The sequence below is a fragment of the Macaca mulatta genome, chromosome 12 (assembly GCF_049350105.2).
Source record: "Macaca mulatta isolate MMU2019108-1 chromosome 12, T2T-MMU8v2.0, whole genome shotgun sequence".
Taxonomy (NCBI): domain Eukaryota; kingdom Metazoa; phylum Chordata; class Mammalia; order Primates; family Cercopithecidae; genus Macaca; species Macaca mulatta.
The window spans coordinates 69,053,815-69,125,903 of record NC_133417.1 but is presented as its reverse complement, the minus strand read 5'-3'; the positions used below and the strand labels follow the sequence as shown (position 1 = coordinate 69,125,903).

The window sequence follows — 72,089 nt, the reverse complement described above, 5'->3', positions numbered from 1 at the left end:
ACGGACCGGATAGGAAGTTTCTCCAAGTTGAATTCCATCAGTGCTTTCATCAAGGCTCGTGAAAATACTGAATAGTTTAATTTTGAAGCAACAATTTGTCTTGCTCTCCATAGGTATAATATTGGTGACTACCACTGCATCAAGGCACAAATTATTGATGCAAGAAACGGCTAGGCCAGAAAAGATTCCATGAGCCAGGAGAGCCTAAAATTAAAGTGTTTTCATCATAGAGAATACTACGGCTTTAATGGCAAAAAGTAGGCCAACTGGCAGTTTGAAACCCACAAGAGTGGTCAGTTGATCTTTTGTGTTTCCTGATATTACAAGGAGGTGCTTGTCAGTGGCCTACTTCTCATCTTTATGAATCATGATAAAGGCCACATTCATGTGGTCTTCACTAGAGATTATTCTCTTAGTTCCATGAACAACAGATGATAAATAATTTCTTCACTTAGAAATATTGAGATCAAACTCCTGATCTCAAGTGATCTGCCCACCTTGGCCTCCCAAAGTGGTGGGATTACAGGCTTGAGCCACCATACCTGGCCAGATATTTCTCTTTCAGATTGCAAATTTGATCAAATGTCTGGTGATCCTTAGTAGCTTATTCATATTTAAGAATGAAATGAGGAAAAAATTCTGCTTTTCCATTGTCATACTTCACTACACAGGGAGTTGTCAATGCATCAGCTGTTACTCTGGGCACACAACCTGCACTAAAAAATAAAAATGCCTCTGTTCTGTGCTCTCAAGGTCTGCACAGCTGACCTGGCTTCAATAAATACATAGTTTGTTCAATTTCTTTTCTTTTCTTTTCTTTTTTTTTTTTTTTTTGAGACAGAGTCTTGCACTGTTGCCCAGGCAGGAGTGCAGTGACACGATCTTGGCTCACTCTAACTTCTGTCTCCCAGATTCAAGTGATTCTCCTGCCTCAACCTCCTGAATGCTGGGACTACAGGCACCCGCCATCATGCCCAGTTAATTTTTGTATTTTTAGTAGATGTGGGGCTTCACCATGTAGGCCAGGCTGGTCTTGAACTCCTAACCTCATGATTCGCCCGCCTCAGCCTCCCAAAGTGCTGGGATTCCAGGCATGAGCCACCATGCCCAACCTCATTTGTTCATTTTCTTTAAGTGAACATTTGTTTCATTCTTCTTTTGTTTTCTTTTGTCCTGGGGTTTAAACATCTGGTTGGTTCAGTTCTGTGCACAGAAGTGGGAGAAGAAGTGACAATTTAATTGCTATGTTTATTGACTTTCCATTAGACCTCTTGATTTCAAGTTCTTGTTCATTTTTGTCCTCAGTCATTCTTTGCCCTTTTAAACCCCAAGTTTCACTTTATAGTTTTGCTGGACTTATGGACTTTTCTTTCTGGTTGTGTACCCTCTGCATGGATATGAGCAGTGATTTTGCTTGTCCTGCTTTATGAATCACCAGTTATCTATCTGCTTTCCACTTTGCAAAATTTTTTTGGGGGGAGGGGGAGCATTTGAAATTGTATTTTCCACTCATATGCTTGTCTCCCATTTTGTTTTTATGTGTGATTGGTTTATGCCTTTAAGTATCTAGTATTATTTTAATTGGATCTTGGAGGGGTGAAGAGAAAATGTGTCCAGGAAATCAACCATCTTGACATAACAGCCATAGATTTGTGTTTTGAAAAGATTATCCTTGCAGCACTAAGGTGACTAAATTGAGGATAAAGGAAGAGAAAAAGGAGGAACCTTTTAGGAGTATTTTGCTAATGCAGGAAAGACATTACAAAAGTTGAATGGCATAGTGGCAATGAGCAGGGAGGAGAAAGGAGAGACGGTAGAAATTAAGGAGACCGAATAAACAAGACTTAATGTCAGACTAGATGGAAGAGTATGTTAGCTTGCTGTTGCTGTCATAACAAATTACCACAAATTTAGCAGCTGAAACAATACTCATTTGTTAGCTTGCAGTTCTATAGGTAGAAATCAAATGGGCTTAACTGGGTCTCACAAGGTTGAAATCAAGGTGTCCACAGGGCTGGAGGCTTTAAGAGAAAATTGTTTCCAGGCTCATTCAGATTGCTCACTTGGTCCGGTCCTGAGTTGTTTCCTGCTGTCATCTGGGGACTGCCCTGCGCTCCTCTCAGCCTCCTTCTCATCCTTATCTGTAGCCTCCTACGTTTCAAAACCAGCAGCAGTACATCAGATTCTTCTCACATTGCCTCATCTCTCTGATTGACTCTTCTGACTTCCTCTTTTGTTTATGATAACCCGTGTGATTGCATGGACCCTCCTGGATCATCCAGGATCATCTCCCTATTTTAACATCATCTGATTAGTAACCTTAATTCCATCTTCAACATCCCATCACGGAAGTTCCTAGATTAATGTTTGACCAAATAACTGGGGGGCAGGAGTCTTGGTGGTTATTATTAGAATTTTTTCCATCACTACTAGGATAACTAAAAGAGAGAAATAGAAGATGACTCCCGGTTTCTCGTTTGGATGGTGTCCCTTAATTAAATCCCTCAGTGTCCAAGGTTCCATTATTTTTCATCTGATACACACATACTCAGCATCACAGCATAAGGAAAACCCTTGACAAATGCTTAATTTTTAATCCTGGATAGATTACTAACAATGAATCCTTATCTATCTTTTTCCTATTAATCTCAAACAAAAAGCATACTAGAAACCTAAGAAAACAAAGAAGTAAGCAAACAAACAGCTATAAATTTGGACCCAACTCAACAGCTTTCTCTCATCTGGCCCTTTCCTGAAGTTTCTTAGCTTTTTAGAGTTAAAGACCACATCTCAAGCAGAAAGCAGTTCCAGAGAAAATAAAATTAGAGGGCAGAAAATTATTTGGGTACCAAATTCAAAGGTCACAAGTATTCCAAAAACTAACAGTCACTAAGGCCTGCCTAAAAGTCTCTTTCAGCTGTTAAAGAATTATATAAAATTCTTTTCACTCAGAAGATAAGTATTCTATCCTCACCACTCAATGTTTTAATTTCTGTTTTGTCTATGTTTATCTATGTGTACTCCACATTAATAGCCTACAGACTATCAAGCTCCCTTCCTAGGGGAGATGGGCTGGCAGAATGGAAGATGAAGGAGGGTACATGAGAACAAAAAAGAGAAGAAGATAGAAACTGATATCATATAAATGACATTATTGATATATACTTTCTTCTCTACACAGTTATATTGCTCCTTTAAAAAAAGAGACAGAAATAAAGACAAAGGCATGTCTTCACGACCTTGGAATCAAAAAATGTGTCTTTGTGTAGTGTATGTGCATGTGTGTGTGTGTGTGTGTCAGTGTGTGAAAATTAGCATTTGTCCATAGATATTTTTGTAAATCCAGCAAGACAACATAGCCTGGTTGGCTTTGAGAGCAGTTGAATAAACTGCTTTCTATAAGCCAGATATTGTATTTGGTCAAGATATAAACAAACTTGTGCCTTCTTTAACAATAGTACCTTTGCTTTTCATAGAGAAGGAGTGTCCCCAAGGAACCAGCCCCAATGCCATGGCACAGTCCTCTCTGTGGACATGAGATTGCTATCTGCTGGATGTTTTTAACAGGGCTAATTAAGTTCATTCACAAATCCTCTTTATTAAAGACTTCACACTGAAATATCTCTAAACATGCAATAGAAGACTATTATTGAAATGTCTTTGTTTCTAATCACAATACCAGGGTGATAATTAAAGACATTACCAAGTGCCCTCATGAGGGTAAGGATTAAGAACGTCATCACTGTCTGCTAAAACACTGCAAGGGGACCTATTTGGGCAACAGTACTCCATTAGTGCAGATGCTAGGAATGATTTTGTAAAAGTCTAGACTCTACAAATTTCCGAGTGCATATTCTGAAATTTGTAAATGTCTTGTTATGTAAGCCATTTTTGTTAATGCTATTCAGAGTATAAATGCATACAGATTATGTGATAGAGCCTTTCTTTTAACAATCCTTCTGTTTGTAATTGCCAAATAATTTCTTAAAATAAAAATCAATCCACTAGACGTTTAAGCCAATCTCCTTCTTCTTATTTTTAAAAGTGCTATGCATAGGCTGTGCTAAAATGCTTGTCTTGGGAGAGCAAGCTGTTGTTGAAAAGTTACCACGTTAGATTACATAAAAATATTGCCAATCCATTTCTAGAAAGATTAAGAGTGGGAAAATACAATGTATCTTAATTGGAATCTGTTATATTTTACATGCCTGTTTTAATGTCTTCTTTTCCTCGAGTTTTAAATAGAAAAAATTTTGTTTTGATACCTAAGAATTTCAGAGGAGGTATTTCTCACATTCTCTGTGAAGGCAATTTAAAAGTACATTAGCAATGCATGTGGATATAGTCAGGGAATCAAGATGTGAAATTTTCAACGTATTTCTTTAAAGGTAGACTCTTCAAGTGATTACTGTGAAAGTAATTTATTCCAGCCAAACACACTTCCACATATTGTTAACAGTACTATGTGCTTCAACTCATTTAACAGCTTTTTAATTCAGTAGTTATTCCGATTTAATAGAGCCATTTCTTCATCATTTTGCATTTAGTGATAAATGGTGCCAGAATTTATGATAAATTAAACTGCAAAGGACCATGTTAAAGTTATCTTAAGGGTTTCACATAAAAGGAATCAGCACCTATTTTGTTCAGAACAGCCACCTGAAAGTTCACGTGGCGAAAAGTGCTTCTTGCCAGGTATAAACTATGCGATCTATTTGAAAGTTAAGTTTTAATTATACTTTTCCCTCACCACTTACCTTTGGCAGTGGCCATCCAGCTGGGGGACTAGCAACACGGACGCTTTAAACTAGGGGTTCTTTCTTGTTTTAATATTGGTTTAACAAGTGGAAGAACATTCAGGTTGAAGCTTTGATGAAAAATCCTTACATAACAAGCCACCAGATACAGGGGGCAACTTTGTAAAAGTTTGGTGAAGAGACAAGGCATCACGGGGCTATGGAAGAGATAAATTGGGCAGGGCCAAGTGGTGGGAGAGAGGAGAGGTGTAGTTGGACAGCCCTGCCAATTACTGATCCTATTATCCTTTCTCCCTCCTCACTAATGCACTGGCTGAGCAGCTACTGCAAAGGAATATGAGAGGCTGAATTCACAGGCCTCTTCCTTTCCTTCCTTCCCATAGGCACATTTTATAAATGAAAAAAAAAAATTCCTTGACTAAAGTATTGAAAATGGTTTGCAGCCATTAACTCTACCATTTTCCAGACCTGTTAAAATGTATAAACTAGCTTAATTAGGTTTTTTCCCTCGCTCACCTATACTCCCAGGCAGGCGAGCTGGATAGTCAAACAAGGCGAACTGTATTAGGACAGAGATCAGGACAAAACTATGTAAATGAAAGACTCTGTCCTTAAGGTTAAAAACCTTAGGTCACTCTTGACAACTAATGAGAGACCAGGGAGAACCTGCCCACAAACACATTCATTTGTACCAGAAGATAAATTTCGGCCCCCAAAACAGTCGTGAATAACTTATCTGTGTCCATAACTGTAGGCAAAACATTTGCAAGGGTGTGAGGAGTGCAATCTGCATTTCCTCATTTGTGAAAAATGCTTCCTGAGTATTCACCTTTGAGTTTTCTGAGTTAGAATTTTCCTGTTACTTTATGATTGCATATTTGCCATAAAGTTTTTCTTCCTTTATAGAGCACCTTTTATTAAGAACCTATTATGTGAGGGGAAATTGATGTACAAAGATAAAAGATTTGGTCTCTTCTTCAGAGAAGTACCTAGTCTGATATATAATAATAATAAGTAGGCATCAAAGCAACTTCTGTGCTCATCGAGGTGACAGAGTAAGTTGCAAGCTGGGTTAGTGTTGAACTACCAAAACGAGCAATTGCTTGATTATTTAAAGGAAAGTCTAAATACTTTTGGAAAATAGCCCCAAACTCATTAAGCCTACCTTGTAACTCTGCTTCACCCTTTTCTTACTCTCAACATTTGTGTATGCATTTGTGTGTCCATCTATGTGTGTATTCATGTCTATCTGTTGCTGTCTATTATATAGCATTAGCAGCAATTATTAGGCACTAACTCTGTGCCAGACAGTGGAGTAAGAACATTGCATTTCTCATCATATTTAATGAAAGAAAAAAAAAACGATGGATTGGGAATTTGAATGTTCCAGTCACAAAACTAGAAGCAGAATATTTTACATCTCTATTTTTGAGTCTTTAAAATGAGAGGAGTCCATTCTAAGGCCCTGTCCAGCTATCACATGTCTAAAAAGTTGTGATTCCTGATGCTTTCCTATATGTTTCTTTCACAAGGAGAAGGTAATGCTTTATTTTGTTAACTCTCTAACATTCCCTGCTGTATGGATACTTTTTAAGAGAAATAGAATTGAATAACAGGTTACTTTTTAAAAGCTTCACTTTTAACAGGTGGATTAAATTTGAGAACTAAAACTGTATAGGGTTTTAAAAATAAAAGTTATAACAATTATATGCATGTAGAAACAATTTTACCAGATGGAAACATTTTTTATTTCTCGATGGTTTCTAAAAGGTGTTCCATTAGCCACACATTTTTAATAGATGAAATACTTGGCCTTTAAAAGAGTGATTTTTAAACTACTAAAATATTCATGAAATTATTCCTATAACAAAAGCAACAATTTTAGAAGCATTAATATACATTACTTAACCTGAAAAATAGAATACAGAGAATTTTCTATTCATTAAGTTCCCCATTGCACTGTCCAGGGCCACTTGTCTACCTTCTTGCTGTGTATGTTGCTTGTTATATTTTTCTGGCCTGTTTATTCCGCAAAGGGCAATTGCAGAAGAATTTGAAGTAGTTTTTAGTGCTAGGCTATTCTCTAGCTTAAGTTCATGCCCCTTGGTTCTCATATTTAACAGAAGCTCAGATAGCCTGCAGCATCTGTCCTTTTGGTTCCCTTCAGGATTGTGTACATTTCTTTGTCATATCGTCATTTCTGAAACCACAGAGTTTCTTTAAATAGCAACCTTGTCCCAGTAGAATTATGGGAAACTACAATGCTATAATTTGAAAAACATTCTGTTCAAAGTACATTGTCATCGTTGACTTAAATATTTGAGACGTATATTGTATTTTCCTGTTAAAAGGAAGTTGAGTATAACCATGTTCTTTGCAATGAAATAAAAAAGAGGATAGTAACTACTTTTTTTCAGTCCATATTTGGTTAGTATGATCAATTTCATTGATTAGGTGAGAACACAATCTCCCCAAAATAATCAAAACACAAAGCAAATTTGGTCACTTCACAAAAGGTGAAAAATAAAATCCAGCCACTTATTTACAAGAGTAGTACTTACATATGTTTTCATACCATTGTGTTGACATAGTCCAAATAAATAAAGACACACATACATCTTACATAAATAACTAAATGTGTCAGAGTTTACATCTGTCCTTTAGAGCACAAAAGAAGAATTCCAGGAGCGTGAAATTCATCTTCATCACTTCCTCTGTTCCTAAGTTTAGAAAAGGTATCTTTGGAGATAATAATTTTAAAAGAGCTTTATTAGTATTATATACTGTTTTTTGACTTAAGGAAAAATTGACACTATACCAGATGTTTAGATTTTAAAAAGCTCTTAAGTGTTTTCAACTTTATTACTCACATACAAAAAAAATGACTCTAGCAGATAAAACAATGTTTCACTTTTGATCAGGAGAGTGTGATGAAGTATAATCAGAATTGAAGCCTGATACTTTTTATATGTTCAGTTTTTCTGTAGGCACATTTATAAATGGATAATTCTTTTGAGATTCTTCTTGCTCAGTCTCAGTGTTTTTTGTTCTTTTTTTCACAGTGAATTGCAAAATGCCATTTAACTTCAAGGTTGCTAATCGTACAACTGCCCAGCTACCCACCCTTTTATTGACTGCCTTTCCTTGGGTTTTTGTTTCACCAGCCAGAGTCTCACCTTGCTGGACATTCTTTCAACTTGGCCATCAATCTATAAAGCAGATAAAACTTTCTAAGTCCTGATGCCTCTAGTAGCATTTTACTTACCACTTTTTATCCATCCTCAGAGAAAAGCTCCATCTGAAACGTCTGAAGTGGCTGTTGATGGTGTCTTCACTGCTGCTCCATGGAACCTTTTTTTGAATACTATCATCTAAAGTCTCCTGAAGTCCGGGAAAGTCTTGTCAGACTGTTTCAGCAATGTTTATATTTCTTTGCCTCGGTGTCTATCTCTCCCTTCCTACCTCTATCCTCTATTTTTTCCTTTCTTTTTAATTTGTGACAGTGAAGTTTTTGGCAATATTTTTATGGTAGACACACAAGGACACACGAGTTGACATGAATATATTTTGGTTTGCTTCCTACATCCTAATTTTTGGAAACTACTATTGTTTTTAACCACATAATTATTTAATATATCATATTTATTTAACTTAACATATCTGTATGTTTATAGTCTATATGTATATATATAAAGTTTATATGCATTTACATGCATAAGAAACACGTACTTACATGGTTCTCCTAAAATAAATGTGTATGTATGCGTGTGTTTCTTTTGTTGCAGGAAAAATATAATTTTACTCAAAATTCATCAGGTCTAGTATATATCAAAAGAGTGCTTCTGAAAGCAGAGATTAAGAAATATCTAGCTGGCAAGGCATGGTGGCTCATGCCTATAATTTCAGCAAATTGGGAGGTTGAAGTGGGCAGATCACTTGAGGTCAGGAGTTTGAGACCACCCTGGCCCACATGACAAAACCCTGTCTCTATTAAAAATATAAAAATTAGCTGAGTGTGGTGGCACGCACCTGTACCCCCAGCTACTTGGGAGACTGATGCAGAATTGCTTGAACACTGGAGGCAGAGATTGCAGCAAACTGAGATTACAGCACTGTACTCTAGCCTGAGTGACAGAGCGAGACTCCATCTCAAAAAAAAAAAAAAGGAAAAGAAAGAAAGATAGATCTAGCTATAAATCACCCACACAGACACGTTTACACACACGCACACAAGCACACACACACATATAATGTGAAGTACACATTATATGATATTTTATAAGTGTATCCTATGTGAAATAAAGGCATTCAGGTTCTTCCTTCCTCTAGTGGGAATTTTAACCTGCACTGATCCAATCATGTATTTCAACACATTGTGTAATTTCTGCAAATCCTGGCCTCTTTTCACAAACCCAGACAAACCCAGAAGTATGCTTGTGATATCACCCCAAGATTCATAAAAGTCAGTTGCATTATTTTTGTGTTGGCCAGGTTTTGGCTGTGACATTTAAATAATTAGAACGTGAATAGACTCATTCCTCTTATAGCTTTTATTTCATAACAGTAATTCATAAGGAGAAGCCAGAGTACTAAAACAGGAGACAGAAGCTCTACAGGAACAAAGAAAATACATTGAAATTTTCTTGGAAGATGCAAGCATATAATAAACTGAGTCACTGGTGTTCAAGATGTTTTTTATTTACATGATATAAGATTTCGGTTCATTTCTAATGCTAAAGAAAACAGTTCTTGAACTATTTATTTAAAATTTCAGATTGACCAGTATATGTATTATGTTAATGATGAAAATACCATGCCCTTCAAGATATATACTTACCTAGCAACAGAAGTTCGGGTATCAGATCTATGTATCAGAGTTAAAAGAGTTTTGATACAGCCCATATGATGATAGATGGAATATAGAACAGAATCACTAAGTGTTAAGAATTGTATTTTTTAACTCATTTTTCTTTAGAAGTTTGAATAGGGAAAAATAGACAAGAGTGAAGATAATATGCTGATAAACTGATATATTTAAAGTCAAAATTATTTCAAAATATTGAAACATGAAAGTGTAATATAGTAACTTAAGAAAATATTTTAATTTAGACACTATTTGTTCATAAAAATACCCTTAACTATAAAGGTGAAAATTAATTTAGAAATTCATAAAATACATTATTATGGAGCTGAAAATCTAACTGTAATGTGTATAACATAAACTCTTTCTATTATAAGCTACATATTATAGACTAGTTAGAATAAAATTTGATTTATTTAGTTACTCCACAAATCATAAATTGTAACTATGAATTCCAGCTATATAACTTAAGAATAAGATTTAATGTTTTAAATGATTTATTTATTGAAACATTTTGAATGGAAACAGATTTTAATGAGCTATCTTTTTTTTGCCTTTAAATTTTGCAGTAAATTCAAGAGCAGTTAATATGCAGCTATATTCTTCATATTACTAGCTGATATTTTAACTTACTATCAAAATTGTATTCATGTACCTTATGATATTACTTGTGTGATTGTTTAAAAATTTGTTAAAATGTACTTAATGAGTTCCTATCCTTTGTTAGATAGTATGGGTATAGATGAAACAGCAATTTAGTCAGTGGTTTAAAGCAACGAAGCTGGTCCATCTGAAGACAGAAAAAGTAAAAGCATTACATATATATAATTTTCCTTTTTTCCATTTTCTTATTTATTTATTTATTTATTTATTTATTTATTTATTATTATACTTTAAGTTCTAGGGTACATGTGCATAACATGCAGGTTTGTTACATATGTATACTTGTGCCATGTTGGTGTGCTGCACCCATCAACTCATTAGCACCCATCAACTCATCATTTACATCAGGTATAACTCCCAATGCAATCCCTCTTGCATCTCATAGTACTGTGAGACCAGACAAAAATTTGATTTGCGATTTTTTCAAAATTTTGGCTGCTAAAATTATCACCTGCAGTGCTCTGAGTGCCATAAGTAGTAAAGCATTGAAAGGATGGATTTTGGAGACTGTTTATGTGAGTATGATGGAAAGAAATGAGTACTTGTGCCTAAAAGTCATTGCATGGGAGAAGTAGAATGAAGACAGAGGCTTCAGACATACTCTTTAATCATAGACACTTGGTCTTTGAGCATCTGAAGACCTTTAATTCAGCTCTGTTTTCCTGGTGGTGGGAGAACTTCCCCGCCAGGAGAATTCCCTGGCTTTTACAGGTCAATTTAATGATTCTGCTTGTAGGTAGATTCCCGAGGAGAAGCACTGGAAATTAACATACAACATTAACTTGTCATAAGGAAAAGTTGCAAATTGTGGCTTATAATGAATTATCTGTAAATCAATACACATACTACTATCAAGAACCCCTTACAATAATGAGAATTATTTGAGATTATGTGTTCTGTAATTGGCAATTTCTGTTTCAGAAGAGAAAATTGTTTATAATATTGCATATTGTTTCTGTATCTTGGCTATTGTTAATAATGTTTCAATGAACATAGGAGTGTCTCTTCAAGACAGTGATTTCAATTCTTTTAGATATATACCCAGAAGTAAGATTGCTGGATTACATAGAAGTTCTATTTTTATTTTTATTTATTTTATTTTTTTATTTTTTTATTTTTTTATTTTTTATTTTTTTTTTGAGACGGAGTCTCGCTGTGTCTCCCAGGCTGGAGTGCAGTGGCGTGATCTCGGCTCACTGCAAGCTCCGCCTCCCAGGTTCACGCCATTCTCCCGCCTCAGCTTCCCAACTAGCTGAGACTACAGGTGCCCACCACCACGCCCGGCTAGTTTTCTGTATTTTTAGTAGAGACGGGGTTTCACCTTGTTAGCCAGGATAGTCTCGATCTCCTGACCTCGTGATCCACCCGCCTCGGCCTCCCAAAGTGCTAGGATTACAGGCTTGAGCCACCGCGCCCGGCCAGAAGTTCTATTTTTATTTTTATTTTTGAGGAACTTCCATGCTGTTTTTCATCTTGACTGCACTATTTTACACTCCTACCAACAATGTAGAAGGATTTCTCACCAACATCTTTGCTTTTTTTTTTTTTTTTTTGGACAATAGCCATCTTAATAGGTGTGAGATAATACATCTGAGGTTTTGATTTGCATTTACATGAGTAGTGATTTTGAGTACTTTCCATATACCTGTTGGCCATTTGCATGTCTTCTTTGGATAAACATCTATTACTTCCTATGTCTGTATTTGAATCAAGTTATTTGTATTTTTGCTATTGAGGTATATGAGTTCTTTATACATTTTGGATATTAACCTATGATCAGATATATGGTTTATAAATATTTTTCCCATTCCGTAGGTTGCTTTTACTTTTTTTTCCTTTGCTATGCAGAAGCTTTGTAGTTTGATACAGTCTCAGTCATCTATTTCTACTTTTGTTGCCTGTACCTTTGAGGTCGTGTCCAAGAAATCAATTCCAAGACCAATGTCAAGAAGCTTTCCCCCATCTTTTCTTCTAAGAGTTTAATAGTTTCAGCTCTTACTTTAAGTCTTTAATCCATGTTCAGTGGATTTTTGTGTGTGGTGTAAGGTAGGGCCAAATTTTATTATTTTGCATGTAGATATCTAGTTTTCCCAATACCGGTTGTTAAAAAGGCTAATCTTTCCTTTTTGTGTACTCTTGATCCCTTTGTGGAAGATCAGTTGATTGTGTATGCATGGGTTTATTTCTGGGCTTTCTATTTGGTTCCATTTGTCTATACGTTTGCCATGCCAGTACCATGCTGTTTTAATCACTGTAGCTTTATAGTATATTCTGAAATCAGAGGCTGTGATGCCTTCAGCTTTGTTCTTCTTTCTCAAGATTGCTTTTGTTATTTGGGGCCTTTGTAGTTCCATATAAATTTTGGGACTTTTTTTTGTTTCTGTGAAAATGGCCATTGGAATTTTGACAGTGTTTACATTGACATTTGCAGTATATTGCTTTGGATAATATGGCCATTTTAACAATATTAAGTCTTCTAATCCATAAACACAGGATATCTTTCCATTTATTTGTGTCTTCTTTAATTACTTTCACAAACATTTCATATTTTATTGTACAGGTCTTTCACCTCCTGAGTTAAGTTTATTCCTAAGTATTTTATTCTTCCTGATGCTATGGTAAATTATATTGTTTCTTCATCTCCTTTTCAGATAGTTTGTTATTAGTGTGCAAAAATGTAACTGATTCTTGTGTGTTAATTTTTTGCCCTGAAAACTTATTGAATTCACATTTCTGACAGTTTTTGTGGGGTTGTGAGGGTTTTCTAAATATAAAATCATATTGTCTGCAAACATGGATGATTTTATTATGCAATTGTTTTAATTTCACTTAATTAGGCACTTGCTTTGACTTTTTCATGATAGAAATAAGATATTCTAGATATTTAAGTATATATGCTGGCTATTTTAAAGAGGTTATTTGATTTGTACAAGTACATTTAAATTATTTATATAACACTTTTGAATATAGGTAAAAAGATACATAGATTTATTTTATTAAAGTCTCGTTAAATTTTCTTTAAATACTAGATTATAGTGTCAATGATTTCCTTACATGGATATTGTTGCTGTTTTTCTCTTAACACAATTATATTAAATTTTAATGACATCAATTGTAATATCTAACTAGTATCTGGAAGCTTGTGGAGAGCCCAAAGGTTTTATACAAATTTATATGTGTAAAGTTCTCACTGATATACTTTGCCAGTAGATATTTTACCTTGAGTAGTCAGCTCTGCAAATCCCTTCCCACAAAAGATTAAAAACATCCTCCTATTACATCTAGAGATTTCTTTTTGTTATTCAAAGCCATGAATAAATTTAGGAAAATGTATATGATTTTAATGCCTTAAACCAGAAAGCTTCCTTGATTCCTATTAAAAAATGGAATATTTAATGTTTTCCTTCTTCTGTGGTACTTTTTTTGATATTGTAGCAAAGAACAAAAAAGAATCCTGAGAACATATAAAACAAAAAACTGTGTTTGAAGTATTATAATAAAACACCCTTCTTCCTTTAATGCTAAGTCCCTTTTTAATGAAGATCCTCTGGCAGCTCTTGAATGTATAACTAGTTTATATCATGGGATGAAGCTGTCTGTTCTGATGATTGACATGAGCCCACATTACAATGTGATTCTGAAAATTAGTCCATAGAGGTCCTTTTCAGGTACTTCTCAGACTGAGAGCTGCCCTCCAACTACAGTAGAGCCTTTTTAACCCCACTCATTGGTATTCTAATCTGGAAGTGCTGTCCTGCCTTTTAAATAACTCAGGCATTCAGGCTCGTACCCCCCTTGACACATTACTTAGCCAAAGGATTCAAATGAGATTCAAGAAACATGCAGTACAGCACAAAGGGATTGGAATATGCACAATTAATAATCACACAGTTAATTCATTTTTAATGCAAGGAGGATTTCTGAAATTTCACATTCAGATTTGTAACACAAAGTAATAGCTGTCTATCCTGATTACATTTTCAGAATCCCAAAATATAAGCACTGTTCTTAAGTAATTATTTTTATTTTAAATAGATTCTCCTGAAGGAAAGCTTTAAATAACATTAAGGTTACAACGCAAACTGATAAAATTTGAAGGGGGAGCTCCCTTCAATCCAGATATTGTGTAAGTAAATAAACAGATTTTGAGTATTTACAAAAATGGAAAGAAGATACATCTCTGAATAGGAAAGGCTTTGATGGGGTTTCGATCATCTTGTGTTCAAACCAGTCAGCTGCTTTACACAGTACCATGGTTCATATCTCACATTGTTTTCTTTTTGATATGTATTCCTATATCCAGTGTTAAAGGTCATGCTGCCCAAGTTTGAGAAGTGTGTATGAGTTTATTGCAATAAGAATGTCTGTAAAACTACAAGTGTCCTAAGATTTTGAACTACCACGAGGAAGACAACTAGTCATTGAATCAATAATTAGTTGCTAGATTCCTTCTATGTATGGGTGATAAGTAAATTCATTTATTCACCATTTATGGATTGCATGTCTTCTACATGCCAGATCCTGAGGATGAAAGCAGTAAACAAAATAGATAAAGTTCCAGATCATACAATGCATATTCTAGTACACAAATTAATAAACAAGATGAATTCAAAGAATAGTAAGTTCTATGCAGGAAAAAAAAAAAAAAGCATGGCTAAGAGAATGGTATGACAGGTTTGAGTGGGAGGGAGGAGAATTGGAATATGAGTAAGAGACCTAAGAGAGTAACATACTGCTCAGAGAAAGAAGCAGGAACAAAGACTTGAGAAGGTCGTGAGCTCCTCAAGTTTGAAGAAGACAAATATGGCTGGGGTAAGATTTGAGTGAGGAGATGAAATATCTCACAATCAATTGGTTCATCCATTTTTGAACCTAAATGAGCCATTAGAGTGCCCTAACTTATTGCATAATCTATTTAGATCTACTTTGTTTCTCCTTATAGAAATGGCCTGGGAGTTAGCAGGATAAAACATACAGAACATGGAGCAAGCAAGGTAACACTGCAGGGAATTGGAGTAAAGTGGTGACCTCTTTTTTTAAACACTCAGCTGCATTGACTGCCTGCAATAATTATTGGATGGCTTGGTACTTGTAGCATCAACATTATCATGTATTTTTAAATCATTTGTGCTTTATTACAATGACTTGCAATCATAGCCATGGAAGCTTCACAGTGAACTTAAGTTCTGCAATTGGGCAGTTCGTCACAGGATATTTGTTCCAGTACTTTTCCAAATGATTCAATACCTCTACCTTAATTCTTCTTCCTCATCCTTAAGCCCCACCCCACTGTAACCCAAAGTAAAAGGAGGAAAGTCGGTACAATTGTTCTTTCATGCAAGCTAGGCTGTGTCTGAAACCTTAAACATGATTGACATTACCCTGTTGTATAGAATAAGAGACTTGCACGCTTTTGGAGTACATGTCATGTCTTCAGACTCTGGTTTGGAAAGTAGCTCCAACCAGGGATCTGATGCTATCTTCCAGTGAGTGATTTCTGCAACCTGTTTCTTAGAAGTACAAGCAGCTTTTTGGCACCTGCTATAGAGTCTCCTGGACTAATTCATTGCTGGCTGTCATCAAGAAAGAGAAGTGGTTCCATCTTTTTGCTTTCCTTCTGTCCTTTTTTCCCCTCTTTCTTCTATCCATTCCTTCCTTTTTTTCTTCTTATTTTACTTTACTTATTGTAAATTATTGAGATTGACACATGACCTTAACCTAGACCACTAATGCCAGTTTTCAGGCATGACTTGAGCTCTCAATCTCCACACCACAGTAAAAGATAAACTAGTTTTATTTGATGTCTTACTTTTACTAGTGTCCTGAAAGGTGAAATCATTCATGCATAGGTAATTGCTCCAGTGAGTTTCCTTGATCTGCATGTGTGATTGTAATTTTTAAATATCAAGTGGGTAGTCGCTGGGAGAGATTTTAAAAGCAAATGTTTTCAATGCATGGTTGACACATTTCATTCTCAATTGATTATATTATTTACAATATTAATGAACCTGATATTCTTTCTCCCATCAAAAGCAACATTAGGTTGTTCTAATGCTCAGTAGTGTGACCAATCCATGCTTTTGTCTGGGAGAAGTGGGGGAAGAAAGGTTAGCTCTCCCCCTAACATGTTATCCTCTGCAGTGCTATGCACAACCCATATGTTGGTCTGTTGCACAGAGCTCAAATTAGGTCATAATCTTGAATGCCTGAAATATAAAAATTGAGAGGCATTTAACATTAAACCCTTCATATCATCGTCCTTGAATATTGAAGTAAAATTATGACAAAAATAAGTAGGAAGTACACAAAACTCCCCCCATATTAGTTATATCTTTCAGGATATTAATTCAATAAAAATTATTGCTATTAGTGAATTGTAAAGCAATAAAATAAATTGAAATCCCTTCTATAGAAACTTTCCCCTTGCAGGCTGTGTCAGGTCCAATATCAAAAGATACAATTTTAGGGCTGGCTTGGTGGCTCCTGCTTGTCATCTTAGCACTTTGGGAGACTGAGGTGGGAGGATTGACCAGGAGTTTGAGACTAGCCTGGACAACACAGTGAGATCCCATTTCTACTAAAAATTTAAAGGAATCATCAAATGCGTAGGTGTGGTGGCATGTACCTGTAGTCCTAGCTACTTGGAAGGCTGACTAAGGAAGATTGCTTGAGCCCAGGAGTTCAAGGTTGCTGAGAGCTATTATCACGCCACTGCACTCTAGATCGGGTGACAGAGTGAAATCTTATTAAAAAAAAAAAAAGATACCATTTTATATTCATGATTTTGTGTCCACTGGCATTCCCTTTGTCAAATACCACAACTGGATTTTTTGGAAAAATCTGATGCCTAATTGCATGGGTTGTCATTTTGGAGATGAAATAACATTACCTCAATATCATGAAGCAGATTTGAATAACATCCAATTTAATTTTGTCCTTGCCTTTTGAAAAGTACTATGCCTTCAAAGCAAGGAAGGAGAAAAGAATTCCTCTCGTCAATTTCTACATAACTTCAACTACAACTTAGGAATCAGAATAAACCACAAAGCATTTTACCCATGTGGCTCTGCCTGTCCACATGTCAGGTGTGTTTCCTAAGATCTGATTATAGATGGCCAGTGAGACAGAGTGTTCGAGAGCAATTTCCTACAAAGCTGTGATATGGAGCCTTCAGCTCAAAGTGAAGAAGATGCAGAGGCAGCCAATAGTCTTAGCAGTCTCTACAATAGTGTATTATTATGTTTTCATGCTGCTAATAAAGACATATGCAAGACTGGGTAATTTCTAAGGGCAAGATGTTTAATTGTCTCACAGTTCCACATGGCTGAGGAGGCCTCACAATCATGGTGGAAGGCAAAGGAGTGGCAAAGTCATATTTTACATGGCAGCAAGTAAAGAGAGCATGTGCAGGGGACACACTCCCCTTTCTAAAACCGTCAGATCTTTTGAGACTTGCTTACTATCATGAGAACTGTACTGGTAAGACCTGCCCCCAGAATTCAATTACTTCCCACTGCGTCCCTCCCACGACACATGGGAATAATGGGAGCTACAATTTGAGATGAGATTTGGTTGGGGACACAGCCAAACCATATCAAATGGCAATTCAACCACCCCACTCCCATCATATGTCTTTAAAAGGAAAAGCTGAATTGACTAAAAATGGGCCTCTTTCAAGCAATATTCAAAAAAGAGAAGGAAAATATTATTTGGATTTTTCAGTTTTAATCTCTACCATTAGGGGAAAATATCTGGAAAGACAAGGAAATTTTACTTGTTATGTATGCTTAGGTTAGGTAAGGATCACTTTAAAGGTGTAGGCTTCCTAATTATCACAACACATTTAATAATGGATAGGTTCACAAAGAGTTGTCATAGCATATAGATTAGAAAGAATCCATATTATAAGTGAATTCACTTACAGATCCCTATCTAAAGGAGAATTGCACAATAAGATAGTCATGATAAGTTAATACTACTCTCTACGTGCTGATAGATATTCACATTGTGCAGAAGACTAATGTTAGAGTAAGAAAAATGAAATGTCTTAACTAAAGGGTGCGATTCTTATCTCACTCATTTAAAAACATTGTTTTCAGATTTTTTTTAACTTTTATTTTAAGTTCAAGGGTACAAGTATAGCTTTGTCACATAAGTAAACTTGTGTCATGGGGATTTGTTGTACAGAGTATTTCATCACTCAGGTATTAAAACAGAACCCAATATTTATCTTTTCTGCTCCTCTTCCTCCTTCCGATTTCATCCTCAAGTGGGCCTCAGTGTCTGTTGTTTCCTTCTGTTCCTGTGTTAGTTTGCCAAGGATAGTGGCCTCCAGTTTCATCCATGTCCCTGCAAAGGACATGATCTCATTATTTTTTATGGCTGCATAGTATTCCATGATATGTATATATCATATTTTCTTTATCCAGTCTATCATTGATGGGCATTTAGTTTCATTCTAGGTCTTTGCTATTGTGAATAGTGCTTTAATGAATATACAAAAGAAGATAAATCAATCTATTATGTTGCTTATTTTTATTTATTTACTTATTTTTGAGATGGAGTCTCACTGTGTCTCCCAGGCTGGAGTGCAGTGGCCTCCAACTCCTGGATTCAAGCGATTCTCCTGCTTCAGCCTTCCGAGTAGCTGGGAGTACAAGTGCACACCACTATGCCCGGTTAATTTTTGTATTTTTAGTAGAGACAGGGTTTCACCATGTTGGCCAGGCAGGTCTCAAACTTCTGACCTCAGGTGATCTGCCCGCTTAGGCCTCCCAAAGTGCTGGAATTACAGGCATGAGCCAGTGTGCCCAGGCTTGTTCATTCTTTCTGACTACTTCTGCTCTGAGTCTGTGTATTCACTAAAGAGAAGACAATTTGGGATACATTCATAGATGTTTCTTTTCTTTTTTTTTTCTTTTTTTTTTCTTTTTTTTTTTTTTTTTGAGACGGAGTCTCGCTCTGTCGCCCAGGCTGGAGTGCAGTGGCCGGATCTCAGCTCACTGCAAGCTCTGCCTCCCAAGTTCACGCCATTCTCCTGCCTCAGCCTCCCGAGTAACTGGGACTACAGGCGCCCGCCACCTCGCCCGGCTAGTTTTTTGTATTTTTTAGTAGACTTGGGGTTTCACCATGTTAGCCAGGATGGTCTCGATCTCCTGACCTCGTGATCCACCCGTCTCGGCCTCCCAAAGTGCTGGGATTGCAGGTGCGAGCCACCGCGCCCGGCCAGATGTTTATTTTCTATTTCACTTTAGATTTATGTTGTCATCTCATCCAAAGACTTTAAGGTACTGTTCAAAAAATGTATGGGAATATAATTGACATCACTAACAGGAATTCACAGGAATTAAACAGAACAAGAATAATAGCAGAAAATCATTCACCAAGGTACTTGAGTTGAAAAACACATCGTATTTTCTCTGAAGTAAACTGCTCACTATTCTGGTCTAAAAAGTTTTTAATTGAATAATTTATTCTTTATACTACAAATTTTAAATATGTATATACTGCAAGTTCTCACCTTTGAAATGAGAGCATCTTTCTCTACCAGGACTTGCTCTAGGTAGTTAAGGTGAGAGGCTGATTCGCAGACCCTCATGGAGACATAACAATGCCGTGATCAGCAAGCACTTGTCCTCAGCAATTCCCTCTCACAGTTCATTTTATGGTTTAAAGCAGCATTACCAGAAGGTTCTTATTATGTGAGAGAGATATCAAGTTAATGATTTGGACCCCACTGATACATTAACTAAGATGCATTAAATACTTAGCATGTATTCCACAAAAGACTAGGTCTAACGGTATTTGTGAAAAGAATAAAATTATATCAATAATTCAAACTTCATGTAATCTAACTTTTCTCATATATTATTCTCCAATCATTGATAACACACACAGCCATATAAAGTATTTTAATAACATTTTTTCATTCAATTTATAGCTTATGTCTTTATTACAATTCTTTGTGGATACCTAAGTTTGGAGAGCAGTTGTCTCACGTTATTTGACTATTTTGGCTGTATTCAATTGTTTGAGCTATTTTTAGATGATTGTGAATGTAAATAGTACCTAAATCGGTACATATTATTATCTCTGGATTAACAAGATTTCTCTCCTTAGCAGAAATTGCAAGTAGTGTCTGTTGCTCACACTTAAAAATCACCTTGATTTGATGACACTCTTGGGTACGATTTCAATTCTCTCATTTTGGAGAGCTTTCTCATCATAAATATATTTTAAAACACAAAACGAGGTGATTTGGCCCATTTTGCTATGTATATAATTTAACCTTCAAAGGCTTATGGTCTATGGAGCAAACAGGTTAATAGGGAGGTTTTAAAAAGACATTTTTTCATCTGATGGGACATAATCGTTCCTAAGGAGCTGTTATGGTCCATTGTATAAATCCTTCAAATTCATGGACTATTGGCCCAAAACACAGTAATGGAGCCTGTAGAGCATTGAAAATCTATCACGTTAATATAGCTGCTGCATATGCAGAGTATGAAGTTTACTCTCTCGTCCATGCCTTAGGGATTTGTATGTAATTCTCATATTAATAGGACTGATTTCTTTACCCCTGATAGGATGTTTTGCCAAGCCCATTACATGCTAAGCAAAAAAAAAAAAAAAAAGATCATCTCCGGATTTGCACTGAAACTAGTGATAATAACATATGCCTGGAAAATACTGTCATGTCTAACAAAAATATTTGCTTGCTCAGAATTCCCAGAGGAATCACACCACTTCACATTTGTAAAGCAACAAAGAGCTTTTTTTAAGTTGTTAGTTTACAAATCAGCACCTGAAATTATTCAGTCGTATTCAGTTAAGTGCCAAAGTACAGTCCCTTCAAAACTTCTTTCATTGATGTTGGCAAGAATGGTTTTGTTCTGAACACATGTATATATTTCTAATTTTAAAGCCTCGTGGGCCTTTTTGGAAAACATAAGGGGCTCTGTGTCACAACTTCTCAATTCCCCTTAATCTTGTTTTCCTCCTTTCCCCGCATAGCTGTAAAAGCCAAGGCTACTGGCAGTGGCATTTTATTGGTCACTCGGAGCACAGATCTGCAATGTCAGAGAACCCTTGATCCTAAGCTCTGTGTCTGTCCTTAGCTGCACAGACGTAATAGGGATGAACAGGCTGGAGCCAAAGCAGAGTATAATCAAGTCTATAAGGACCCTCTTCATCCATTTAGGCCCTCTGATGGAAGGGTGCTGATGGTTGAAGGAATATTTCTACATGCTTTTAATCTAACTAGAAAGGAACAAAGGAGATGAAATAATGTCTTCCCTGTGTATTGACAATGTTAAACCATTTTCCAGACATATATTATCATCAGTAGATTCAATGTGAGTCTAACAACTGTTTTAACTTTAATTGACCATGTCAAAGGCTTGGCAAGTATTAATTTCTTCATTACTGTCTTCACTACCCTTCTGTCGACTGTGCCACTGACAAAGGTGATTCTCAAAGGATTCAGGCAGAGCCAACCCTCCCTGCAACATTCGAGATGTTTCTTTGTTCCATGATCTGAGAGTTGCTGAGGCAAATACAAAGGTATGCCAAGAGGATGCTATCTCAATTCTGAAAACCTCAACCAGATTCAGAGAGTGGAGCTTGCGTGATCATTTTTATTGATGAGTTTCTTGTCATTTTCTCCAAGTAGGAGATAAATTAGCAGGAAATTAGACTGTACATTTTTATCCTGGTTTTTACATTTTTTATCTCTATAGTGTTTTGTTGCTCAGATTTGTGGCTGGGTCTTACATTCACTCTGCCCAGCTCAGGATGGTGAATTCGTTATCTACTGCTACTTCCCAGTTGCCAAGGATTCAATATCATATCCCCCATTGAATCAAGTTTATTTCCTTGCTGCAAATATCCATTAAAAAGTTAAAATGAGGTTGTACAAATCCCCTTTTCTACTTAATTCAGTTTGAATTGGGTTGTCTATCACTTGCAACCAAAAGATCCTAACAAATTCATTGAGCAACTTTGGCAAAGTCACATCAGTTTTCTCTTCAGAAAAAAAAAAAAAAATGGAACTAGTAATTATTTCTAGTGAAGATGAGAATTATTTATTTAAGTCACTATCTTATCAAAAATGTGGGCTCAAAAATATTTTCTTTAAAAAGTTAAAATGAGATTGTAATTTTTAAGAAGTTAAGCAAGACTTATGTTTGTGTTTCCTTACTAGTTCATAAGGAAAACACTTTTTTTAAAAGTGTGCATATAGATGCCACTAAATTGACTTTCTTGATTCAGCATGGCCACCATCCCATTTTGTAGAGAAAGTATCTCCTTTTCTTTGAAATCTAGCCCCATCTTTCCACTTCTTTATCTGAATATAGTAAGCTACCATGTAGGATGATGACACACAATTGCTGACCACAGTTGATTGATTCAGGGAAGGGTTCCTAATCCAAGTAAGACAAGTCAATCGATTCTCCAGTTACTGTCCCCTGGCTACAAACAGCATCCATCAGTAAGTACCTTACTGAAGCTGAACCCATCAAGAACTGTTCCAGAATTTTAGAAAAAAAAAATGTCTGCAAAATCAGTTTCTCTCTGCGAATTTGATGCTGTACTATATGCAATGAATGAGAAGTCATTTGCCATGTCCTCTGCTTGGAAGACTGGAAGAGCAGTGATAGCTGGTCTGCAAAGAACAAAACAAGGAGAAATCAGATGTCCAAAGACCATGGAAAGCAGATATAAAGGGAGAATCCTAATACGACTTTTGTCCCTGAATGCAATTGTTATTTTGTGCTTGCTTCGTGAAGATCATGGTATCCCTAAAATAAATTTCTCTTCTTTCTTAAATTAAAACATGAACTAGATTGTTGTTATGTACAACCCAAAGTTCTAATTTATACATGAGTTTATTTCTTAATTACAAAATATATTTCAGTAATAGAATAATGTAAGTTGTTTTATAATTATTATGTACTTTGTCCTATTTGGAATAAACAAATAGTTGTAATTGATTTTAAATACAATTTCAGAAAAATGTAGATCTCTTCCAAATTTTTAAAATAGCACACTAAGTTTGATCTCAAATATAAGCCAATCCTAAATTCTAGGGCTCAATTGACAACAGAAACCTCAGTTTTACATTTTAACTGTATTTAACTAAATTAACTTTGGTTGATGTTGTGTTTACTTTAGCCTTTAAGGTAAGCCTCAAAAGTCCTCAAAAGACTGTGTCTAAAACGTATTCACTGATACAATTTATTTTGGAGCTAAAAGTAAACCCAGAAGCATTCCATATCTTCCATTTTTTTCAAATGGTATAGTGGTAGCTAAATAAGGGGTCTCAGTGAGGGATTTATGAGTTGGTCATTAAAATACATCAATGAGAACTAAAGTCTTCTGTCACAGGAAATATAAAAAGTTTTGCATTACGGTTTGGGTGTGAAACGACCCGTCAAAAACTGCTTAAGCCAATGAACGTATTAAAAAGATGACCATCTTCATATTTTAATAAGCTAATCTAAAGTTAGATGGATTTCAAAAAAATGGAAAACGAAAATACCATCAATCCAACTATGTCCGACTATGGTTATTTCCGACTATGGTTATCTATTATGTATCAGATATTGAATATTATTTGGCTTTCTAAGATTGAATGACCTACACTGACAAAACAAAATAAATATAAGTTGAGAATATTGAGAACGGATTCTGATTCATTCTTATTAACTCACTTTCACAGGTTGACTCCATTAAATTCCTTTAATATATGACTCATGAGAACATAGAATTTTATTTAGTTATTAATGACATTGATTTATAGAGGTAAGATGTGCTCTATCAAAACAGAAATTACACTTTCTTTTTCAATAGAGGTAGGGAAAGTACAAAAATAATTCAGACACATTTGTAGCCAATAAAGCATTCAAAGTTACTCCTCCACCATGGTTCAGAGACAACTTTTTCTACGTATGTGTTGCAAATTTAACAGTAACAACTAAAGTAATAGAAATGGGGCAAATAGCTTTGAAGGAAGCAGAGAGGACTAAAAAAGAAAATTAAAATAGTTTTTTTTCCAAGAAAGGAAGGAAAGGAGAAAATTATGGAATAAAAGAAAACATGGTAAGCCGAGAATATAAAATAATAATATAGAAATTAGATCAAATATTTTAACAATTATAATAAATGTAAATGGCTTAGACTCACCAATTAAAAGTCTGAAACTCTCAGATTGGAGTTTTAAAATCCACTACAGTAATACAACTGAAAAGAAAATTATAGACCAGCAATGCAATAACCAAAGGAAAGTTGATGAGGCAATGGTAACGTTGGCAAAACAGAAAAGCAAAACTAACATATTAATAGAGTTAAAGAATACAGAAAAAAAACAAAAAAGTTCATCCCAAGAAGAATAAAAATCATGAATTTGTATGCAGCTAATGATGTAGCCTAAAAATAAGTAGCAGAAAAATAAATTGAATTACAAGGAAAAATTTGACAAATTTAAGTCATAAATGAAGATATCAAACAATTTTCAATGGTGTGAATGATTTATAAATCATACATAAAAATTTATCTTCATATATGTATATGAAATATTAAATATGTCTTTAAAAGTATTGACATGAGAGAAAAAGATTATCTCAAAACAACAATCATGTACAGATAATTTCTTGAATGCTTTTCTGGGGGAAATCAAAGGATATCTTGCCATAAAGATAATTCATTCTCATATTCTCTGTGTGTGTGTGTGTGTGTGTGTGTGTGTGTGTGTCTGTCTGTCTCCTTGACTTTCTCTGCTCTGTCTTTACACTCTTTTTTCTATAAATAGGAAGACTTTTACTTGAACAGGACTCATTTCTAAGCATAAAAATTACACAAAGAGCCAAAAAGGAAAAATCAGTATGTTTGAGGTCATTGCCAATACATAAGAGAAACCAGAGAGATGGTTGTGATAAATGTGATAAAGCAAGGTTTAATAGTCTTAATACACAAGGAATTTCTCCAAATTTATGAACATGAATAAAACTCAATTGTAAAATGGGAACAAGATATTTAAAAATAATAATACAATATTTTTGTTCTTCTTGAATTGTTATCAAGATTTTTCTTCATTTGTGTCCTAATTTAGGCTAAGCATTATACCACAAGGAGCCTCAAATTTTGCACTCTATATTATTTCTCTTATACTGTTTCTGTATTTTCACACACACAAGGATGGGGAACTACTATGACCCTTCACTGTAAGGTAACGGTGTAACTGTTCATCTATTAATATTTAGACTTACTCCATGTAATACAATGTGGAGTAAACATTTACTTACACATCTTATTATATTTGCCATATATGCAAATCTAAACAGTCAGGGATAGGAAATCTTAATTCAGGTTCAGAAAACAACTTAACTGAAGTGCCCAAAGAATTTTGAAAAAATTAAGACCAGAGTTATCCAGTTGATTTCCTAAATGCTTCCTTTCATTTTTTTTTTTTCAGTCTTGGATTACTAACGGACAAAATTTATTATATAAATTACAAGAGATGAATAAAATGTCTCGTAGAGAAAGAACCTCCTTTCCTGGATGCTCTTCCACGTTCAGGTACGTAAAATGGCGAAAATGTCAGGGACTCTTCAGAACACGAACTGTTTCACTTGGCTTATAGGCTTGCAGTATGTTTTCTCTAGATTTCTTGCCTCCTCACATGCAGAAGCAGGTAAGGCATTTCTTATCTGGGCATAATGCCAGTCCTCCTTTCAACTGCTTCTGAAGCTAGCTATTTCTAAAACATGTTCCCTCAGTAGGACCCAGCAGCCAAGTCTGTAGGAGTCTCTCCCCTGCACGACACATATCGAGCACGAGCTCCTCGATGCTGGCCCTTTTCCGACTATGGTTATTGGTCTTGTCAGCCTAATGCTCTGCTCTGAATTGTCTTCAGGATGTCATTTTCCACAGACCTCAAGGAGCGTATGTGCTGTTACTTATTTGACAATAAGGTCATAAGCACATTTTGCCTGTCAAGCATATGTATGATCAAAAAGGTGTGCCCCCTGCTCATTTATGTTCATGCTGTAAATCTGCTTTCTGGCCTTAGAGCTGATCTCATCAGGGGTAAACCTGGAGCAGCACTTCCAGACAGTTATATTGAGATTGTAACCCTGTGTGGCGTATTGGCCTTTTCTTTTGGTGAATCAAGACATAAGCTCTGCCTCAGCAAATTTAAATAGACAGTTATTGAGATCAACAGGATCTTCCTTGCAAGATGTCCAGAAATTGCCCAGCTGAAATATTAAAAATGGAGTATTTTCATTGGCCTCGTGTGAATCATGTTTTATTTCTCTCTTCCTGCTTCACATCTGTAAAAAAAAAGAAAAAAAAAAGAAAAAAATTCTTGCTAGAAAAGGAAGTTTGTTGGTTCAGCGGTAGACCACTGTCACCTGATGTCTGTTCTTGTATCGATATATCCCCAGAGGCTCAGATGCTGGTGTTTATGGAACTGCAGGTTAGAATCCTTTTTGCTTTTGGTGATGGCTTTGCACTGTGCCAGCTGAGTTAAGCTAGAGCTTTGTTTCCCAGAACTGCCTTTTTTGATGGTGGTGGATTAGGGTTGATCATAAGAATAATTTGCATGCAAGATTTGAAAGACAGAAGTAGAGGAGCAACCATTTCTACTTTGGCAATGTTTGTTGCAGTTCACAAGTTTCCCTGATCTACTGACTTGCTCCTTTGGTGTGGGGCAGTAGCTGGGCCACCAGCAAATCTAGCAGCTCCCACAGGATCTCCTCTTTCTGCTTCTCTGAATCCCGGATCATGTGCATGGGCAGCACCAAGGTGAAGACTGCATCAGGTCACCTAGATCGGTGATGTTGCAGGCAGCAAGAGGCAGGTGCCAGTTCCGGTTTGTCCTTACTCTTCCCCACTTCCTGTTCATTATTAATTCCCAGCTGTTTGCTTTGCCAACATCATGCTCAGTACAAGATAGAGGAGCAACCATCTTCTATACATGGTTTAACCAGCTCCCAAATTGCATAAAATGAACTCTGTAACAGATTCTTTATTTTGTGTTACTCATAAGGTCTCTCCAAATCTGGCCAATCTGTAATTTATACACTGTGGTTGAGAGTTCTCTTATCATTCATTTTATATGGAACAACAAGAAGGGCAAACATTTTCCTCTTTCCCCATTCAGTGGATGAACTTGTAGCTTTTTTTTCTTTTTTTTTTTTTGCATTGGAAAGACGGTAAGATTTTAATCCCTTAGTGTTCGTGTCCCTCCTGCTCTCTTGTGCTTCTAGTTAAGTAGAGACAGTAACTATCTGTCCCTTGGTGAATATAATGCCAAACCACACATGACACCCACTTCATACTCCCTATTAAAATTTTACAGGTCAAAAATCCAAAACCCACTTAATAAAAATTGTTCTTCATCATAAGTGACAGGAAAGAACAGGTCAATCTATGGAATAATGGTGCAGTAATTAGAAACTTTGTAGTTGATAAGGTGTGACTGCTAATCGATGTTTGGCTAATTAATCAATATTTTAATCATTAGACCTTTTAAATTTGTTTTAATGAGCATTTCCTCTAATTCCCCTGATCCCATTGCTTCCAATGTTTCTTTTATCACTGTTAAGAACACAGTAAGGATTTGTCTGTTCTGAGTGTCCAGCATCTCTAAAGACTTTGTAGAGTGATGCACCTCATGTCCATAGAGATATCCAAGTGCCCAGATTTAGGCGATTGAACAAGAAAGGTATAAAGGCACCACATTATCATGCAACATTTGCTTAATGGTGAAAAGTTATGATTTAGAACATCACATTAAAACCATCATAAACTTTCCATTCTCAAAGGGTGTTTGGAAAATTGTGTTTCTTACCCACTGTTAAAATTGGGCAGTGTTCATGAAATCTTTATGTCTCCTATGTCACAGTCCATATTTGCTCTCATGCTGTGTCATAGCTTCCATGAGCGTGCATACCCATTATTTTGTCCTCCTTTTCCTTGTCCTCTTTTTTCTTTTCCCTATTCTTTTTCCACACTTACACCTTCTTTGCCTCCATTTTTCCTCTTATTCATCAATACTCCCTCATCTGCAACCTTTACACTGCCCCAAATATCTCAACAGAAATGATCACAATTGAGATTTATGTGAATGAAGTAAACGAGGACAACATTGGACTAACCCTTCTCCTTATATAGCAAGAAAAGAAGTGAGGTTCATACAGGTTCAGAGGTGTGCCCAAAGGACACACAGTCTAAAATATAACCTGAGTCTCCTAAGTATTATTTTATACATATTCAATAATCTTCTTAACTTGACATGGAAATTTGAATTGGTTTTTCAGTAGGTTTGAAAGAAAAATCTTTCATTTCCCTGTAGTCTTTGTGCCACAGCTACCCTTTCCCATAGTATTCATTCTAAATCTATTATACTGAAAGCAAAGACACAAGTTACAAAATGTAGAAAGAAGTATTTTTCTATATGTCTTTAACACATTCTTAGGAAGATGCCATCAGTCAATGCAGTGGCTTAAACTGGGCACCTGTGAGAATATGGGGTTACAGTGCTGTAAGTCTTCCCAAATTACACTGTACACTGTGTAAGTACATGACAGTGCCTGACATGAACAGAGATTGGAATCACTGTGTCTGTACAGGTCTCAGAGAGTCTGAAACACTGAATATTAAATACTGCACCCTACTAAGGTACTTTTGGATATCCTGATTATTTTGTAAATTCAGGGCACTTTGTAAATTGCCATAGTCATTAATAAAAAGTATATTTAAAGATTAGCTATCAAGTACAATGGATTTGCTCTAGAATTTTGGTAATGACATGTGTAGTAATTAGTGGAACTATTCACAATATTCATAACATTTCAATTTTCCTTTTCTTCCAGGTACATGGTGAGATTATCACCACCTTTGAAGTTAGATGTGGTCACTGACTTGCTTAGGCCAACAGTGACATATATCTTGCTTGAGGAAAAGGGTTAAGAACCAGCAGGTGACTTTCCATCTTCTCTAACTTCTGTTGCCAAGGTTGTGAAGGTGAATCCCTGACAGCCTGTGTCTCTGCATGACAGCAAGGAGCACAGGGATCCCTGAGAACTATGCTGGGCATGTAGCATGAGCCCAAAACGACTTAGCTGTACTGTCTCTCCTGACTAACTGAGCATGTTTTCAGAAAGTTGTAGGGTAGTTGACATTGTATACAACATCCTTCTTTTCCCCATCACTTAAAATAGCATTGCCCTCTACAATGTCATAAGAACAACATACTCTTCTCACAGATGGGTATAACAAAAACCAGGGAGCTGGGTTTTATGTGTGGATTTAGGCAATCAATCTCATTGCTTTATGACAGTACCTCGTAGACTCTATTTCATGTTAGGACCACAGTATCTTATTGAACAACTTTAACTCACCTTCATCTTTTACAAAACCTAAATGTTCTCTTTTGCCTTGCTCCTTATTACTCAAGATTCGCTATATCTGGCACATCTATTACCAGTGAATAAAATTCTTGAAGATGGATAGAAAATGCCTGCAGTTATATTAGGATTTTCGATACTTTCTAAGTAAGGAATTCACTGCCATTTCTAGGAAAAAAGAAATCCCATAGGGACATCTTTATAATACATTTTCTTTTATATTACCTACTAAAAGCAAAATACCATGTTCAAAAAAGAAGGCTTAAATTGATATCTAGTGTTTTTATTTTGATAATTTCAGCCCTCGTGTGTGTGGGTCTTATATTAATTAGTTAGTATCGTATTTTGGCAGTCTTTGTCTGAGTGAGATCCTCTGACATAAAAGGGCAAGAATCCTGGAGGTAAGCCATTAAGATCCTGAACCATCAGACAGTAACAGATTTTGGGTTTTAGGGGGTCAAAAATAACACCACTGTTCCCAACCTGAGATCAGAACCAATTTAGAGAATGATACAGGAGTCAGACAGTTAGAGATCAAAATGTCAGCTTTATTACTGATAAAAGCAATAGTGAAGGACACAGCTTAGATAAGTCCTAATAGGCTTGCTAAGGCTCCTCTGAATTGAAGTCACCCCCCTTCCCATTACCACCAAACAGACAACAAACAAAACCCCTGCAGTCCTGCAGTGGTAGGAGCACAGCCTGCTCTACCAACTTTATCACATGGTTGACAGCAGGTGGAAATCCACCTACTCCGTAGGCTGTCGGATTCCAGAAAGAAAAGCAAAAGGACAGGCTGCAGCAGGCATGTCTGGTTTATACTTGCAAACGAAATAAGCTGCTCCTCTTCTCCAGGAAAGAGAATGTAAGATGCAGTGACTGATACTGAAGACATCACTCTTGGGCAGAGTTTCTCAACTGCAGCACTATTGACGTTTTGCACTGGATAATTCCTTGTTGTAGGAGACTGTCTTGTGCATTGTATCCACCCAGGAAATACTAGTCGCACCCCTATTAGTTATGACAACCAAAATGTATCTAACTATTGCCAAATGTCTGGGGTGGGAGTGAAAATGTAGAATTGCCCCTGGTCGAGAGCCACTGCCTAAGGGCTTCTTTACTTGGAAGTGTGAGGGAAAAACAGTAAGTGTTTTCCATTACTGAAAACTAGCAAGCCAGTGAAAGTGACCACTAGATTTTAAGTTTTCTGACTACTTCTTTGTAAAGTAGAGCCTAGAAAAGTGACTTTCAGATTGGCCACAGTACGACAAAATTCTAAGCAGTGATAACTCAGGCATTGTCAGAAGAAAAATCAACGTTTCTAGGAAGAAGAAAAAAGAAAATTTCCATCATTTATATGATTATTTCAGAAAACATCAGTATTCACATGAATATTATTAGTAAGAATCAGCAGAGAAATGTAAAGACAAAAAAGGGAAAAAAGTAGAGAGAATGAATATGACCAATTTAATCCCCCCAATGTTTACATGTGTCCTATACACAGAGAATTCTAGATATTGTGGGGGTTTATGAATTGTGTCTGTACTATATCATCTAAACTATATCTTATCTATCATGAAAAATATGGGCGTTATGACATAGACCCATAAAAAGTTCAATATCAATATCATGCAGGATGTGATTCAGTGCAATTCAGTCCTCATCTTTTGTCTTTCGGAATCTATCTTTTAACTCCCTGAAGTGAAGAAAGCCCTTGCTTTGTTTCTTTCCTCCGTCTGAAAGCCTAATATCTATGTAGCTACAGAAGCTGTGCAGTCAAATATCAGAAAAGAAAAATCCTATCAGCACCAGGCCTTGGCTAGCTAAGATTATGGGATAAGACAAGAAACCAGGAATAAGAGAATCAAGTGTACAGTGACAGAGAATAGACTGGACCTTATCATGGGGCCATTAACAAAAGTCGTTTAAAGGGCAAAATGGAAATTGGATTTTAAAAAATGGGGTAAATATGAAGACCCAGATAGGTAAGGACTCTTAACTTTTTTGATGTCTTTCATTATTTCAAGGATCTGATAAACTGTATATACCCTCTTCCCAAAGAAATGCGTGAACATACATACACAAACACACATAATTTTTTCTAGGGTTTTAGTGGGCTTCACAGACTATTGATCTAGGATAAAGCAAGGTTATTGGTCAAAAGTCTGAGAAACAAGAAACCATGCCCACAGAGACTGTAAGAGTTAGAGCATTCTCTTTCATAATTGCTATGTGGGATAATGCCTTAAATAAAACTATAGAATCAAAATAGAGAGTGTGGGCAGTTACATGGATAATCTGGATCCAGAAATCTTTTTGAAGAAAAAGAAATGTTTGACTTCCATTATCTTTTGATTAAATATTTTTATTGATCAAAGTCACGAGTTCTCAATCCGTATTGCCCATGGACAAAGTTTTGGTCTAAAAATAACATCTCATAAAAGTCTAATTTTTCCAATTTATACCACATCACTGGTCCCCTAATTACACAATTTTAGAATCCGAGATAGAAGAGAGGCAATGTAGTAATGTGTCCCCATAGACCTACACATGTCCTCCATTCACGACGATTCCAATTTGGATAGCTCCATGGTAAACTAGAATAAGAGCTAACATGTATTGTGGGTTTACCACATGTTAGGAACTGTCCTAAGTACCTTATATGCACTATCTCATTTAAATCTCAAGGAACACTGTATACCTACTTTTATTATTATTCCCATTTTTCCAAATAAAGAACCTGAGACCTAAAAGATTGAATGACTTTTTGATCACCACTACTAAAAGCAACAGAGTGGGGATACAAGCTCTGGCATTTGGTTCTCAATCCTGAGCTTTTAACATCTCCACTATACCATCCTTATGGCATATAAAAGGCACAATCCTTTGAATTTTTAGTTCTCTTCTTCATAACCATTATTTTTATTTTTCAAAATTTCTGTTTTCATACATCTTTCCAGTATGTGTATTTTATATGTAATTCAGAAACAATGTTAATTTTAATATATCTCAAGTCAATTAAAAGAGAAGGAGCTATGTTCACATTATTCGGCATAACTGTATTCCTTGCACAATCCCAAAACAGGGTTGGTTGACCTTTTCTGATGCATTTTAAGTATTTATAAAGCATTTACTTAACTTGTACTTGAAGTTTATTTCATCTGTTTCCATATTTCTTCCTCCTACAGGTCTGAATATACCTACTGCAAAAATTTTTTAATTTTATGCCTTAATTTTCCCTACTCTTATATATTCTACTCGTACCTCATAAGAGAATAAAGCCTAGTCGAGTGAAGAGAGCACTTTAAGGGGTTCAGATGGCTGAGATTTTATACCTGACTCTGCTACTGACCTATTGCATGCCCTTGGGTTTAACCTCACTGCACCAGACTTGGTGAAGAGGTGTATCAGCTTCTCGGCTAACACGCATTCAATGGGCCAGATCCTTCAAATGAGCCAATTGCACTTGGGGATTAAGTTAAGCCATTTGGAGGGGCATTAACCCTTTCTGGTCAATGAATTTTTTACGCACGAGTAGAATAACTTACCAAACAGTGCCTACTGTCCTTCACTACATACCCCTTCTTCCCCAATTGCCTAACTTACACAGAAAGTGTCACACTCAGTCAATAACTAAGCAGTACTTGAGAGAAGTGCTGAGCAGTGAAAAAAGAAATAGCAAGTAAATGAAACGACCCTCAACAAACAGGTGAACAAACTGTAGAAATCAATGACATGAAAATGGACTGCTTTCCTCTCCTCATCGAATTTAGTTGTCTGTTTGTTTCTCCTCCCTTTTGCTGGCTGCTAGCATTCCAGGAGTACACGTGTCACAGAACAGCCCTGCATAGTCACCACATTGTCTGTGAAATAACCCATTTGTTAAGTTCAAGAATGGTATCCATTGCCCTCTAGATAATGGATAAATTCCTGACTGTTGCCTTCAAAGTTGTCCTTTGAAGGACTCGCTCCACTTACTCGTTTTTATCGTGAGGCCATCAACACTATTCTGGCCAAGCTTTCTCTATTGAGTTGATTCACAGTGAATTCCTCCACTACTGACTCTAGTTCTGTTTCTGAAACTTTTTACACACATGCTCCTGCCTCTTTCAGTTTCAACAAATTCTTTCCTTTCACTCAAAGCGCAGGTAGGCCTCCTCCGAAGCTTCCCATAGTCAGTTTTTTTTTTTCAAGGAAATCCCTGAGGAAGTCAGGACTCTTGAGACTATAAATGTGCTTGTCTTTATGAAGGGGATGGGGGAATGATTCTCCTATTAGATGTGTAAGCTTCTTGAGTATTGGGGTCCTTTTACAAACTTGCCAGTTAGATGTCCAGTCCATAACCAAGAGACTCATTGATAGACTAAGAAATGGGAGTCCTAAATTTTACAACCTGGGATGCAGCAGGGCTCTTACATAGTTTCACAGATATTGTGAACATTTTTTTTCAATATGGAATGTAGAATTATTTTTATATAGCTATTTATATGTCATGCATGGGTCCCTATCACAAAACAAGGACGACAATCTCTCTAAATTAAAGCAAAAGTATTAGAAAGAAGGAATGGTTTTATTTATTTATTTTTCTTGTTAAACAATTTACTTAAAGTCTGAAACTGAGAGCAGAGAAAGCGTTGTTTTGTTTTGTTATTTTAAACAATTCACTTGAAATCTGGAACTGAGAGCCTCGGGTTAGAAATGAATAGATGCTAAAGAATATGTGATCTATTTTATTAGCGCATTCCCAGGCCAAAGTTGAACTAACAAATAATGGTGTGAGGGCCAGGTATGGTGGTTCACGCCTGTAATCCCAGCAATTTGGGAGGCTGAGGCAGGCAGATTATGAGGTCAGGAGATCGAAACCATCCTGGTTAACATGGTGAAACCCCATCTCTACTAAAAATACAAAAAATTAGCTGAGCATGGTGGCGGGCACCTGTAGTCCCAGCTACTCGGGAGACTGAGGCAGGAGAATGGCTTGAACCTGGGAGGCAGACTTGCAGTGAGTGGAGATGGTGCCACTGCACTCCAGGCTGGGTGACAGAGCGAGACTCCATCTCAAAAAAAGTAAATAAATAAATAAATAATAAGAAGAAGAATGGTGTGGCCTTGAAAAATTACTTAATTTCTTTGAGCCTTAGTTTCTTCAATGTGATACAGGGCTAATATCACCTAACTCTATGGTGAATGAGAATGAAACAAAGTAACTCATATAGCCCTCTTCTTAGCACGTATCACAAACCAAAAAAATACAACGTTTGTGATTGTCTCTCCTCTCTCTCTTTCTAGTTAGTTTGTACATGTGCTACATATAGAAACTACATATTTTGACTTTTACATATTACTAGAAGAGTATTAAGTTTGGAAAATAAAATAGAAATAAATACAGGAAAGAAAAAGAAATCTCCATGGGTGATTAAATACTCACTCAAAAAGGTGAAAAATTGAAGTTTTACTTTAAAATAAGATTTTCTAGCTGACAGCCTGGATGTAACCCACTAAAATACATAAGATACAGGAAAATAAATACTCACAACAATCCTGAAAACTATAGCTGCCTGTCACTCTATTGTGAAAATCTGGACAACATATTTAGTAACAATAAGACTGATAAAACTATACTGAAACATACAATTGATAGCCCTGTCTTGGTATAATTTAGAAAGAAGCACCCTTATTTTCTTGAAAGTTGTCTGCAGCACATTTAATCTCTCTCCTCATACTCAATTTCCTGATTCAGAAACACAAGGTTATTGCCAAGCAAAACAACTCTAAAGGTGCCGGGTTTTTGTTGTTGTTGTTTGTTTGCTTGCTTGCTTGTTTTTTGTTTGTTTGTTTGAAGTAGCTAGCATTCCGGTAAAATATAACCTGGCAGCATAGTAGCCACAATAAATATGTGATGATTAATACTGAGTGTCAACTTGATTGAATTGAAGGATGCAAAGTACTGATCCTGGATGTGTTTATGAGGACACCCTCTGCCAAAGGAGAGGAAATAAACCATGCACTGCCTGAAGAAACAGAGATGGCCTCCCCTAAGGCAGTTGCCAGGCAAGATAATGTTGATTCTTTTCAGTAGCCACCCCCAATACCACATTTGCTTCTAGACCTATAACTAAAGTCCCTGTGGGCCCCTAGAGGTGAGGTTGAGAGTGTGACCCATGAGGAGGTTCGCTACACTTGAAAATAACCATTTGAGTTTTCTAATTTATATAAACAGGAATCTGGAGAACAGGCATGGGAATGGATATTAAGGGTGTGGGATAATGGTGGAAGGAACACAGAGTTGGATCAGGCTGAATTTATTGATTTGGGCCCACTAACAAGGGGCCCTGCTTTTAATGTTGCAGCTTGGGGAGTGAAAAAAGGTTCTAATAGTTTATTTTCTTGGTTAGATGAAATATGGATTAAAAGATGGCTCCTGTGAGCAAGCTGGGAATGCCTGATCTCCCTTGGTTTAATGTGGACGAAGGGATCCAAGGGCTTAGGGAGATTGGGATGGTGTAGTGAGTTAGTCACTTTAGACCTACTCATCCCAGCTGGGAGGGTGCAGAAGATATACCCTTGACCAATGTCTTCGGAAATAGATTTGTGAGGGCAGCACCTGGATTTTTGAAGAGCCCGTAATTGCTCCTCTCTCTATGTAAGATCTAACAGTGGGAACCACAGTCACTCAACTACAAAATTTAAATACAATTGGAATAATTGGATCCCCAGGTGGCAGGGGCCAAGTGGCAGCACTCAACCATCAAAGGCAAGGTGCACATAGCTACTGTAATGGACAACAGAAGCAAAACAGCAATCAGAATAGTGTGACTCATGTAGAGCTCTGGCATTGGCTAATTAATCACAGTGTTCCTAGAAGTGAAATTGATAGGAAGCCTACTACATTCCTACTTAATTTATAAAAGCAGAAAACTTCCAGGTTGAATGGACAAAAGACTAATTTTAATTATAAAAAACAGAGAATCACAGCCCCTCAATCAATTTCCAGAATGGAGCCAGTTTACAAACCCAGAACCCACTGAATGAAAGGGATATTGGGTCCCCTTGAGGAAGGACCCCACTTCCTTACCAATGATTTATGTTGTTAATCTTTCTCCCCTGCTTCTCCAAGGAGATCTCTGGCCTTTTACCAGGATAACTCTTCATTGGAGAAACAGAAATGATCAGACATTGCAGGGACTACTGGACACTGCCTCTGAACTGATGCTGATTCCAGAGGACACAAAACATTGTGGTCCTCCAGTTAAAGTAGGAGCTTATGGAGGTCAGGTAATTAATGGAGTTTTAGCTCAGATCCAACTTACAGTGGGTCCAGTGAGTTCAGGGGCTCATCCTGCGGTCATTTACCCAGTGTCAGAATGCATAATTGGCATAGGCATACTTAGCAGCTGGCAGAATCCCTATATTGGCTCCCTGATTGGTAGGGTGAGGACTATTGTGGTGGGAAAGCCACCCTAATGAAAGCCATTAGACCTGCCTTTAACTAGAAAAATAGTAAATCCAGAACAATATCGCACCCCTGGAGGGATTGTGGAGATTAGTGCCACCATCAAGGACTTGAAAGATGCAGGGATGGTGATTCCCACCACATCCCTGTTCAACTCTCCCATTTGGCCTGTGCAGAAGACAGATGGATCTTGGAGAATGACAGTGGATTATCATAAGCTTAACCAAATGGTGACTCCAATGGCAACTGCTGTACCAGATGTGGTTTCATTGCTTGAGCAAATTAACACATCTGCTGGTACCTGGTATGCAGCCATTGACTTGGCAAATGCCTTTTTCTTCATTCCTGTCCATAAGGCCCACCAGAAGCAATTTGCCTTCAGCTGGAAAGGCCAGCAATACACCTTTACTGTCCTACCTCAGGGGTATATCAGCTCTACCACTTGTGTCATAATCTTATTCAGAGAGACATTGGTTAATTTTTCCCTTTCTCAAGATATCACACTGGTCCATGACATTGGTGACATTATGCAGATTGGATCCAGTGACCAAGAAGTAGCAAACACACTGGACTTATTGGTGAGACATTTGTGTGCCAAAGTATGGGAAATAAATCCGACTAAAATTCAGGGAACTTATATCTCTGTAAAATTTCTAGGGGTCCAGTGGTGTGGAGCCTGTTGAGATATTCTTTCTAAGGTGAAGGATAAGTTGCTGTACTTGGCCCTACCTACAGCCAAGAAAGAGGCACAACGCCTCGTGGGCCTATCTGGATTTTGGAGGCAACACATTTCTCATTGGTTGTGTTACTCATACCTATTTACTGAGTGACCCAAAAGGCTGCCAGTTTTGAGTGGGATCTAGAACAGGAGAAGGCTCTGCAACAGGTCCAGGCTATTGTGCAAGCTGCTCTACCACTTGGGGTATATGACCCAGCAGATCCAATGGTGCTTGAGGTGTCCGTGGCAGATAAGGATGCTGCTTGAAGCTTTTGGCAGGCCCCCATAGGTGAATCACAGTGTTGGCCTCTAGGATTTTGGAGCAAGGCCCTGCCATCTTCATCAGATAGCTGCTCTCCCTTGAAAAGACAGCTCTTGGCCTGTTACTGGGCTTTGGTGTAAACTGAACACTTGACTATGGCTCCTCCAGTCACCATGTGACCTGAACTGCTTATCATGAAGTAGATGCTTTCTGACCCATCTAGCCATAAAGTGGGTTGTGCACAGTAGCATTCCATCATCAAATGGAAGTGGTATGTATGTGATCAGACTCGAGCAGGTCCTGAAGGCACAAGTAAGTTACATGAGGAAGTGGCTCAAATGTCCATGGTCTCCACTCCTGCCATCCTGCCTTCTCTCCCCAGCCTGCACCGATGGCCTCATGAGGAGTTCCCTATGATCAGTTAACAAAGAAAGAGAAGACTAGGGCCTGTTTCACAGATGGTTCTGCAAAATATGCAGGCACCACCCAAAAGTGGACAGCTGCAGCACTGAAGCCCCTTTCCAGGACATCCCTGAAGGACAGTGGTGAAAGAAAATCTTCCTGGTGGGCAGAACCTCAAGCAGTGCACCTGGTTGTGCACTTTGCATGGAAGGAGACATGTCCAGATGTGCATATATATACTAATTCATGGGCTGAAGCCAATGGTTTGGTTGGATGGTCAGGGACTTGGAAAGAGCATGATTGGAAAATTGGTGACAAAGAAATCTGGGGAAGAAGTATGTGGATGGACCTCTCTGAGTGGTCAAAAACTGTGAAGATATTGTATCCCATGTGAGTCCTCACCAAAGGGTGACCTCAGCAGAGGAGGATTTTAATAATCAAATGGACAGGATGACCCATTCTGTGGACACCACTCACCGTCTTTCCCCAGCCACCCCTGTCATTGCCCAATGGAGCAATGAACAAAGTGGCCATGATGGCAGGGATGGAGGTTAATACGGGCTCAGCAACATGGACATCTACTCACTAAGACTGAGCTGGCTACAGCCACTGCTGACTGCCCAATTTGCCAGCAGTAGAAACCAACACTGAACCCTCGATGTAGCACCATTCCTCGGGGTGATCAACCAGCTACCTGGTGGCAGGTTGATTATATTGTACTTCATCCATCATGGAAAGGGAAGAAGTTTGTTCTCACTGGAATAGATGCTTACTCTGGATATGGGTTTGCCTATCCTGCATGCAATGCTTCTGCCAAGACCACCATCTGTGGATTCATGGACTGCTTTATCCACCGTCATGGTATTCCACACAACAATGCTTCTGACCAAGGCCCTCACTTTATGGCTAAAGAAGGGTGGCAGTAGGCTCATGCTTGTAGAATTCACTGGTCTTACCATGTTCTCCATCATCCTGAAGCAGCTGGATTGATAGAATTGTGGAATGGCCTTTTGAAATCACAATTCCAATGCCAACTAGGTGAGAGTACTTTGCAGGGCTGAGGAAAAATTTTCCAGAAGGCCGTGTATGATCCGAATCAGCTCCCTGTATATGGTACTGTTTCTCTCATAGCCAGGATTCGTGGGTCCAGGAATCAAGAGGTGAAAGTGGAATTGGCGCCACTCACCATCACCCCTAGTGATCCAGTAGCAAAATTTTTGCTTCCTGTTCCTGTGGCATTAGGTTCTGCTGGCCCATAGGTCTTAGTTCCAGAGGGAGGAACACTCCAGAGGGAGGAATGGAGACACAACAACAATTCCATTAAACTGGAAATTAAGATTGCCACCTGGACACTTTGGGCTCCTCCTACCTTTAAATAAACAGGCTAAGAAGGGAGTTACAGTGTTGGCTGGGGTGGTTGATCCAGACTATCAAGATGAAATCAGTCTACTGCTACACAATGAAAGTAAAGAAGAGTATGCATGGAATACATGAGATCCAGTAGGGTGTCTCTTAGTATTACCATGCCCTGTGATTAAGGTCAATAGGAAACTAAAACAGCCCAATCCAGGCAGGACTACAAATGGCCAAGACCTTTCAGGAATGAAGGTTTAGTTCACTCCACCAGGAAAACAACAACAACAACAAAACAAACAAACAAACAACAACAACAACAAAACGACCTGCTGAGATGTTTGCTGAAGGCAAACGAAATATAGAATGGGTAGTAGAAGAAGGTAGTCATCAATACCAGCTATGACCAATAACCAGCTACAGAAATGAGGACTGTAATTGTCTTATTTCCTCTTTATTTTGCTGAAAACATGTTTGTGAATGTATACACTTGTTCTAAGAAAATACCTTCATTTTATTTCCTTTTTCCTTTATCATGTGACATAAGATTTATTGACTTAATTTAAGTATTGTTAACCTTATGTAATAGCATGTGGGTTGGGGATTGGTGCATTTCAGGTTGTAGGAAGGATAGTTGTATTCTGTTATGCATAATTATTACTTTATTATAATCTTTATTTGAAGATGATGTATCATCTCAGGAGATGTGTATGGGTTTAAGGTGATAAGGGAAGACTTGTGATGGTTAATACAGAATGTCAACTTGATTGGATTGAAGGATGCAAGGTATTGATCCTGGGTACGTCTGTGAGGGTGTTGCCAAAGGAGATTAGCATTTGAGTCAGTGGGCTGAGAAAGGCAAACCCACCCTTCATCTCTGCCTACTGTTTAATCAGCTGCCAGAGAATATAAAGCAGGCAGAAAAATGTGAAAAGGCTAGACTGGCCTAGCATCCCAGGCTTCATCTTTCTCCCATGCTGGATGCTTCCTGCCCTCGAACATCAGACTCCAAGTTCTTCAATTTTGGGACTCGGACTAGTTTTCTTTGCTCCTCAGCTTGCAGATGGCCTATCGTGGGATGTTGGGATTGTGTGAGTTAATACTTAATAAACTTAGTCTGTCCCACTAGAGAACCGTGACTGATACAAAATGTTAGGAGATTAAAAAGAAATGGATGTACAGCTAGAATGGGCCTTGAAAATACAATACATACTAAGGATTGTAATTTAATATGTGCTGCCTCCATACACAGTGTTGGGCTACAAGAGTGTAGGGGATCATGTCAGGCTGTTATCACCTACACTAACTGAATATATTACAGTCAGAAGTTGTGATGGAAGATGTGCACTTCAAAGTACTGACTACATCTCGATCTGAGTTTGGGAGAACATTTGAATTTGTCAGACTTGGGGAGAAATGTTATATAGATAACACAATGTTTCATAATAAACACTGAATTTGGATAGACCTCTGCAAATTTGAGTTTGAATAAACCAAAAACAACGGGCAACTTATGGGGGAAAAGGAGGAGAGGAGTCAGAGAGCGCGGTGCTATGTAGATCAGGAGCAAATCCTAAAAAAATTTAACCAGGTCTAGAAGAAAATTTTATAAACTGTTTGATGTCTTCGATTAAGGTCACGTGTAGCATCTGTTGCCCTCAGCTTCAGAAACACCATACCAATATTATTAACGTTCTCCATTAGCAGGATTCACTAACAAAACAACAATCATAAAACCCTTTATATAACAAGAGCCAAAATCCACAAGAAGAGGAGATGATGAGATGAAAACAGTGAAATATAACAGAGATTTGGATATCACAGAAAAGGATAGTAACTCTGGAAAACACCTTTACAAGAGCTAGTAGGAGCCATAGCAGCTGATTTTGAATTCTACACAGCTGATGAAGTTTCAGATGGTTATTTCATTCATTCATTGACCAAATGTTTACTGAGGTTTCCTCTGTGCCATATAATGTGTAAGCTGTTAATAAGTTAGAGCAATTAACAGTAGAATTTAGGTCTCTAATCTTAAGGAGCTTACGTAACAGTGAGGAATTCAGATAAAATAAAATGGCTGATAATGACAAGTGCTAGAAGTGGAGTAAATAATAATTATTATTATTTGAAATGGTGTCTTGCTCTGTTGCCCAGGCTAGAGTGCAGTGGCACAATCTCGGCTCACTGCAACCTTGACTTCCTGGGCTCATGCAATCCTCCCACCTTATCTCACAAGCAGCTGACACCATAGGGGCATGCCACCACACCCCACTTTTTTTTTTTTTTATGTTTTTGTAGACATGAGCTTTTACCATGTTGCCCAAGCTAGTCCCAAACTCCTGGGCTCAAGTAATCCTTCCACCTCGGCCTCCCAAAGTGCTGAAGCTAGAAGCATGAGCCACTGAACTCAGCCAAAGTGGAGTAAATCAGATAATAGAAAGTAAAAGAGTGACTATTTTAGAAATAGGTAGTGAAGGGAGTTCTCTCTGAAAAAATTATGTAAAACTGAGACACAAACAGCAAGGAGTCAGTCTTTCTGAGAGAAGGGGGAGCATTATAAGGGAATATTTTAGCGTCAGTATCTCAGTGACTTGGTAATTTCAAGGAATGGAAAGAACTTTAATATGGCCGAATCCTACTGGACAAAGGCATTGTGTTAAGATAACTGGAAATTAAGCCAGAACATGTGGAGTTTTATAAGTCAGGGAAAGTAGCTTGGATAGTATTTATCATGTGCTGAAAGCCATTAGAAGTTTCCACAGAAAGCAGAATCTGAGACAAAACTTAAATGTGGGTGATTCAGGGGAGAATTTGATTCAGGAAGCAGCTAGGAGAAACATGGGAGCAATTCAAAGAATAAGGAATAACTAATATAAGAATATAATGCATTATTAATTTGGCCAACACTAGGGGTGACTGCTTTCTAGATACCAGGAGACTATCTGAGAACTACACGGAATGTGTCTTTGAGCAGTCTGTCCAGGAAATGCTAAGGGAAATCATTTTATCACCATTTCTCCATCATTTCCCCATTCTGACTAATCAAGTATCTTCCCTACAGGATAGTGATATCCCTACACTTCCGAGTTGTGCATGTGTGAACAGTGAGTGGATTCCAGAGGCATCTCATATCAGAATCAGGGGCAGGAGGTGAAAGGCTCATGGTGTAAGCCTTAGCTTAGGCATTGCCAGATTGTATATGCATATGGTTGATTAGACCTGTTGCAGCAGCACTGGCACAAGAAATGAATGAATGAAGAATATCTCAAGAAGTAAATAATCGGATTTGCCTTTACTTTATAAAGATTACTTGGGGTTATAAAGGGAAAATTGTTGGGGGAAAAATAAAATGAAGGCAGAGAAGAGCATGTGGAAAGCCTTTGCAGCCACTTATGCAAGACTTGATGGTGCCTTGGTTTGAGGTTCAAGTGGAAAAGTTGTAGTACAGGTTGAGAGAAGATATGTCTCAGAGGTAGACTTTCCATGAAACATTAAATGAGATGTGAAGAGTGAGGAGAATTTGAATAACCTAAATTGGAGATGTGTACACACCAAACACAAACACACATATGAGTACACAAACAGAACTTATATATTTAATTTAATCTTTTACATGAGAGTACGTCAAAAAGTATACTTTAATAAATTCTTAAATTTAGAAATTAGAAATGAACAATTATAAATTAGCCAAGTTCAACCTCTTGGATATTTTAAAACGTGATTAGTACCAAGTCAGTCAGTCAAACAAGAAATTACTATCACAATTATAGGATGACTTATAAAATAAGGAAAATAAAACCAGTTCTTAAAGTTGTGAAACAATGCTAAATCTCTGCACACAAATAGTGTAAAAAGTTCTTATGTGCGAGCAAGATGAAATTAAATTGTTCAACACAAGAAACCATTAAGAAAAACCCTCGGGAAAGTAACATGTTGGATAAAAAAAAAAAAATGCCCAAACTATATACTGGCTATAAAAACCCCAAAGACTTTAGATACAAGATCATAGAAAAGTTGAAAGTAAAAGAATGAGAAAAGGTACAACATGCTAACATTAATTTTTGATGCTGTATTACTATCAAACACTGCATCTATGAAAGCACTGTCCTTATAAAAGAAATTGAATTTTGTTTACAAATCTTCCCATAAGAGTGTTCCATGTCTGTTTGACACAATAGGACTCTACTAGAGAATACTGCCTGCAGAAAATGACAATAAAATCAGGACATGCTACCAAAACTGGCTACCTGAACATATTGGAGAGGCAACAGGAGCAGGCTGTTTTAGGTAGGGAGTTCATACTTGCTTGGAGGAGGAGAATAGGCAGCTACACAAGTTTCCACCCCTGTGGCCTTGAGTCCGTGGCTAGGTACCGGGCAAGATGCACAGGCAGATAAGACAAGGTCACACAATGGAAAAGCTTTCAATCTTCCTGGCCTGGGGAAGAAGAAAGAAGAAACTAAGACACTTTGAATACTGCAGAGAGTTGAATAATCCCATGAGGGAAAGAGCCAGAGAGAAGAAACCCAAACTCTGTGTACCCACATCTTCCTCTGAGACTTGAGCTATGCATGTGAGGAACAGCATCTGAGCTGCCCAGCTAAACACAGATCAGAACAGAGGCTGCATCTGCTGCACAGGAAAACGAGTTTGCAGTTAGGGCTCAGCCCAGAAATTTATCTGATAAGGTTTTTTGTGAGTCAGCATAAGCCACTTGTTGGTCAAAGGAGATGTTTATGTACCCTTGGGCAATTAGATTTTTATCTTTTATCATTGGATGTGTGGCTTAAAGGTTGCTATAATTGGCTGGGCGTGGTGGCTCACGCCTGTAATCCCAGCACTTCCAGAGGCTGAGGCAGGCGGACCACGAAGTTAGCAGATCCAGACCATCGTGGCTAACATGGTGAAACCCCGTCTCTACTAAAAATACAAAAATACAAAAAAAAAAAAAAAAAAAAATTAGCTGGGCGTGGTGGCGGGTGCCTGTAGTCCCAGCTACTCGGGAGGCTTGAGGCAGGAGAATGGCGTGAACCCGGGAGGCAGAGCTTGCAGTGAGCCGAGATGGTGCCACTGCACTCCAGCCTGGGCGTCAGAGAGAGACTACATCACAAAAAAAAAAAAAAAAAAGTTGCTATAATTGCTCAGAGAGTCTATTTATTTTCCTCTCCATGTTAAAGACCAGAAACTAGAAGCTTAGAGTCTACCCCTCTGATTTCTACTGAAAGGGTATATATAGTTTTGCCTATGCACCTGCTAGGGATAAGTGTGGTTTTATTTTTAAATCTAGCTTTCTGTGAGTTACCGCTGGGTCACGGTAGCTTATTGTTCAGTGTTTCGTAAGAGGCTGTATTAAAGCCCTTATGCCAATGTGGCTTCAGCCTTATGTTGATGATTCTGTGTATGGCTTAGGGAACTCTATCTCATCTGCCCTATGTCCTGCTCTGATTGCTCCTGAATGGGTGCAGTCTAGCATTTGCACACAGGCCTTCTAACCCTCCACAGTTGTCTATGATCACAGGATGTTTCTTCTTGGTGGTATCTATTACATTTCCGGCTGCTCTGCTGCTTTGCTTGTATCACAGCTACCATACCAGGCTCCTCTTAATTCTTCACCAAGATGACCTTTTTTTTTTTTCCACAACATTCTTATACATAGAGTTCTCTACTCTTTTATAAATAAAATTAGTTCCCTCAGACAGAGCTGTGAAGATTTTTGTCCTTAGAAGCTCCTTTCTCTCTCCTCCCCTGTAGGACAACACCAGAGCCAGGGCCTGTAACCTGTTTTCCTTGAGGTAACATGAGAGACACTGAGGGTTGGCTGGGCTTCTCTAATCTTCTCTGCTTGCTTCTGCTGACATGAAACCTCCACACTTTGAGTGAGCTTTGCGGAGGTGACCAGGGCCCCAGTGTTTTCAGCCTGATGCACTTGAGGCAGAACTTCTGTTATTCAAGTTGAAGCTGAATGGCGGAAAAGAGGCCTGTTCCTCTCAGCTACACCTGCCTGGAGTGAAGCTCCAGCCTCACAGGGCTTAGCAGGAGTAGTGGGGTGAATCATCGCCTTAGCCCGGGAGCTGCTGGGGAAGGAAGAACCATTTTCTTGGCTTCATGTTCCTGGGGTAGAACTTCCGTAACACAGGGCTAGGGGTAGATAATGAGAAAATCATGCCTTACATGCCACAGCCTCTTGATGTTCCCATCGAGGTTTAGTAGATTTTCTTGGATGCATATTTCTCTATTTGCTATATGCCTTTAGGGCAATTTCCAGAAGATTTTAATAATTGCTTTTTGTAATTTCATAAGTTAAATTATTGCAATACAATACTTCACAAACCCTTTAAAAAAACAGAAGAGGAGGGAACACTTCTAATTTTATGAGCCAATATCACCCTGATACTCAAACTACACAAAACATCCTAGGATATCTGCAGGTCAATATTCCTTATAAATATACATACAGAATTCAATAAAATATAAGTAGAGTAGTACACCATGACCAAATGGGCTTTATTCCAAGAATGTAGGTTGATTTAATACCTGAAAATAAACTAATATAATGCACCATATTAATAGAAAAAAGGAACAAAAATTTTATAATTATCATAATCAAATGCAGAGAAAGCATTCAACAACATACAACGACCTTTCACGATCAAAACTGTCAAAAACTAGAATAGAAGGGAACCTCCTCCATCTGATAAAGGACATCTATAAAAAACCCCACAAGTCTCATCAAACTTGCTGTTGAAAGATTTCTTCCAAAGATCATAAAAAAGATAAAAATATATGCCCTATCCACTTTTATATAATATGGCACTGGAGGTTCTAGCCAAGGCATTTAGGTAAACAGAGTGAAAAAAAATACTAAAAATAAAAAAAATTGAAACAAAATGCATTCAGAATAGAAAGGAAGAAATAAAAAGATTTCTATTTGCATTTAAAATGAACTAATATATACAAAAATCTAATAAATCTACTAAAACGCTATTAGAACTAATAAATGAGTTCAGCAAGAGTAGGACAGAAGAAAGTACAAAAAATTGTATGTCTATACAAAAGCAGTTAACATTTTGAAAATTAAAGTTAATACTACTAAAACTACAAAAATTAGCTGAATGTGGTGGGACATGCCTGTAATCCCAGCTACCTGGGGGTGCTGAGGCAGAAGAATCACTTGGAGTCAGAGGTTGCAGTCAGCTGAGACTTCGTCACTGCACACCAGCCTGGTGACAGAGCGAGACTTCGTCTCAATAAATAAATAAATAAATAAATAAAATAAAAATGTAACAAAAGAAGAACCCAAGTTATACCCAGGAAACCAGAAAGCATTTTTGAAAACACTAAAGAACACCCAAATGAAGGGAAAGAGCCAGTGTTCACATGTTGGAGGAATTAGAATTGTTAAGATGGCTAAATTCTCCAAATTGATCCATGAATTCAATGCAATCCCCATCAAATATCAGCTGTCTTCTTTACTGAAACTGACAAGTTTATCTTAAAATTTATGTATAGATAAGAGATCCAGAATTCAAAATAATCTAAAAAGGATCATGTTTGGTATATTCACACTTCTTACTTCAAAATTTAGTACAAAGCTACAGTAATCAAGAGAGTCAACTGTGGTACTGGCATAAGGATGGACATACAGATCAATAGAATAGAAGTGAAACCATAGTGATAAACCCTTATATTTATGGTTAATTGTTTTTTAACAAGAGCGTCAAACAATTTAGTGTCTTGAATTGTCTTTTCAGCAAATAGTGCCAATGCAATTAGATGTCTATATGCCCAAGATCAAAGTTGGGCATCTATTTTACACCATACACAAAAATTAACTCAAAATGGACCCTGGACCTAAATGTAAAGGTTAAAACTATAATACTGTAAGAAGAAAACAGAGGAATAAATGTTTGTGGCCTTTGATTAGGCAATGATTTCTCTATCATAACAACAAAAGCACAAGCGACAAAATAAAAATAAATCAACTGCACAAAAAATAAAACTTTTGCTGTAAATAATACCACTAAGAAAATGAAAAAACAGCATACAGTATGGGTGAAAATATTTCAAAGCTTTCCTCTAATAACAGTCTTGTATTCACATTATATAAAAGACTGTTACTACTCAATAATAAAAGACAACTCCATTAAATTATGGGTGAAAGATTTGAATAAACATTTTGCTCCAAAGAAGCTATGTGGATCGTCAATAAGCACATGAAAAGATTTCTCAAAATTATTAGTCGTTACAAAAGTGCAAATCAAAATCAAAATGAAATATCACTTCATACTCACCAGGGTGGAGATTATCAGAACAACAGGCAATAAAAAGTGATGGCATGAATGTAGAGAAATTGGAAGCACAACATGTTATTGGTGAGTATATAAAGTGGTATAGTAACTTTGAAAAACAATTTATCATTTCTCAAATTCCACCCCAGGTATTTACCCAAGAAAAGTAAATACATATGTCCACACAAAACCTTTTACATGAATATTCATAACAGCATAACTCAAAACAGCAAAAATGAGGAAACTGCTGAAATGTCCATCAACTGATGAATGGATAAATCAAATGCAGTATACCCATGCAATGGAATATAATTTGGCAATAGAAAGAAATGAAGTAATGGTACATGCTACAACATGGATTAGTATTGAAAACATTGAGTTAAATGATAAAAGACAGTTATTAAAGACCATACACTGTATGATTCTATTTATATAAAATGACCAGAGTAGGCAAATTTGTAAAGCAAAGTAAAGAAAATAGATTAGTAATTGTTTAGGGCTGGGGAAGTTAGTGGGAAAATGAATTGACTGATAATGTATACAATGTTTACTATATGGGAATTAAAAATGTTTTATAGATTGTGTTGATTTTTCCACAACTCTGCTAACATGCTAAAAAAATAAACTGTACACCTTAAATTGGAACATTTTCTGGCATATGCATTATGATTCAATAAAGTTGTTTTCAAAAGCAAGAATGGAAAAATCTCAGGCTGTAAAATATAATTTCTAGAATAAAAATGTCACTGTATTTGACTTCTGTTTCAGGAAGATGTAGAGATAGTTTTTCCTATTTACCTCAGTAAGTACTACTAAAATCCCTTGATATAATAAATAAAACAAGCATAAGACTTTGAAATCTGAAGAGATGAAATCAGAACACCTATGATGGAAAAAATATATCATGTAAATAGTAACTAAAGGAAAGCTGGAGTGGTAATATCATTATCAGATAAATTAGTCTTCTGAACAAAGAATATTACTAGAGACAAAGATACATATATATATATGGCAATCATAAATGTGTATGCACCAAACAACAAAGTGATAACATTATGTAAAGGAAAAACAGATAAAGCCAAAGAAGAAATAGATGAATACACAATTTTATTCAGAAAGTTTAACACCTCTTAACAATAAAGAACAATTAAATCTGAAATATTAAGAACACAGAACATAGTAGTGAAGGAAAAAGAAAGAAAACCACAGATCAATGTTCTGTATAAATATAGATGTGAAGATTCTTAACAAAATATTAGCAAATAGAATTCAGCAATGTATTTAAAAGATTACATACCATTACCAATTGAAGTTTAGTCTAGAGATGCAAGGCTGGTTACATATTCAGAAATTAATCAATGTATTCCACCATTTAACAGGTTAAAAAAGAAAATTGTATAATCATTTAACCAATGCAAAAGATATTTGACAAAATTCAACAGCCATTAATAAAATTATCAGAAAAATAGGAGTAGAAGGGAACTTCCTCAAGTTGATAAACAACATCTACCAAAACCTATAGTTAACATTGTACTTAATAGCAAGAGACTAAATGCTTTTGGGTGTTTTATTTTAATCTGTGTCTATTATAATTGTGTCAGTTATCTCCTTATTTCCAGTTGGTATTTTAAAAGGCACTGAAAACCTCAGTAGGCCATTCAAGCAAGAATGTCTGCTCTCAACTCTGATTCAGTAGAATGCTGGACTCTCTAGCCAGTGTAATAAAGCAAGAAAAAGAAATGAGAAGTATGTAGATAGGAATGGAAGAAATGAAATTGTCCTTTTTGTAGATGACATGATTGTCTACACAGGAAATTCCAAGGAATCTAAGATATAAACAAAACAAAAAAAGTTTCAGAACTAATAAATGAGTTCATCAAGGTCACAAAACACAAGTTAAAGATACAGTAATAAAGTAATAGTAATAAACACATGAACACTAAAATTAAAAATACAATACCATTTAGGAAAAAAAACCAGAATCAAGTTTTGGGGCTCTGCATTACATTCAAGATGCCTTAAACATGATACTAAAGCACAATCCATATAAAGAAAAATCAATAAATTAGACTTCACTGATAATTTTTTTTTTTTTTTTTTTTTTTTTTAGATGGAGTCTCACTCTGTCGCTCAGACTGGGGTGCAGAGGCTAGATCTCGGCTCGCTGCAAGCTCCGCCTCCCGGGTTCATGCCATTCTCCTGCCTCAGCCTCCCGAGTAGCTGGGACTACAGGCGCCCGCCACCTCGCCCGGCTAATTTTTTGTCTTCTTAGTAGAGACAGGGGTTTCTTTTTGTCTTTTTAGTAGAGACGGGAGTTTCGCCGTGTTAGCCAGGATGGTCTCTATCTGCTAACCTCGGGATCCGCCCACCTCGGCCTCCAAAAGGGCTGGGATTACAGGCGTGAGCCACCACGCCCCGGCTGGATAATTTGTAAAATTTGGCTTACTAACAGGGTTTTCAGTGCCTTTCAAAATACCACTGGAAAATGAGGAGATAACTGGTACAATAATAATAGAAGCAGGTTAAAACATAGCATTAGGAACATGACCTAATACAACAATTTCTGGGGTTAAAATTAGATGATGTCTTCTTGGAGGAATCATGTTATGTCCCCACCTTACTTCTAGGTCCTTACTCCACATCCCACCTTACTCCTAGGAGCCAAGTAGAATGTTAGAGGCCTAAATTTTGTTAGACAAAGAAATAGATCCTGCAAATATTTTTTAAAAGGCCTAATATTTATGTGGAAGCTATATTTATTATTCAGCATCAGGTGGCAGGCACAGAAGTTGAATCATTCATACACTGCTGATGGGAATATAAAATGGTATAGCCTCTTTAGAAAATGGATTTGCAATTTCTTATAAAATTAAACGTACAACTACTACATGATTCAGCAATTGTAATTTTGGCATTTATTTCCAAAAGGCAAAAAATTTGATCACACAAAAATTTCTACATAAATGTTCATTATGTAATAACCATAATGCATATTGTTTCTAATTTTCCAGTTGAAAATACATAAAAAAATACATCATGCATTTAATAAACAAAAGATCATTATAGTACTATATTAATATCAGATAAAAAGATTATTAAAAAATATATAACCAGAGATAAAGAAGCATACATCTTAGTGAAAAGTGTCAATTTATGAATGTGTAGGCACCCAATAATAGTCTCAAGATGCATGAAAAACACTAATAAATTAAAGGAACAAATAGATAATTCCTTAATTATAGTAAGAGATTTTTTTCACATAAATCTCTCAGCACTTGAGGTTAACAAAATAAAATCTATAAAGACATTAAATATTTGAATAACAACCAAACCAACTAGACTACTGATATTTTTTAGAACATTAAATCTAACATCAAGAAAAAACACATTTAAGTGCACATAGTAAGTTTATCAAGATACACCATTTTCTGGGACAAGTTTCTATAATTTCAAAAAGACTGAAATGACGCAGATTTCTCTCTCTGAACAAGTGGGTATTAAATTTAAAAAAAGATAGCCTAGAGCCACAAATATTTTAAAATTAAGCAATCTACAATATACTTACAACTAACTTTTGTATACAATAAGAAATCCCAAGTAAGATTAGAAAACTTTGAACTCAGCAATAATGAAACTACCACATATCAAGATGTGTGAGATGTACAAAACAGTACATAAAGAAAAATGTATAGAGGTAAGTGCCTATATTGGAAAAAAGGAAAGGTCTCAAATTAATGATCTAAGCTTCTACCTGAATAAACTAGACAAAGATGGAGCAAATGAAAATAAAAGCAAGGAAAAGAAAGAATAATAATTGGGATAAGAGAAGTTATGAAAGAAAAACGAGAAACAATAGAGAAAAGCAATGAAAGCAAAGCTGATCATTTGGGAACACAATCAATAAAATTGATAAACAATAGCCAGCATGACAATAAAAGAAAGAAAAGATACATAAAATAGCAATACCAAAATTGGAGAAAAGGGAAATATCTACATTCGTTTCAGACATGAAATGAATAGTAAAGGATTATTATTTTAAAACTATGTTAATAAATTTTACCACTTAGAAAAAAATGAGCATTTTTTTAAAAAAAGACACAAAGGGGCCTGAGGGAGCTTTTTAAGGCAGTGATGGAAGTGTTCTATTGGATAAGGAATCCATCTTGAATGTTGTAGTGGTCATACCATGGTATGCATTTGTAAACTTCATAGACTTTTTCACACACACACAAATAGTGAATTTAATTGTATGTAAAATGTCTTTCAATAAAGTTAACATAATTCTGGAAAATCTAAAAAATCAGCAAAAATAAAAATAAGAACTTATGACATATTGAGTGAATTTTTAAAAAATATAAACTGCTTACTTTTATTCAATTTAGATATTTTTCACTTTGTTTTGCTGTTTTTAAAATTTTTATTGTGATTATATGCATAACAGAGACTTTTTCATTTTAACTATTTTAAGTGTACAATACAGTGGCATTAGTTACATCCACAACGTTGTGCAACCATCATCACTATCAGTTAATAACGAAATCACAATTAATTGGTTCAAAAACAATTATGCAGGCGGAGCAAGATGGCCAAATAGGAACAGCTCTAGTCTCCAACTCCTAGCGCGAGCAACACAGAAGACCGGTGATATCTGCATTTTCAACTGAGGTACTGGGTTCATCTTACTAGGGAGTGCCGGACAATCGGTGCTGGTCAGCTGCTGCAGCCCGACCAGCGAGAGCTGAAGCAGGGCGAGGCATTGCCTCACCTGAGAAGCGCAAGGGGGAAGGGAATCCCTTTTCCTAGCCAGGGGAACTGAGACACACAACACCTGGAAAATTGGGTAACTCCCACCCCAATACTGCGCTTTAAGCAAACGGGCACACCAGGAGATTGTATCCCACACCTGGCCGGGAGGGTTCCACGCCCACGGAGCCTCCCTCATTGCTAGCACAGCAGTCTGCGATCTAACCGCAAGGCAGCAGCGAGGCTGGGGGAGGGGTGCCCGCCATTGCTGAGGCTTAAGTAGGTAAACAAAGCCGCTGGGAAGCTTGAACTGGGTGGAGCTCACAGCAGCTCAAGGAAACCTGCCTGTCTCTGTAGACTCCACATCTGGGGACAGGGCACAACTAAACAATAACAAAAGCAGCAGAAACCTCTGCAGACGCAAACGACTCTGTCTGACAGCTTTGAAGAGAGCAGTGGATCTCCCAACACGGAGGTTGAGATCTGAAAAGGGACAGACTCCCTGCTCAAGTGGGTCCCTGACACCTGAGTAGCCTAACTGGGAGACATCCCCCACTAGGGGCAGTCTGACACCCCACACCTCACAGGGTGGAGTACACCCCTGAGAGGAAGCTTCCAAAGCAAGAATCAGACAGGTACACTTGCTGTTCAGCAATATTCTATCTTCTGCAGCCTCTGCTGCTGATACCCAGGCAAACAGGGTCTGGAGTGGACCTCAAGCAATCTCCAACAGACCTACAGCTGAGGGTCCTGACTGTTAGAAGGAAAACTATCAAACAGGAAGGACACCTACACCAAAACCCCATCAGTACGTCACCATCATCAAAGACCAGAGGCAGATAAAACCACAAAGATGGGGAAAAAGCAGGGCAGAAAAGCTGGAAATTCAAAAAATAAGAGCACATCTCCCCCGGCAAAGGAGCGCAGCTCATCGCCAGCAATGGATCAAAGCTTGATGGAGTATGACTTTGACGAGATGAGAGAAGAAGGCTTCAGTCCATCAAACTTCTCAGAGCTAAAGGAGGAATTACATACCCAGCACAAAGAAACTAAAAATCTTGAAAAAAAAGTGGAAGAATTGATAGCTAGAGTAATTAATGCAGAGAAGGTCATAAACGAAATGAAAGAGATGAAAACCATGACACGAGAAATACGTGACAAATGCACAAGCTTCAGTAACCGACTTGATCAACTGGAAGAAAGAGTATCAGTGATTGAGGATCAAATGAATGAAATGAAGTGAGAAGAGAAACCAAAAGAAAAAAGAAGAAAAAGAAATGAACAAAGCCTGCAAGAAATATGGGATTATGTAAAAAGACCAAATCTACGTCTGATTGGGGTGCCTGAAAGTGAGGGGGAAAATGGAACCAAGTTGGAAAACACTCTTCAGGATATCATCCAGGAGAACTTCCCCAACCTAGTAGGGCAGGCCAACATTCAAATCCAAGAAATACAGAGAACGCCACAAAGATACTCCTCGAGAAGAGCAACTCCAAGACACATAATTGCCAGATTCACCAAAGTTGAAATGAAGGAAAAAATCTTAAGGGCAGCCAGAGAGAAAAGTCGGGTTACCCACAAAGGGAAGCCCATCAGACTAACAGCAGATCTCTCGGCAGAAACTCTACAAGCCAGAAGAGAGGGGCCAATATTCAACATTCTTAAAGAAAAGAATTTTAAACCCAGAATTTCATATCCAGCCAAACTAAGTTTCATCAGTGAAGGAGAAATAAAATCCTTTACAGATAAGCAAATGCTTAGAGATTTTGTCACCACTAGGCCTGCCTTACAAGAGACCCTGAAGGAAGCACTCAACATGGAAAGGAACAACCGGTACCAGCCATTGCAAAAACATGCCAAAATGTAAAGACCATCGAGGCTAGGAAGAAACTGCATCAACTAACGAGCAAAATAACCAGTTAATATCATAATGGCAGGATCAAGTTCACACATAACAATCTTAACCTTAAATGTAAATGGACTAAATGCTCCAATTAAAAGACACAGACTGGCAAACTGGATAAAGAGTCAAGACCCATCAGTCTGCTGTATTCAGGAGACCCATCTCACATGCAGAGACATACATAGGCTCAAAATAAAGGGATGGAGGAAGATTTACCAAGCAAATGGAGAACAAAAAAAAGCAGGGGTTGCAATACTAGTCTCTCATAAAATAGACTTTAAACCATCCAAGATCAAAAGAGACAAAGAAGGCCATTACATAATGGTAAAGGGATCAATTCAACAGGAAGAGCTAACTATCCTAAATATATATGCACCCAATACAGGAGCACCCAGATGCATAAAGCAAGTCCTTAGAGACTTACAAAGAGACTTAGACTCCCATACAATAATAATGGGAGACTTCAACACTCCACTGTCAACATTAGACAGATCAACGAGACAGAAAGTTAACAAGGATATCCAGGAATTGAACTCATCTCTGCAGCAAGCAGACCTAATAGACATCTATAGAACTCTCCACCCCAAATCAACAGAATATACATTCTTCTCAGCACCACATGGCACTTATTCCAAAATTGACCACATAATTGGAAGTAAAACACTCCTCAGCAAATGTACAAGAACAGAAATTATAACAAACTGTCTCTCAGACCACAGTGCAATCAAACTAGAACTCAGGACTAAGAAACTCAATCAAAACCGCTCAACTACATGGAAACTGAACAACCTGCTCCTGAATGACTACTGGGTACATAACGAAATGAAGGCAGAAATAAAGATGTTCTTTGAAACCAATGAGAACAAAGATACAACATACCGGAATCTCTGGGACACATTTAAAGCAGTGTGTAGCGGGAAATTTATAGCACTAAATGCCCACAAGAGAGAGCAGGAAAGATCTAAAATTGACACTCTAACATCACAATTAAAAGAACTAGAGAAGCAAAAGTAAACACATTTGAAAGCTAGCAGAAGGCAAGAAATAACTAAGATCAGAGCAGAACTGAAGGAGATAGAGACACAAAAAACCCTCCAAAAAATCAATGAATCCAGGAGTTGGTTTTTTGAAAAGATCAACAAAATTGACAGACCGCTAGCAAGACGAATAAAGAAGAAAAGAGAGAAGAATCAAATCGACGCAATAAAAAATGATAAAGGGGATATCACCACCGACCCCACAGAAATACAAACTACCATCAGAGAATACTATAAACACCTCTACGCAAATAAACTGGAAAATCTAGAAGAAATGGATAATTTCCTGGACACTTACACTCTTCCAAGACTAAACCAGGAAGAAGTTGAATCCCTGAATAGACCAATAGCAGGCTCTGAAATTGAGGCAATAATTAATAGCCTACCAACCAAAAAAAGTCCAGGACCAGATGGATTCACAGCTGAATTCTACCAGAGGTAAAAGGAGGAGCTGGTACCATTCCTTCTGAAACTATTCCAATCAATAGAAAAAGAGGGAATCCTCCCTAAATCATTTTATGAGGCCAACATCATCCTGATTCCAAAGCCTGGCAGAGACACAACAAAAAAAGAGAATTTTAGACCAATATCCCTGATGAACATCGATGCAAAAATCCTCAATAAAATACTGGCAAACCGGATTCAGCAGCACATCAAAAAGCTTATCCACCATGATCAAGTGGGCTTCATCCCTGGGATGCAAGGCTGGTTCAATATTCGCAAATCAATAAACATAATCCAGCATATAAACAGAACCAAAGACAAGAACCATATGATTATCTCAATAGATGCAGAAAAGGCTTTTGACAAAATTCAACAGCCCTTCATGCTAAAAACGCTTAATAAATTTGGTATTGATGGAATGTACCTCAAAATAATAAGAGCTATTTATGACAAACCCACAGCCAATATCATACTGAATGGGCAAAAACTGGAAAAATTCCCTTTGAAAACTGGCACAAGACAGGGATGCCCTCTCTCACCACTCCTATTCAACATAGTGTTGGAAGTTCTGGCTAGGGCAATCAGGCAAGAGAAAGAAATCAAGGGTATTCAGTTAGGAAAAGAAGAAGTCAAATTGTCCCTCTTTGCAGATGACATGATTGTATATTTAGAAAACCCCATTGTCTCAGCCCAAAATCTCCTTAAGCTGATAAGTAACTTCAGCAAAGTCTCAGGATACAAAATTAATGTCCAAAAATCACAAGCATTCTTATACACCAGTAACAGACAAACAGAGAGCCAAATCATGAATGAACTTCCATTCACAATCGCTTCAAAGAGAATGAAATACCTAGGAATCCAACTTACAAGGGATGTAAAGGACCTCTTCAAGGAGAACTACAAACCACTGCTCAGTAAAATAAAAGAGGACACAAACAAATGGAAGAACATACCATGCTCATGGATAGGAAGAATCAATATTGTGAAAATGGCCATACTGCCCAAGGTTATTTATAGATTCATGCCATCCCCATCAAGCTACCAATGAGTTTCTTCACAGAATTGGAAAAAACTGCCTTAAAGTTCACATGGAACCAAAAAAGAGCCCGCATCTCCAAGACAATCCTAAGTCAAAAGAACAAAGCTGGAGGCATCACGCTACCTGACTTCAAACTATACTACAAGGCTACAGTAACCAAAACAGCATGGTACTGGTACCAAAACAGAGATATAGACCAATGGAACAGAACAGAGTCCTCAGAAATAATACCACACATCTACAGCCATCTGATCTTTGACAAACCTGAGAGAAACAAGAAATGGGGAAAGGATTCCCTATTTAATAAATGGTGCTGGGAAAATTGGCTAGCCATAAGTAGAAAGCTGAAACTGGATCCTTTCCTTACTCCTTATACGAAAATTAATTCAAGATGGATTAGAGACTTAAATGTTAGACCTAATAAGATAAAAATCCTAGAAGAAAACCTAGGTAGTACCATTCAGGACATAGGCATGGGCAAAGACTTCATGTCTAAAACACCAAAAGCAACGGCAGCAAAAGCCAAAATTGACAAATGGAATCTAATTAAACTAAAGAGCTTCTGCACAGCAAAAGAAACTACCATCAGAGTGAACAGACATCCTACAGAATGGGAGAAAATTTTTGCAATCTACTCATCTGACAAAGGGCTAATATCCAGAACCTACAAAGAACTCAAACAAATTTACAAGAAAAAAACAAACAACCCCATCAAAAAGTGGGCAAAGGATATGAACAGACATTTATCAAAAGAAGACATTCATACAGCCAACAGACACATGAAAAAATGCTCATCATCACTGGCCATCAGAGAAATGCAAATCAAAACCACAATGAGATACCATCTCACACCAGTTAGAATGACGATCATTAAAAAGTCAGGAAACAACAGGTGCTGGAGAGGATGTGGAGAAATAGGAACACTTTTACACTGTTGGTGGGATTGTAAACTAGTTCAACCATTATGGAAAACAGTATGGCGATTCCTCAAGGATCTAGAACTAGATGTACCATATGACCCAGCCATCCCATTACTGGGTATATACCCAAAGGATTATAAATCATGCTGCTACAAAGACACATGCACACGTATGTTTATTGCGGCACTATTCGCAATAGCAAAGACTTGGAATCAACCCAAATGTCCATCAGTGACAGACTGGATTAAGAAAATGTGGCACATATACACCATGGAATACTATGCAGCCATCAAAAAGGATGAGTTTGTGTCCTTTGTAGGGACATGGATGCAGCTGGAAACCATCATTCTCAGCAAACTATCACAAGAACAGAAAACCAAACACCGCATGTTCTCACTCATAGGTGGGAACTGAGCAATGAGATCACTTGGACTCGGGAAGGGGAACATCACACACTGGGGCCTATCATGGGGAGTGGGGAGCGGGGAGGGATTGCATTGGGAGTTATACCTGATGTAAATGACGAGTTGATGGGTGCTGACGAGTTGATGGGTGCAGCACACCAACATGGCACAAGTATACATATGTAACAAACCTGCACGTTATGCACATGTACCCTAGAACTTAAAGTATAATAATAATAAATAAAGAAAAAAGAAAAAAGAAAAGAAAATGTTTGAAAAAAAAAAAGATCTTGTTTTTCAATAGATGTCTGAAAAGTATGGTAACAAATGAGCAATAACATATCTGTCACAGGTATTTGCCAAATAAAATAAAGCATATTTTTAATTAAAAAAACAAAACAAAACAAAACAAAAACAATTATGCTTACAAGTAGCTAAGTGACACAGAATTAAAATAAAGCAAAATAAAATTCAAGTGAATTAAATAATTTAAATGAAATAACATTTAATGTACTTAATTTACCATTTTAATAAGTAATGTAATAATATAACCATTTAATAATTAGAGTAGAAGATACAGGTGTCTATTTGATAAAAATTCTGGAATCTGTAAGATTAAAAACACCAAGGAGAAAGTTGATAAATTCAACCATATGATATATTTCTGAACATTAAGAACAACATTACATAAAAATAAAAATAAAAATTTCTGAAAAAAATATTCCTTACAAAATAGCAGAGAATGATTTTAAGCTTCCATACATAAACAAAGCATATAGAGATCCGTAAGAAAATTAATAAAAACTCCAGCAGAAAAACTTGCAAGAACAAGTTATTGAATAGACACTATTCAGTACAGTTTTAATGTTACTTCACAAATAATAAAAAATGAGAATTAGGAGATAAAGAGAAGAGTTTTTCTTATAAGTTATAAAAGGTATACAAAATAATAATGCCTGCCCAGGGGTTCCGTGAATGTACACTCTACTCCTAAAAACGGGTGTTTAAATAGTTTCTGCTCAAGAGTAATATGGAAATATGTATTGAGAATATTTAAAAATATGTATTCTATTTGCTTCAGCAATTACACTTCTAAAAATTATCTTAATAACAATATGAAACGTATTATTCCTGAAATTTTGAAATTTTGACCAGTAGTAAAATGGTTAAATTGTGTTTGAGGCAACTGTTTAAAGAAATCCCACAAATGTGTTAGAAATCAGGGTCCGAAGGCTATTTCAACCTATGAGATGGATAATATAATATTATCGGAAGGAGACAGAATTCTGTAAAAACAATAACTCAATTAAGGAGGAATATACAATAGAATTTTGTTAGCTGATCTTTATTTAACCGACTAGCCAGGTTAACCCAATATTACTATTTCCTTCTTAATATTAGTCACCAAATTCCATCATGCAAAGACTGCTTTACTCTCACCAGGTAAACTGTTTGTTTAGCAAGAGTGAGTTACATTAAATGTGCAAGAATCTCTTTATGCCACTTGAATATATTGTCATAATTAAATAACTTAATTAAATTTTACATACACTGATAGAATTAGAGTGTGAAAAGAAAGTGTTATTCGGCAAAAACAAAGCTGTGGCTTGGAAAGATTAAACAAAGGTGAGTCTAAAAACAAACTGCTATAGAATTATGCACAGGAGATACAATAGTAAAATATGTAGGGTAATGTGAAAATTAAAAATTCTTATTCAGATTACTCACATTTTTACACATCACTTCTAAGAAACCAATGCTTGCAAGTGTAGGCTACACAGGAAAGGTAATATGAAACTTCCTACAAGGATGTGCATAATCATAGGTAAAGCCTTGACCTCATGAAAAAATGTTATCAAATGTTTGGGCAGTTTTCTTTTCTTTCCAGTTAAAATAAATGGTTTTGGGTATATATGTGTCATTGTATATGACTTTTACTATTGGTGACTTTTTCAATGATCACAGAAATAGTCAGTCCTGATCACTTTTTAGCAGTCTCCTGTGTAAATCAATTACCAATGACCAGTGGGACACTTGGTGTCTTATTGCTGTGTATGATCCAGGAACCATGACAGAACCCTAGGGGAGATAGATAGGGGATTTGAGGAAGAACCAGGGTCAAGTCTGTCTATCAGTCTGGTGGAATAGGAACTCTGTCATGAGTGAAGTAGTTACTACAGAAAAACAAAGCAGTATTTTTTTGCACATCTGAATGTGTAGCATGAAAGAGTGCAAATATGCCAAATATTAAAAGTAGTTTCTTCAACGTAGTAGAATTTTGAGTGATATTTATTTCCTTCTTCCACAATTAACATGCCTTATTTTTATAATAAGAAAAAAAGATCAATCTTGTATAAAGGAAGGCAATAATTGGATTAGAAACATCATACTGAATGAAATTCAAGTAATTATGTTTTGAAGTAAAAGCCATATTAAAACATACATTTTAAGTAGCTTCTTCATCTTTGGTATAAAAAGGAGCAGCCCCTGCGTTCCTGCTGCTACTGTTTGTGAGTGCATGTGCAAAAGGGGAGGGGAGAGGTTAAGGAAGAGAGAAGCTGAAAGGGAGGGAGAAAGCAAGTTTGGAAATGAGCCACCCAGTAAGAGAAAGTTGGAGTGGCCCTTCCAGAGTACACCACAAATGGAAGGGTGGGGTAGTTCTTTTTCTGAGTAACTGTTGGCTCATTAAGAAGAAATAGTTCTTGGCACATAGGCATTCCCAGAAGATGGAATGCGCCTTTCTCCTTAAATTCATACAGGCTACCCAGAAACTCAGGAGTTCCTGGAAATTTTATTAAAATTTTCATATAAACAAGCAATCATTTTGAGACCCTGGTTCCTGGTAATGATGCCTATGGACACAATCAAAACATGCATTTGGACTGGAAGAAAGAAGATGAAAAAAATGAGGAAGACATTTTCTTAAAGATAGATTTTTATTAAAATGGCTATTTTTTCTTCATTCATTCACATGGGATGTTACAGCACCATTAGTAAATTGTTATTTTTATGAGACTGTTTCACTCAGGAAATTTCTTAATTCATTACATTTTATTAGATCAGCAGTAATGAACCAAAAACAATATCATTTATTTTTATTACTACTGTAGGTTAAATCACAATGATTTATACAGCCAGATTGAAGCAATGACTGTGTAATTACTCTGTTATTGTCAACAATATATTTTTCTTAAATAAGACACTTTAACTACATGTAAAGTCAATAAATATAGAAACTTGTAAGTGAAAAGAGTAGACAAGCTGCCATTTTATATCTAAGGCATCATGTGAATACATTCTGGATGGTGGATATGGATGAAATGAGGAAAGAGTAAATCATTGGTATGAATGAAATGGCAGTGATGGGTCTGTCAGTCAGGATATATAGTTTAAGAATGTTATTCACAGTATTATAAATATAAGGGGCTCATGCCCTTGAGTAGAAACCAAATATAATTATTCCATTTATGGAACTGTCTGTATGTGTTTTCTCTTTCTATTGAGAGGACTATTTTCTCATCTTCTAGGACCATTTTCCTTTAATGTCTAACAATTCCAAAAGGTACAGTGTTGTTAGTAAGTGTTCTCCTAGTCTTATCTCCTGAAGCGTCATATCACTTCAATCAGTCCTATCTTTAGAAGTGCAGAATAGCTGCTCCAGTCCCTGTATCATAATTTTCAAACCACTTGAAGAGTTATTTAAAAATCAAATAGGCATAAAAGAATCAAGCCAACAAGTTTTTTGTTTGTTTGTTTGTTTTGTTTCAGTAATGGAATATCAATATTTGCAGCTACGATGAAAGCACTGCCTTTAAAATATCAAGAGGAAAAATAATTATAGGTCTATCCACTATCCAAAGTTCGGTATTCAAATAGCTTTGAAAGCCAAAAAATTTTCATAATTGATTTGGCAGTAAAACCTGACCAGAGCAGTTGTGTGGCCATTGATAGTCTTTATTGTACTTTATGTGATTATTAAACTACCTTGTTGCAGTTATGTTAATGTGCTTGATGACAGAGTGTCCTCCTAGAACCCACTGTGAGTGTTTCCTGATATGTAGTGAATGCACCATATTACTTTTTCTGAAGTTGAAAAAGAAAAAAAGAAAATCTTTATTCTATAAAACATCTGGCCCAAGGGTTTTGGATAAAGGATTGCTAATTTGATTTGGAAAGGGGAAATGAGGTGTACTAAGGAATTTTATTCTAAGCTGTTCTTCTGGTTTCTCTAACTTTTAAATATTTCACTGTGCATATCCTAACCTTTTCCACTACTCCACCTGGTTAATCAAAAATCATAATGGGCAATACAAAGTCAAGCAGTTAGGTACCTTGTCACAGGTAGTGAGATAATATAAGGATGGCTTGCAAGCTCCAGATACAGGGAATGCAGCAGATGGCTATATGATAAGTGACCTGAGGAAGAAAAGAAGGTTAGAAATATTTTTTCCAAGTAACTTTGGAAGAAACACTGGGGTCAGTTTAGAGAATCAAAAGGTGAACGAATGCTTTCAATTTGGAAATTCATCTGACAACATGGCTTCTTTGGCTTCTTGAAGTGTGAAGAAAGCATGTAATCAGGCTTTCAGTTGTTTATAAATGATCATCATGCACCTAGAACACCCTGACTCACTATAGTTTCTAGTCTGCTTTTGACATTGGGCAATTTTTTCTTATGGAACTATTTTATGTTCCAGACTATGAAGAGTTAAGTTATTCCCAAATATTGATAAGTCACAGTAATTTCTCTTTGTATATAGAAGCTATGAAGCATTAGAAATTCTTAGCTATAAACTAAGGTTAATACAGCATATTTCATTAGTACTAGTCAGGGCACTTTGAGCAAAAACAATTACAAAAAAGTTCTAGCTTTCTCTTCTCTTCCTTTCCTCTTCTTCAATCTCCACCTCTGTTTTTCTGGAGCTTCTTTAGGTGCAGACAATTTCAATTTATCTCTGACACTGTGACTATGACAGTAAAAACTAAGAAATATATGTATAGTCGCACCAAATGAACAAAAGAACATAAACGCCACAAGTATACTCATACAGCTAGGAAGCAATTCACTTTTCTGTAACAACATAGTTCCACTTTTTCAAAAGTAAGAAAATAAAATGTATTTTTTTTCATTTCTTGTCATACATACTATGTCAAAATATAACTTTGAAAGGTAATATATTAAAAACTTTGTCTTCATGGACTCTATTGAATGGTGGTTGCTGAGAGTACTATCTGCTTCCCATTCTTCTCTTTTACTCTTTTCTTCTGCCATAAATGTGAGTGAGAGAACACCAGGTCTTTTAATTTTTTTCCTTTCCTTATTTTGTGTAAATTTAAGTCAGTTCATTTCTTGAGAATTTAAAATCATAAATTCTAGTTCACTTCAGTGACATATTGCCTGTATTTGGTAAATTCAAAGAGAAAACTACTCTGTGTTTTCAGTATTTCATAAGAAACAAAAGGAAAAATAAAGCAGAGCTGTTCTTAAAGAAGAGTTGAAGTAAATTTTTAAAGGTTATATTGTTTTTCTAATATTATTGGAAAATACTAAATTTATGAGCAATTCTTAATCCAATCAACCACCACAAGTTAATGATATAAGTATTATAGTTTTATCATCATAGTTTTGAATTCGTTAATATAATCTATCTGAATTATGATCGTTTCTGTCTATTATTTTCTTTCTTAGTTGGAGCCATGAATTTTTGACAGATTATGCAGCCATTATTTGTTGTATTTATTACGGTAAATAAAAACTATTTAGGGTGGGTGCAGTAGCTCATACCTATAATCCCAGCGTTTAGGAAGGCCGAGGAATGGAGGATGGCTTGAGTCCAGGGCTTTGACGCTGCAGTGAGCTATAATTGCATCACTGCACTCTAGCCTGGGTGACAGAGCAAGACCGTGTCTCTAAAAAAGATAAATAAAAATCTAATTCAAGGATAAATAAATAAAATAAGTAAAATTTAAAATAAGTTTTTAAAGAGAGTAAACCCAAAGAGAAAAAGTCACAAGAAAATTGAAAGCACTAGCTTTAAAACTAGACAAAGAAGAAGATCTACTAAAGATCCTGATGTTTGGAGAAAGCTGAGAACCACTGGTAAAAATTTAATGTTAATTGTACTACAAAGCTGAAGTTTCTAGAGGAAAATTATGTTCCTTGCTTTTCCAACTGTATATTGTTCTCTAGCACGTGCCCCTCTTTCTCTAGGCATTGCAGAAACAACTGAGTTATCCTTAATAGATAGGGAACAAATATGTGGTTAGGGGGTTCCATCAGCAAAAGCGAGGTTAGCCAGTGTAGGTATTGATATTAAATATAAGCATAACATCATATGGTATGTTAGGAATCTCCCATTATTTTCTGTTGAAAATAATCCTTATTGAATTAACAAAGTCTTTCACAACTCAATTCAAATCTGTTTATTGGAACAGAACCTAAAGCTTAATTGGAAATATTAACAATTTATGAAAAGTCTTTAGGAGATTGAAAGAATGAACAGGTTTAAAAGCAAATTTAAGATGATTCAGGAAACAAAAAAACAAGTGGCATGTAAAGATAAAATAATCTGATTTCTGTGAGCACTAGAAAATGGAATTGTATAAGATCTGTATCATATTCTTCAGAAAACTATATGTTTACAGGTGCTCTAAAGTGAGTTAATACATAAGAACTCAAAAAGCAAAATTCCAAGTCCTACTCTTCTATCAATTGCTCAACATGTTAATGATGTGTCAGATAGTTGTTTCTTTTTCTCCTGTGAAAATCAGTGACTATTTTACAACAAATGTGGTTCATGTGTGTAGAACAGAGTGATAACAAAAAAATTAAGAAACAAAAAATGTGCAAGGCAGAGGGCAAAAGGCTTTATTCAACCAGATCAGCAGAAAGTGGGACTTTTTAACACTTAAACTCCAGAAAGAGTTTGGTCCAGTATCTCTATTTCTTCTTAAAGCCACACTTTTCTTTTATCCTTGGCTTAAAATGAGCTAATGGACAGGACCTCCCATTTTCTTCAATTCCTTGCTTGTGGAATTTGTTGCAGAAGTACTTTCACTCACTGAAACCTATCATGGGTTACTGAAGGAAATAAAAATGTTGCCTTATTGGCTGTCGAGAGAGGAAACAGCATTTTAGAACTAAGGCAGAGGTCGGCATTTGTTTGTGCTCAAACTTGATGTCACCATTTTGAGTGACTCCCAATTGAACAGTCTATCCCTGTTCTGTTGATAGCTCAACTGACAAAAGAAAACATACTATTTTTGATACATTCCATCTGAGGAAAGAGAAGGTACCATTAACCTGTTAGAAAAGCCATTGGCACACCTGGATATTAAGAGAAAAAATTTAAAGTAAATATTGAATTGTGTAGATCTGAAAGGTTCTAAAGTGTCAAGTTCTGGTGACCTGTGTTACTACCTCATTTCATGGCAAGACCTACCAAGCTTTGGGTTTCATGTAAGCATGCTGAATTTATGAAATGTGCCTCTGAATAAGTTTTGTCAAAAAAAAGAGCATTAAACTCTGTTTGTTCTTTATGCATTACTTTCAAGTTAGAGTCCCTCCCTCCCTTCCTTCCTTCCTTCCTTCCTTCCTTCCTTCCTTCCTTCCTTCCTTCCTTCCTCCCTTCCTTCTTCCCTCCCTCCCTCCCCCCCCTCCCTCCCTCCCTCCCTCCCTCCCTCCCTCCCTCCCTCCTTCCTTCCTTCCTTCCTTCCTTCCTTCCTTCCTTCCTTCCTTCCTTCCTTCCCCCTCTCTCTCTCTCTTTTATTTATTGTTGACAGAGTTTCGCTCTAGTTGCCCAGGCTGGAGTGCAGTGGCACGAACTTGGCTCACTGCAACCTCTGCCTCCCAGGTTCAAGTGATTCTCCTGCCTCAACCCCCTGAGTAGCTGGGATTACAGGCACATACCACCACGCTGGCTAATTTTGTATTTTTCATAGAAATCGGGTTTCTCCATGTTGGTCAGGCTGGTCAAGAACTCCTGACTTCAGGTGATACGCCCACCTCAGCCTCCCAAAGTGCTGCGATTACAGGTGTGAGCTACTGCGCCCCACCCCTTTTTCTTAACATTCACAAAACCTAGGATGATAAGGCTTAAAATCATCTCTCTAACCTCATTTATTACCACTATCATTTTATTCACTCTACAAATCTCAACATACTTTTCTTTTTTTCTGTTACTGGAATGTATCACTATCTATGTGGCTTCTGAGGCTTTTCACCGTTGTTTCTAGAAAATCCTTATCCTTCCTTTTCCTTGGGTGCCTCTTAGTGCCATACCCAAACTCAGATTTTTCTCACAAGTCTAGGTTAAGTGTTTCGTCCCACCCCTACTTTTTCAAGAGAAGCACTAATTTCCATTTATTTTTGTTGCCTTTTTGCAGGTATTTAATCTCCTCACCATATTTAAAACAACATTAGAGCTGGGACCAAGTTCATTTTACTTACCATCATGTACTTGACACATAGTATATGTTCAATAAAATTCATTTAAAGGATACACTAATGTTTACTGCCACTAAAATAAGCTGAGTTTATAAACACAGTTTTAATTCTTAGGCTTTTATCCCTCATAATGATAGAATTAATTTTCTGTAATGTATTTATTGATTATAATAATGACAATAATATTAATAGCAGGGATAATAATAACTACTACTACCATTTATTGAATTTCTACCATGAGTGGATACAATATTAAGAGTGTTGCTACATTATTTCATCCAATCTTTATAGCAGCTCAACAAAGTGGATATTAGATTTCCCTTTTTATAAATGAGAATAGTGAGACTCAGAAGTAACTTATGCAAAGTTATAACAGGAAAAATAGAAATTTGAATTCAAATCTATTTTCAAAGATTGTCCTAATGTCACTATACTACATGGCTTATTCAAAGAGATTTAGGGATTAACTTATACTCTCGGTATTTGATTAGTTTCTATTATTATAACTTTATTCTTAAATTATTAGGTAGATAATTGTGTGAGAGAAAATTAACTAAGGAAGCGAATGAACAGCTTTTAAAAAAATACTTTCTTTCTGGCACTATGTGCTTAGTATTTTACCCGACAGACAGTATTAGATATAGATACACATAATTAACTGTTAGGAGCCCTCATTAATAGTTTACCTTCTTTGTTTGCTCACATATTACAATATTCAATTTCCCACTTCTCATAATTTATTTTTATTTCTGCTTGATGAGTACAACACTTTGCTTTAGGGGTTTGTATCATCACCATCTTTACTATAAATATCATTGTTTGTCTTAATAAAAATAACCACCAATAGGATGGTAATCAATCCCCACACTTATGGGGCAGTTACAATTATTATTACTATATTATACTTTCCTAATTTTATTGATGAAGAAGCTGAGGCTTATCACAACTAAGTAATTAACAAGTGGCAGAGCAGGGATATGAACCCACACTGTCTGATTCCAAGGTGGTGATCTACAAGTTCCAGTGGTTCTTGCTGAGCAAACACTTGGGATATAATGCCCTCTCTGTCTGCCTTTTGTCCCCTTACGTAGCTAAGATAAAGAGGAAAACTCCTCTCTTTCTTAAATATAGACATGGTGTCTATTATTTCAGAACATCTTCGTATCTGAAAAGATTTGTGCAAAATTCCTAAGAGCTCCCAAATAATTCTATGTATAACCCAGGAGATGTCTTATCTGAAGCTAAATTCTAAGTAGCATTTAATTTCATTTCATTTTTTTTTTTTTTTAGGAAAGACATGTTAGGCTTTGCCCTGTTTCTGTTTACATAATTTTTAAACCAATATTATGTAAATGATTATATAATCGAGTATATATCTAATGTTTCCAATTAAAGATACATTTCCAATATTTAGCAACACAGCCTCCTACTGAATTAATCACAAAGTTTCCCGTGTCTAAATTCATTGCTGTGATTTGGTGTAGCACTTGATCTGACTTAAGAGGGTGTAGGTAATATGTGATAAATTGCTTAGCAAATTAGAAATTAGGACCTTAGACCTGCTGAATTAGGCTAGGGCACCTTTAAATTGAAGAGAGGTAGTTTTCGACATGCAACGCAAGAAAGTGACTACTCAGCCACAGGTATAACTTCTTCCTTACTATGATGTCTGAAAATGCAAGTTGTTTCCTTGATGACCTGTGTTGCTTGGGGATTAGGTACCCAAGCCAAAATACTGAACCTACAGTTGTTTGAGAGCCTTTCTGATATTTACAAAAATATTTCAGGAAGTTGCCTTGTAGCTAGAGTAGTCACTATTATAGCAATTTGCCAACCTCTTTAATCCTTTAAGATTTGGAACTTAATGTCAAGAAGAAAATGTAAAACTATGTTTGTTCACAAATATCATTTTGGTCTGATCAATTATAGAAAAATCATTAAAAACGTTGCCATCGTATGACTATTTGGACATAGTCATAAATTCTGAGGCACTAAATTGTCTCAAAGACTTCTATTTTGAAACTACTTTCATTATTAAAAATGGAAGACAGTACCATATGAGAATCTGAGCGAAGAAGTTACAGTTTAAAAAATATATTAACAAACATCATCATCCATAACATAGTGGCCAAGGTCAGCTCACAATGTAGAGTTTCATAAAATTCTCAAAAAGAAATTAAGCTTTCTCATAATTTATAGATATTCATACTAGATCAAAAAAAAGAGATGATTCTCCTAAAAGTTAGTGACATATGGAATAAATTCTGGATGAATTTTGTGCTATCTTCAGTCTCCAGCAAGCATTGTTCTCAGAGAAAGAGAATGACAATGACAACGCATAAACATTTTGTGGAGATTTGGAAACTAAATAGCCACATCTGATGTACCAGTTTCTTCAGGTAAGATGATCAGTGGTCCTTGGGAAAAGATGTTTTACATACCACCTTGGGGTTTGCAATCTTGAATTGCTCATCTGTAAAGCACTTTTGTTGACTGAAAGATCTGTGAGTCAGAATGAACAAAGACATATTCACATTATAGCAAATATGTGGACACACACTTCAGTCTAAGTGTCAACGCTCAGCAGATGTTTCTATAAAAAGACTCTCTCCCCTGCCAACAGTGACACTTGAAAACTAGCTTTACTTAGCATCTCTGAGTCTCATGAAGATTACACAGCAGCCAAAACACTATTGAAAGCATAAGAAAAAATAAGTAAGTACCTTATCACTCAATAATTTCAGCTTGATTTGCTTTCCAGCTGATCAAATACATGTTAAATAATATAAGTATCAAGTGGGCATATGTGCCAACCATTCATTAACCTCTAGCTTATTTAGAAAGTGACTTAATAGAATCTGCTTCTATTTCTTTACTAATAATTGTTCTAAAATATTTTGTATCTATTTAATGGAGGTGACAATCACTTGGGTATGCCTAAATTTTCCAGAATTCTGAGTCCAGTCCTTCTTTAGTTTTTAAATACAAACAAGTTCTCATCCTAGGCATGCTGGAAACATGGTACCCATTAATAAAATAATTTTAAAGATCAGAGATTTTCTGAGTCTTTAATTTTCACAGTAACTTTTTCCTCCTGCTTCTTGTTTCTGCTGTATTTGAGATGTTGCTTGGTCTAACCTACAGCTGATCTCTCTCCCCACCTGTGCTCATCCAAATTGTGTATCACAGACTGTAATTCCCCCATCAGTTGGGAAAAAGAGGCTGTAGAAGGACAAGAGTTTTACTCAATGTCTGGGTATATAGAGGGGTTATAGCATAGTATAATACCAGGCAAGACTTAAAACTGAATCCTAGACACCTCTGTTCTTAAAATATTCCTCAGGCTTTCTGCTGCTATCTTCTGTAGAGCTGCTTCCTCTCTATAGACGACGCCAGAGATCTGCACTACTCCTGAAACTTTGCTCACCTCTCCTTTCAAACTACCCCGTCAAAGATATTAAGCAGTCAGTTGACTGAACAAGCAAGACTCAAAAGTAGATAAGGAAACACATACTTTTTATCTCCTCCCATTGCCAATCCCTGACCACTGCTTACTCAAGCTTTCTCTATGGGCTTGTTCCTCCCTGTTCCTGGATGAAAGCCAGCAGCGATCTCATGACTTTTATTTTATGATCACTTTCATATCATAAACATCTTTAAACCATAAAAAATAGCCTTAGTTCAGAAATGAAAATGTCCTGTGCTTTCAACAGTCAACACTTTGAAGTTCATTTTCAATTAAATCTTCTCCTCAGGACTGATTGAGGGTCTACCAAGGGCAGAAAGCTTGGAGCTTTCTGTATTCCACCCCACACCTCACTCTCTTCTTCCTCTTCCACAGTGAACAGCTCTGGCCCCTTCAGTGTTGAAAGTGGAGGGAAGGGAGAGTGGTAAAGGACAGCAAAGATCACCCATGATTGGAAACTAGGTAATTTGGTGTCAGTTTCATCTGGGAGAGCAGAGGTTTTAAATTTGAGTCATTTCCTTTTTGTGTGTGTGTGTGTATTCACAAATTCTTTGGGGGATCCTTCGGTTCTGGAGACTTCTTAACTAGCATATTTCATTCTTTTAATTCAGGCAAAAAAAAAAAATGTGTCCAGCTTACTATCCCCTTACCAGTTCCCAGTTTCTTATGGTCTATTCTACACAAACTCTCTTCTCTCGGGGTCTCACCCAGTGCCACACTGGGAAGAGTCTTTTTGAATTGTGTCCAAACTGTCTCTCTCCCATTTGATGCCCACCTGCACCCGTGGAAAACACTAACTCATCCATTTATTTCAGATATTCCCATCGGAGCTGCTACTACTCCTTGTTCTACCATTAGAGAAACCAGCCAACTCAGTCTCTCACCTTTATAAAAGTTTTTCAGGAGCAGATTCTGAATGAAACACTAGTTAATCTTTTTAAAGAGTGGTCTTGAAACCCATCTCACTTAGCTTAAGCTGAAAGGGAGACTCCCCTCTCTTCCACTATGATGAAAGGGTTAAGAGGAATGTACACAATTTTCTTCAAAGCAACTTTTCTCCAATTTACAACCTTATTCTTCCAACTTATCTAATATTGTTTAAAGCCTGGAAGCGGGGGTTCAGTTAACAGCAGCAATACTTGCTCAAAACCTCTCCTTGGGAGATCTTGCTTAGGGATCTAGCATTTTGTTTTGAAATGGAGGTATGGATAACACCTATTCCTAGGCCTTCATCAAAATAAAGACAACTATTGTTTACATTTTGCTATCTTGTTATATGAAATAATAAAATCTACTTATCTCCCTAAGATGACTTTATAGCCATATTTTGAAAGAAGAAAACTTTTCTAGCTGCCATAATAAGGCAGTTCTGCACTGTACTCTAAAGGTACTGTGTTGTACCATGCCCTACCCTTAGCTTCAGGGTATAACTGAAATAAACTGAAATAATGATATTTCCACAGGCCTCTGGTGCACATATAGAAAAATAAAAGATGTATTTAGGTATGAATACTTTCT

General features: G+C 36.7%; 1 long non-coding RNA gene across 1 annotated transcript; it reads right to left on the bottom strand.

The window, feature by feature from the left end:
- Nucleotides 1–18,424: 18,424 nt before the first annotated feature.
- LOC144333570 (uncharacterized) lies at nt 18,425–44,527 on the bottom strand. The gene is made up of 3 exons (XR_013402327.1): nt 44,427–44,527; nt 44,129–44,318; nt 18,425–18,630 (listed from the first exon to the last, which is right to left on the bottom strand). It is a non-coding gene; the product is annotated as an uncharacterized LOC144333570 (long non-coding RNA).
- Between the last annotated feature and the right edge of the window lie 27,562 nt (nt 44,528–72,089).